Raw genomic sequence first — 55,430 nt, forward strand, 5'->3', positions numbered from 1 at the left:
TGAACAAAAGTGAGGTTTGTGAAACTGCATTTCTGATTGGGACAAACTCAACTTGGACCCTTCACAGTGCAGAAGAGAAGAAAAATGTAACCTCAACAATGCCCAGGTTAATGAAGACATGTTCCCATTAATAATCAAAATGAAACAATCATTAACCTCACTTGGTACACGTCTGGTGAGCTTGGGGAGCACAAACCTTTGGAATTAGAGCTTTGTTGAGTTGGTATGGAGAGAACTTCCCATTGGAGTACATTTGGAGGGTTCAAATAGTATCTTACTCTATTGTCCCCAGTTTCATTTATCCTTCTAAATGGATTCAACACATCCGGTTTGGTATCTAAAGAAGAAATTTGTGACATTTTATGTAAAGCTGATCCCATTCCTTGGGACTTGAGCAATCCATCAGGACTTCCAAAAACTTGAACAGGCTGGGTTGGGCTTGGTTCTTGTCCAGGACAGCTTATAATAGGCATTTTCTTTGGAATGACGTAGAAGGTCACAAGGGGAGGGACCCATTGTGTGGGTCTGAGCATCACCTTCCTGGGTCATTTGAATAGGCAAAGACAGGAAAGGAGGTTGAGGGTCCAAATCAGGGTAATCATAAGTAAATAGAAAGTAGACAAAAAATGGTTCAATTGTGAAGTCATTGGCCACAGGGGGGCTGGCTTCTTTGCAAGTACTGAGTTGGGCCCCAAACCCCATGATTTGTGTCTGCCTAATTGGCAATCTCTGAGAGGTCAGGGTAGGATTCCAGTTCAGCAAAGATATCATTAGGGTTCCTACAGCTCAAGTTGCAGAAGCATGCATTAATCCATAGGACCTGGCGGGAGAAGCTGGGCCCCTCAGGACACTGGAAGGAGACATTGATGGTCTTGGACTTGTAGGGTATGCAGCATCTGTTGTCTTCGCAGACCCCACAGTACTTGGGGCGGTAGGAGCGTGTGCTGACGCAGCCTGCAAGAGTGAAGTTCGTGGGTGTTTCTGGCTGGAACACAGCCAAACACTTCTTCCCCGCCTGCAGAAAAGGAAAGGAGCTTTCAGTTGGAATGCTCAAGAGATGCATGACCACCTGGCTTCCTCCTTGACCCAGTTATCCCATTTCCATTCACTTTACTGCATTTCCAGATTCTCAGCATCTTCCATCAATGAAGGACATCATCAAACACAGAAAGATCCAGCCATGTTACATAGGGCTCAAAAGAGGACCAGAGAAGGGACTGCGTGTGGGATTGCATTCACAGCCTGCAGCCCCCTGGCTCTCCCAAATTTTTGTCCTGCCAGTGCCCATTCATTACATCTCTATCAATAAAGGAAGCCTGGGTAGCTCTCTCAGCCAATCCAGCCCTCGGTTATCAAGGGGTGATGCACTAGGCAAGCAAGATCAATGTCTAACTGCAAGGGATGGGCAGCTGGGCCTGCCGAAGCCCACTGTATCTGGGGTGTTTTTGTTTTGCCGAGATTCTCAGAACTGGGAAAGACCTTAGAATCTTAGAGAGCAACAGCATTCTGACACATGAAGACTGAGGCCCAGAGTTGGGAGGAGATTAGCCACAGCCACAAGCATCTCACAGCAGACAGGCATTTGACTCCAAGGATCCTGAGCCCTGTTCAGAGCTCCTCCTATTACCCTGCATGGCTCTCTTGTCCTGGCCCCACACTACAAAGGCCATCTGGGGACCACAATGTCCTAAATAACTGTTACATCAGGCCTCCCAGGCAGATTTAATTATTCCCACTTTACAAAAGGGTCCCTCAAGGATACCCAGTCACCAGGCTCCTGGGCTTTGTCTGTTTGCTAAGTTTGAGGTGCCCACACCCACTCTGGAACTACCTTGATGTGTGGACGGATGTCCACATCACAGGGCCGCAGGTTGCAGAGACGACTCTCCTGCTCAGGCCAGCACCGGGCGTTGACATTAGAGATCCGAGTTGAGATCCCCAGGCCACAGCTGGTGGAACAGGGGCTCCAGGGGCTGGTGTAGGCTATGCAGTTCTGGTGCCAGGACTCCACGTCACCCACAGCTGCTGAGGATGGAGACCAGCGGTCTGTCAGTCTCCTGCCTCCACCAGCCTCCTGCCTCCCCATCATCACATGGAGATTTGGGGTCCCCAAATCTCAGAGAGAGACAGAAAGGTAGAGAAAGTGACAGAGGCAGCAAGACAGAGAGAACTAGGCTGTCTTCCCATTTAAGGGCAAGGTGTTTTTTTTTTTGTGTGGTACTAGGGATATAACCCAGTGATATTCTACCTCTGAGCTATACCCCCCAGCCCTATTTTTTATTATTTATTTTGAAATAAACACCATCCCCACCTCTGCAGAGATGAGGGTGATTTGGAGGAAGTGTAAAGATGAATTCTTACAATACCCTAGTGCCTAATGCCTCCTCACAGGAATGCGGAGGGGTAGAGGTCAGGAGGCCTGGGCTGCAGTGGGCTCCAGCTGCAGTGTCAGGGTGATAGTGAACTCGAGACAGAGGCAGGCAAACAGCCAGAACTGCGCACAGAAGGAAGCGACAGATGCATGGAAGAGTTCCACCTGGACACAGGCATGTAGGCCTACAAAAAGAGGTAGAGAGGGAAGGTATGGAAAGATAGAGGTAAGGGAAGAGATAGATGATAAACAGATAGATGATAGATAATGGATGGGTAGATGATAGATAGATAAATGGATGGATAGATGATAGAAGAGAGACGGGGAAGAAGAGGAGGAGGAGAGGGAGAGAGAATGGGAGCAAGGGAATAGAACAAAATGTAGAGGGAAAGAGAGGGAGAAATAAAACAGGAGAGAAAAGCAATCTATCCAGGACTGAGAGGAACTAGAAGAGGGAAAACAGGCTCTATGCTCAGTCTTTCACACACAGGAGCGCAGGGGATCTGGGTGAATGGATGTAGGCAGGTAGGAGAGGGAGAGGAAGGGATCTGCCATCAGACAAGAGGAAGCTGAGGTGCTCAAGGGCAGGAGGGCAGGGCTGCTGCTGTGGCTGGATCATCCCTGAGGCCAGAGGAGGGATCGGCCTATGGAATACAAGGCTTTGATTTCTGGGTCAGCTGCCCAGGCAACAGGGCTCTGTACACGCTAGGGGGGAATGGGGTCACTGGGTCACACATAATGGGTCGACAGCCTCTGCCTCCCCCTCCACATGCAGCGATTCTGTGTGACCCCATTGAGGGGAGTTGAGGGGGGCAGCTGTCCTGACATTCCCAGCCTGCTAAGGACCAAGCTTTCCCACCACCTCTCCCATCTCCAGGAACTGCTTCTCCACCTGGGTGATTTTACCCCCCAAAGGCACATTTGGCAACATCTGGAGGTGACTGTCACAACTTGGGGCAAGGGGCTGTACTGTCATCTAATGGGCAGAGGACAGGGAGGCCACTAAGCACTCAACTATACACTGGACAGCTTCCCCCACAAGGAATTCTCCAGTCCAAAGTGTTGCTAGTGCTGAGATTGAGATACCTCACACTATGCAGCCTTAAACAATCTAGTAAAATCGTGATTAAAACAATTACCAATACACTCAGAATGCCCAAACTCAATTGCTATTCTTTCACTCCTGCTTGCTCTTGTCTATCAGCCGGTTTCCTCCAGCAAGGCCCTTGTCCCTTGTCTGCTGCGGCATCAGGTGGATGCTCCTGTTTCCCCCTCTCCTCCCCTCTGCCTCTTTTCTTCTCTTTATCACCCCTCAAAGATCCGCCTCTCCAGACCTCTGCCCCATGGCCTCTGTCTCACTCTTGCATATTATTTCTAGGCTGCCCAAACCTCCATCGGCAGTTCCAAGCAAGTGATCTCTCTCTGCTCCATTGTCCTCCTCCAGCACCGCCCACTTTCCTACACCCTGCCTGGGTCTCCACCTGTCTCTCATGCAGATCCACTTCCCTCTAATTCTGCTCTTTCTCTTATAAGCAATGACAAGCCCCAGGAGTCACCTTCTACTGCATTCTCTCTGTCACCCCATGCATCGGATGGATATCACAACCTTCAGTCCTACTTAAGCAATGCTTCTCGGATTTTCCACTATCTGTATTCCCACTACCCTAGTTCAGATCCTCATTAATCCATCCATATATTCACCTATCTACCTATCCAATCATCCATCCATCCATCCATCCATCTAACCTTCATCCATCCATCCATCTTCTACCCATCCATCTATCAATCCAACCTCCATCCATCCATCCAACCTTCATTTATCCATCCATCTTCTATCCATCCACCCATCCTCCATCCATCCATCCATTCATCTGTCAATTCATCTATACATCCATCCAACCTTTATCCATTCATTCATCTTCCATCCATCCATCAATCTATCCACCCTAAATACATCCATCCATCTATACCAATCCATCCAGCCTTCATCAGTCCATCTATCTATCCATCCATCCATCTAACCTTCATCCATTCATTCATCTTCCATCCATCTATCTACCCTCCACCCATCCATTCATCTATATCCATCCATTCAACCTTCATCCATCCATCCAGCTTCCATCCATTCATCTGCTATCTATTCATTCATCTATCTACCCATCCATCCACCCATTCATCTATATATATACATCCCTCCATCCATCCAACCATCATTCATCCATCCATCTTCCATCCATCTATCCATCCATCCATCCATCCATGTATCTATCCATTCAACCTTCATCCATCCATTAATCCATTCATCTATCTATTCATCCATCATCCATCCATCCATCCATCTTCTACCCAGCAACCATTCATTCATCTATCCATCTATCCATTTAACCCATCTATCCATTTATTTAGCCATCCATCCATCCTCTAACCATCCAGCCATCCATTCATCTACCCACCTATCCAATCATCCATCCATCCATCCATCCTCTATGCCTCCAGGGCCTGTAACCCCCACAGACCCTGCCCACCCACCCGCACCTACCAAAAGCACTGGTGTCACGTAGTGTGGTCTTGCGCAGCCTCCTGGCATCATCCTCGCACACCCACTGTTCGCAGCACTGGCCAGGCACACTCACCCGCCGTGGGTGGCTGCACCAGAGGCGTGGAGGTCGCACGCGGAGGCACAGCGGTGTGCAGCCCACCACGCCGCCAATGCATGTGCAGTTGTACTTGCAGTTGGGCTGGAAGGACTCCCCGTTGTTGTAGCGGACCCCATCCAGGATGCAGCCCACGCCGACCATTGCTGCAAACACAAGCACAGTGGTCGGGGTGGGTGGGCCTGCTCCAGCTGGGGCTGCCTCCTCCCTGGTCCCCATGCAGTTCCCAGGATCCAAGGATCACTCCCTGCAGGAGGGCGGATTGGCCAGACCTATCAAAGGAAGGAGGTGTGACCTGGGCTTGGGCACTGTCTGAAATAAGGGAGTTTGGTGGGACTGAGCCCAGGGAGTGTGGGAACACATTCAGCCTCTGCTGGCATCCATGAGGCCCCAGCACTGGGGTGAGTGGGTCCAGTACCCAGGGCAGACACCCCATCCAGGCAGACTGCTCCAGGTGGAGTCCCCTGCCAAGGGCTACGTACTATCATATACCTGTCCAGAGAGTGCTGGTTCTGAGAATGGCGGATGTCAATCAAATCGGGACACAGAAACTGACTCCCTCCATGCTTACTGATGGAGTGTTCTAGATCATTGGGCCTCAATCCTGGACAAAGTAGACGGCAGCCCTGCCTTTTGAGAGCCTGCTTTGTGGTGTGAGAGCCACTAGCATATCAAATGGGTCATGTTGAATGCCAAGGGTGACAGTCAATGGTGACGTGTGTGTGTGGGGGGGCAGGGAGGGATGTTTGGGAATAAGGGATGGTTACCTTTAAATTAAAATAATGGGGCCACCAGGAAGCTTCAATGAGGTGAGGATGCTTCCACAAAGACCAGCAGGAGGAGGACATGAGCCCACCAGGTGCTGAGCGAGGAGCCTTCCAGGTAAGAGGAGCACCTACCATGGTTGGAAAAGCCTAAGGTAGAAGGGAGCCAGGAGAGGGCAGACAAGGCCAGAGACGACCCCCTTGTAGGCTCAAGAGAAGGTGCAAAGCTGTTTGTTAGGGCTTAGGATGCACTAAGCACACAGTAGGTGCTCAAAAAGTAACTATAGGATAAAGGCTATGAGTTATGCTTCACAAGGATGCTCATGGTGCTGAGCTGAGGACAGAATGAAGATGGATGAAGAGCACGAGGCCACCAGTAACCCAGGTGAACGCCGGCCATGGTGGAACCAGGGAGGGACTCCTGCTTGGAGGAGAGCGCTCTGCTCCAGGATGTATTTGGAAGGTGAGCAGTGAGGACCTGCCGATGGAGAGGTGTGAGGGTGCAATGACTGCTGCTCCTTGCTCAAGGCCTGGAGTGAAGGGTGCGCTGTCCTCGGGGAAGCAGGGAGTGCAGGTTTGGAGGATGGAGCAGGCGTCATGAGATGCGAGATGCTGGGTTGATGTTTGAGTGCCCACATGGTGCTGGCCATACAAGCCCACTTCCAGGGAGAGTTTGGGGGGGCTTCTGGACCAGATGTTGTCCTGGATGGCATGTGCTGCCTTGGGCACAGCATCTGGAAGTTCAGAGTCCCAGGTGCCCAGTGGAGGAGGCTAGACTGAAATCTACAGTCTGCCTTTTCTTCTGTTCTGATCCCTGCTCTTTCCTTTCCTGGGGACTGTTACTCATGACAATCCTCCTTGTATCTAGAAGGTATACCAGATGTCCAAGAGCTGCCCCTGTTGCTGGGCCCTGGGTCACCTCTGTGGCTTGCTCCTAGAATTGTTTCTTATTTCCCCTCCATAGGTGACCATGGCAGCAAGCAGAGTCTCAGGGCTGTGAATCCCTTGGCTGCTTTTCCTGGGAGGTGGTCATCTTGGGGGAGGCTCAGGAGGGCCAGGCGCCAGGGCATACAGACCACCTGATCTTGTGCCAGGTACCGCCTGGCCCATGAGCTTGCCCAGGTTTCAAAAAGACCTTGTCAGGAGAGTTGCTTTCTTCCTCTGCACTCAGGAGAGGGCCCTGAGTGCAGTGATTCATTTGCTCTAAGTCACGCGCTGGGACTCCAACCTGGGGGAGCTGACACCACAGCTCCTTTCTTTTCACCAGACTCAGAAAAGGAGGGGGCAAGAGAAAGAAGAAGAAGGACAGAAGAAGAGGAAACAAGGAGCGAATCCTCCTCGGCTTTGCATTCTAGTCACTCCTGGGTAGGCCCTCTCTGTCTCTCCAGGAGGTGTGTGTGTGTGTGTGTGTGTGTGTGTGTGTGTGTGTGTGTGTGTGAGAGAGAGAGAGAGAGAGAGAGAGAGAGAGAGAGAGAGAGAGAGAGAGAGAGAGAGTATTTTGGGAAGGGTCAGGGAAGTCTATGATGTGTTCTAGACTCTGTGCACAGTGCTCCCCACACTAACTGCTCAGTGGAAGCTGCTGAGAAGCCTTTGAAAAATTCTGATGCCCACCCAGATCATGCTACAGGCTATGAGAGGGGGCCTAGGTCTTAATACTTGTTTTCTTCTAGCCTCAGTATTTTTTTTTTTTTTTTTGCAGTACTAGGGATTGGAACCCAGGGGCATTCAACCTCTAAGCTACACGCCCAGCCCTATTTTTCTATTCTTTATTTTGAAACAGAGTCACACTAAGTTGCGGAGGGCCTAAGTAGCTGAGACTGGCTTTGAACCTGCGATTCTCCTGTCTCAGTCTCCCAAGTACCGGGACTATGAGTGTGTGCCACCACGTTCGACAGCCTCAGTAGTTTTTAATGCTCCCCAGCCAAGATTGAGCACTGCCATTTCTAGAAGATGCCATGGATTCTTTGCAGCCTGGAAAGGGAGGTGGGGCTGAGGAGCTGGCTGCAATGAGCCTGCCCAGTTGGGGCCAGAGGAAGATCAGGGGTGTGGATAACCATGGACAGCCCCATCAGCAGGCTCGGGGACCTCCTCACTCACTTCCTATAATCAAAGGACTCGTTCCTATGTGATGGCCAAGCAGCCACCTCCTCTCCAATCTCAAGTCTAGGCCTGGCCTGCTTAGCTTTCCTCTTACTGAAGGACTTCCAAGAGCTCAGGTCACCTTGCTGCTCCTTAGGCCCGTCCCTCCAGTGTGCGTCATGCTCAGGCCTCCCTGAAACCCACTTAACTATGTCACTCACCTGATTCATTGGTGAACGAATCAGTATACAGATGGGTGGATGGGTGGGTATGCGAGAACTGAGGAGCCCCCATCTTTATTGGGCCCCCTGTTGGTAAATATCATATGTTGGCAAATATCGGGACAAGAAGGGCACAGCTCGACAGCAAGAACAGATTTATTTGGGAGATAAGATTTATTTGGGAGATAAGATGGGCGGAAGAACCTGACTGGGAGAGCGAGTCCACGAGGGTGAGGGGCCCCTGTATTACAGACTAGAGGCTTTTTATGGGGCATTAGGAGGGAGGGATAGTTACACAGTCGTGGCTTTTCCCCATTGGTGGTGGTCTTGACAGGGAGCTGGACAGGTAGGTTTTTGGGCTGGGGGCAGGGAGTGGTTTCCCACCACTGCTGCAGTCCTTTGTTCTCCACCTCCTCCAGCCAGGCCTCACAGTGCCCACACCCCCACCACGTACAGCCGCCCAGCGAGGCCCACACTCTGTCTCCTGTTTCCCTAGAGGAGGGAACTGAGACCTAAAAGGCTAAGTAGCTTTTCCAAAGCCCCGGGGCTAGTTAAGGATGGTGCTGGGATTCCAGCTGTGGTTGTCTGTCTCCAAAAGCCCATCTGAGTTTATCATTTCTTCAGTCCAGACTGGGAGAGAGGGCAGGGTCTGGAATTAGACCTGGTCCCTGCTCTGAGGAGGATCAGGGAAAGGGCTGGGATGGTTTCGAAGGAAAGTAAAACAACGCAAATAATACCAAACAAAGGGCACTGATCACATGCCTTTGTTTGGTCTGGTTTTAGTTTAGTTTTTTTTTTTTTTTTTTTGCATTGCCTTGTTTATTCCTGGATTTCACACAAGGCTGGTTTCATCAAGCTCCTTACATGATGTGCTTGCGGTCACGTAGCCAGCAAGTGGCAGATCCAGGATTTGAAACCCAAGTCTGTGTGCCTGGAAATACTGTGTGTTCCTTCTACCAAACCACACTGCCCTCAGGCCTGACCTGCTGTGTTAAATGCAGTGTTTGTACAACCAAAATAGCCAGACGGTCTAACCAAGAGGTCACGCTCTGCCCATGGGTGTGTTTAGTTTGGCTCACTGAGTGTTTTTTAAAAAAGTTGAATGGGTTGCCAATATTTAAAAACATATATAAGTCTGTATTCTCCCAAAACGGAACAGATTGGGTAAATCCAGGCCGAGTTTTGGGCCTGGCTGCAACAGGCAGTGGCTGTATTTACCAGCCAGTTATCATCCCTTCCTTCCTTCCTCTTTGAGTTATAAGTGCCAATGTAGCAATTACTCATTCTATCACCTGCTTTGTCCTGGCCTAATTACATGAAAATCTTCAGAGACAGATTTAGTTTGGCCTGGGGACTGTCCGCCAGCTGAGCTGGCCATTGCCGAAGGCTCGGCTAGAGAAGTAGCATTCATTTCTTCTTTCTGGCTTAAAGGTGTCATTTATTTATTTATTTATTTATTTATTTATTTATTTATTTATTACTCTGGCCTCTCTCCTTTCTTGTTTTAGCACCTTATAAACTCAGACACGATGGCAGCACTTCTAGAAAACTGTTCAGGAGAACACTAGTGAGTTGTGTGTGTTTATGTGTGTGCACATGTGTGTATGTGTGTGTGTGTTTGTGTATATATGTGCATTATGCATCTAATCCAGTATCCAAATAAGTTTGAAATAAAAAAGCTTTTTTATTATCATAGTTCCTTTTGGAACTCAATAATGGACATGGAGATTTCAAACATTCTGATAAGTTCTGAACATTTGTTTAAACTCATTTATCCCAGAGTCTGCAAACATATGTAACCAGGAGACTTTTGGTAAATGTAAAACCTATTAAGATATTCTTTAGACTATAGTTTTGGTTTGTTTATTTTTTCTAAATAAATGGAAAAGAATACGCAGAGGTTCACCGTGGCAGGGACTAGGAGGCTCTAGTGGTCACAGGCTGGGTCTCATGCAAAGGCATAAGGGTGGGGGATGGGAAGGGTGTTTCCAGGCCCTTGGTGCAGAAGGCAAGCAGGAAAGGCAATCTGGGCTCACGAGACAATATCTGTAAAGCTGTAATGTCTGGTACATGATGAGATCTCAGCACAGCTTTAGGGATTAGTATAATCACTGCAAACTGAATTACTTTTAATGACCTTGAAGGACGGTTATAAAAGGGGAGGGAAACTGTGAGACAGTACTGTATAATTGGAGGTAGCTCTAGCCTAAGGATGATGAGCCATGTTTTTTTTTTTTTTTTTTAACCTGGAGTAGTTATAGGGAAAGGATCGATGAATGGCTGTGTATTAGTCAGTCTTGAACTTCAGTATGCATAGGATTACCTAGGAAATCTATAGGTTTAGATGCCTGTCCCTACTTGCAAAAGATTGAATTCAATAAGTCTGGGCTCAGAAATGGCATTTTTAATCAATGTATCAGATGGTTCTGGGCAGGTTATGTTGCAGATTCTCTTTGAAGTCATTGTTTAGTGGGACTAATAGTGAGTCTCAGGAAAACAAGAAAAACTGGAAGGATAGGGAAGCAAGGACAGTTACTTGCAAAACCCCAAAATACATGACTTGGTATTAAAGTCGAAAAGTAAACCAATGAAAAAACAAGAAAGTGCCATAAATCAATCCTGATAGACATCATAGAACTGCTTGACTTGAAATTGTGTGCATAACTCTCACTGACACCCCACCTCAGGAAATCTAATGTGTTATCAGAGGATAAGGGACTCTATTGTGTGTGATATGTAAGGAGTGTATACAGAGTTATAATTATGGGGAAGTCTTGATCCAACGCTAAAGGAAGAAAGGAGTTCTTGGATTTACAAGCCTCCAGAAGTTAGACTGCTGCGTCATGATGCTGGGTAAACTCTCTTTATCAAGCTGGGTCATTTAATTTTGGTAATGCTTAAAGATTAAAATTTAAAAAATACAAAATCCAGATAAAGACAGGAGGTCAAAGGGTGGTTTTTGGAAAGAAAGAAAGAAACAAACAAACAAAAAGGACAAAAAACCCATTATGGAACACTTGAAGAGCAAACAATGGCAATCTTTTCTTCAAATGTGAGAATATTGTGAAGACCAAATCAAAGCAAAAGAAAAGGCAATTATAAACTCTAGAAAAAACAAAGGGCAACATAAAAACACTGAAACTAGTACACTATCTCATGCTGCAGTGAACAATATTATTCACATAGTCATCATATTATAAATATGGATGATTGTATAACCAAAAATTATGATAATTACATTTGGAAGATAAGAAAGGTGTCAGATAGTATTGAGGACCTAAGCCATCAGCGATCGTATAGAAATATTAACATATTATCCTAAACTGACATATGAAGACAATTAAGATATATCAGAAGGCATGTACTGCCTAGTGGTAACTATAAGATGAAAGGGCTACAGTTAAAAGGACCCTAGTCAGCAGAACATGGCTGGTAGAAGGATGTTTTCAGGCTTCTGGCTTCTGCTACTTCAAGGCTACAGCATTAACTTAACCATATTATTTTAATTTTCAATATGATTAAAATATTTGGATCTCTGCAATGACCTGGTGTTCCCTGGGAGCTGTGGGCACCCATCAAAGGCTCCTACCCACTCATAGAACACAGAGAGACTTAGGCCTTTTTCTAGCGAACATTCTTCTCCGGGGAAGGATGTCTCCAGGAGTAAGAAGTGAGGTTCTGGGGGCAAGAGCGATGTAGGTTTGGCTTTTTCACTGGTAAGACTCTGCTTGACCTCTACCTGTGGGCTGGGCTGACGTGCACCTCTTGTCAAGCTGGTGTTACTAGAGCCTCCCACAAAAATGACCCATCTTGACCAGAAATACCCAAGTCTTACTCAGTACACCCTTCCCTCGGCTTCCCGAAAATGTCTCCACTGTCTTGCCTAAGACTTTCCCTTCAGACCCTTGTTTGTCACACTTATCTGCTTAGGGGAAAGCCCCAATATCCTGCTTAACCCTGATGTAACAACCCCCCTTGGCAACAGTAACCAACACTCCCCCCAGCCTGGCTCTGTAGACTCTCACCTTAACAATCCCTTTGGTAATAGCTCCTTTACCATAGAATCTCTCCTGAAACAACCTATATAAACTTCTAGCCTGTAAGCAGACAACTTTCCTGGAGACTTCCTCCACAGCTTTTATCCCAATAAAGCCTGTTCTGTGGTTGAGCTGTCTCCCATCTCCTTCTTCCCTCTGGCCATTTTTTTGGGGTGGGACTGGAGAAAGGGTTGTGGGTGTGCTGAGGGTGGAGCCTTGGGTGAGAGCTGGGGTACAGGGTAGCTGGAAGGTGCCAAGGATCTCACTTACGTGCACACACTCCTATTGCGTACCTCGGGCTGTCCCCGCTGTAGTCGCAATAGAGGCCCCGGTGGGGGTCGCAGACAGAGGCCTCTGTGCAGTTGTCCCCAAGCTGCTGGGCACATATCTTACAGCACTCACAGCCATCGGTGATGAGGCTAACCCCCAGCGGGCAGCGGGGTGGGGACGGCGGACACTCGCATGGCCACTTGCAGAATTGAGGGCTTGGGGATGTGTCCTCCAGTGGTGCTGGTGTGAACGTCATGGCTGTGGGGGCTGCAGAAAGGGCCTGTGGGGGAAAGGCATGGTGTTCAAAAGGATATCATCAATTTTTTTCCCACCATGCATTTGATAGCCAAGCATCTCTTTTCTTCTCAATAGAACAAATTAGACTGAGGATCCCCAAATCCAGAGAATCTAAATAGATTGCCCAATTTCCACTGATGGTTCAGCACCAAGGCTGGGGTTTGACCTCAGCCCATAATGGTTTCTTTCTTTTTTGATCGTCCCCACATCTCCAGTGGCGGTGAAGTCTCCTAAGGTACAGAGGTGGACGCCCAGGCTTTGGGCTCCTTAAGGTTGCTGATGAACCACTGCTACTATGGGCTCATTTCCAAGATCCCCACACAGAGTCCTTAAGACCTGGCCAAGCCAGATCACCCCTCCTTTCCATTTCTACATTTTGGTACTGAAGGTTGGACCCAGGGCATTCTGCCTCTGAGTTATACCCACAAACTCTCTCCTTTTTAAATTCTAAAACAGTCTCTGTAAGTTTCCCGGGATCTTGCTGAGCTTCTGTGCCTGGCCATAAACCTGCAATCCTCCTGTCCCAGCCTTCCCAGTACTGGGATTACAGATGTGCGCCACTAGGCTGAGCAGAAGACTCCTCTTTAACCCCCAGGGTTGGGCCAGTTGGGCTGTTACTGCTTTTGCCTTCCCCCTGTGTCTCGGGAAGCCTGGCACACAGCAGAGTAGGTGACTGGTCTCTCAGCTCCTTGCAGCTGGCTCTCCCTCCCCGGGAGGTGAGCCACGCTCTGCTGCCAGTGTATGCAGAGGGTTACCTTCGCTCAGCACTCCGGGCGATGCCCACCCTCCCACTGTACCCCTCTTCAACATCCCCATTCCCCTCTCCCAGCCAATGAGTTCATCTCTGCTCTGGCAAATGTGGCAGATGGAGCAATGAAACCTCTGAGAGGAGACATCAGGGCCCCCAAGAGCTGCGCTGCACTGCAGGATGGGCAGATGGGCCCTGGTGTCTGAGCACAGGAGCTACCTGGATTTATGGGAGCCAGTCACCTTCCTGTGCCCTCTGGCTGTCTCCCTGAATCCCACCCAAGACCCTCATCTGCACCGGGGGAGACCAAGGCCGCAGAGGGAGGGAATCATTGAGGTCCAGTGAGGCTTTGAGCCGGCTCCCATCTGCCAGACCAGGGCGTCCCAACTGCAGTCCTGAATTCAGGGATGGGCTTCTGCAGGCAAGGATGTGGCTGCCTGGGCTCCCGGCCGCCCTATCCATTAGGAGCCAGAGACCCAGAGGGGCCCTGCCCTGTGTAATTTATAGGTCTGCATTTCACCCTTAATGTACAGGTCCTGATACTGAGATATTCATACAAATTGTCTTCTTATACATGAAGAGGAAACCGCGAGCCAGAGACACCAACAGGCACATCCAGGATGCTGGGATCCATGTCGCGGCCTAGACATGAGTGCTTCTCCCCACTCTCATTTCTGCACACCTCACTGTTGCTTTATCTGGGATCTTTCATTCACTCAACAAACGTTTTTGCCAAGCTAGCTCATAGCCTCTCTTAAATTTCAGGCATTCAAAGAGAGATCCCATCAGTGCCTGTACTGGGGAGCCCACAGTGCATGGGGAAGAGAGGCAGTAGAGGTGATTTATTGCAATGTGAGGCACCCCAAAGGAGACACAGACACTCTCAGAGCACCAGAGCAGGCGAAGCTGTGCCCCCCACTAGCAGGCACACCTTGTGTGCGGCCGGGAGGACCAGGGCTGCCCTGCAGCCTCGGTCTCACACTTGGTTTTGGACCTGGCTCCCCGAGTGTAACAGCCATTATGCAAAGAATATAGGACCCTGGCAAGGGAACAGGCACACCGAGAGCCAGGACTCCGCTTCCTTGACTATAAGGCTCAGCCAGGGCCATCCCTTTCCTAGCCCAAGTGCTTTGCAGAGGGGTTCCCTTGGTCCAAGGGGCTTCCCTTCTCTATCCCACCCAGTGCCTCTTTCTCTGAGAGCTGCCCCTGGCCCACCCGGAGCCCTGGCTTCCTCTCCAGTCACTCATGTACACCAGTGCACACGCTTCAAGGGCAGTGTGGGGCCCCCTGCTGGCCAGGTTTCTGCATAGCACCTAGCATACTTCAGTCCTTGCTGGGGACAGAGTGGCTTCTCTTTTAGGGCAGAGACAGACATCCAGAGTGGCCAAGTCAAACAGGCCTGCAGGGTATTCCAAGGACCCTCTGAGGGGACCTCGTGGAAGTCCTTGCCATCGGGGAACAAGGAGTTCTCTGGTGAGCTTTAGAGAGTGTCTCCTAGTCAGGCGAGACTCTGGCAGCCTGGGCGTGCCAAGCACTCAGGGACCATTGCCAAGAGGCCCCACGCTGTCAGGACTGCTCTTGGCAGAGAAAATAAAGATGCTATCTCCAGGAAGTTTTCCTGCCTTCTCCACACCAGGCTGAGTTAGGGCCCACCTCCCCACTGGAAGATGACCTTGAAGAGGCCAGGCCAGGCCCCTGTTTCTCTCTCTGTGTCCCAAACAACACCACGATTAGCAGGTCACCCAGGAAGTGATTTGGGAACTGGTGGCTGGGAACTGCTGGCTGAACAGAACCACAGTGTCATTGATACCCAAGATGGTATGTCCTGGACTCCTCCTCTCGAGAGGACTGTTTGGGAGTCAAGAAAAGAACATTGGAAGGCTGGGTATGGTGGTACACAATTGTAATCCTAGCATTTGGGAGGCTAAGACAGGAGGATCACGGTTTGTGGACAGACTCAGCTCTTTAGTGAAGCCCTTTGCAACTCAGTCAGACCTTGTTTCAAAAAAAGAATTTAAAAATAGGGCTGGGGGTGTAGCTCGGAGGTAGAATGCCCCTGGGTTCCATCCCCAGTACCACAACAAAAAGAATAAAATAAAATAAGAGAACAGTGGACCTGGCATAGTCGGATGGAGGCCTTGGACAAGGTCCTTCTGAGCCTCAGTGTCCCCATCTGAGATGGGGTGCAGTAACACCCATGCTAGGAGCTTTTGCGGGGGTGGGGAGCTGAAGGCTTAGTGGTTGGGAGCACTAGAGCACTGTACTACACAGACACTCAAGGCACTGGGTGTCCTGGACATGGGGCTGGCTGCAATGGCTGGACGCTGGTGGCTGCCCTTTCCTACAGGCTCTCCAGGAGGAAGCCTCCTAGATCCCTAGATCCCTAGATCCCACCCAAGGAACTGGCTACAGAAAGGCCTTCCTGCGACAAGGGAAGCCCCCTCAGCAACCCTGGCACTGTGGCCTGGGCTGTGGGCACTTGCTGGCTGAGCCTTTGCTGTTGGCGCCATCTAGTGGCCAAAGGCTCCTTGGCCAGCCAAGAAGCAGGCCTTTGACCACAGCTGTGTGTGGGAGAAGCCCAGCTCGCTGAGGACCAGGTTTGGTAGGTGACCCCCTGAGACCTGCTGGCTTGCCCAGCATGATGTTCAGGGCGCGGGGCTGCAGAACATCAGAGGCCTAGACTCCTGACAGTCCTGATTTCCCCCTTGGCGTCCACACAGGAAAACAGGGGTGCAGGGAAATTGTACCTGGAGGTGTTGCTTAAGCTGGGGAGGTATCCTTGGACTTCAATCCACGTGACTCACTGAACACTGCCAGGTGCCAGTTTAGGGCATGGATGGAAGGGACCAAGGGGCCTAGAGGCCTCTCCTGGCCAGCTGATGCCTCACTAGGCCATGAACAGAACCCGATGGCTACCATCCAGGGTGCTGCGCGCTCTAATGATGGAGTCCATGCACCTTGTGCTCTAATGATGGAGTCCATGCACCTTGTGCTCTAATGATGAAGTCCATGCACCTTGTGCTCTAATGATGAAGTCCATGCACCTTGTGCTCTAATGATGGAGTCCATGCACCTGGTGCTCTAATGATGGAGTCCATGCACCTGGTGCTCTAATGATGGAGTCCATCCACCTGGTGCTCTAATGATGGAGTCCATCCACCTGGTGTTCTAATGATGGAGTCTATCCACCTTTTCCCTCATGCTCCCTTTAATGTGTTCACTCAACACATCTCCACTCACCTTTTACTTTGAGCTGGGCACTGCCCTAGGTGTTTAGGGTGTAGTGGGGGAACTAAAGGACCTGTTGGGGTGGGGGATGGAGGAGGACCAGATGTGTGTGTGGAGCTGGAGGGGCGTGTGGGGGAGGTGGCATGGGTGCATGGATCTGGAAGGGGCCACAGAGTATGGCCGTGAAAGGATGGGGGGACCCGCTGGTGGAGCAGAGGGTGCAAAGACCCCGAGATGGCGGCGATGTGGGCCACAGAGCAGGGGCTAGGGGAAGAGGCGGGGCGAGGCCCAGCATAGGTTGGGCAGAGACAGGAGGCCTTGGAGGGTGGCTGCATGCTGGGGGTTCCTGGGCGGCACAGGAAGGAAGGTGTCAGTGCCGTGCTGTGGAATGGGACCCGCTGGATGGTCTGGAGGGACTTTCCCAGGAGAATGACAGGGGTAGATTTGGGCTTTGGAGACACCTTGGCCCCTGCTCCTGTGACTCTGGAGTCCCCCTTCTGGGCCCATTTCCTCCTCTGTCAATGACATTCTCACAGCTCTTCTCCCTCTAAGAAATAGTGAGAGCCGGCTGGCTCCTGGACCCTCCCAGTCAACCACCATCGCAACCCGTCACCCCGAGGACACGATGCACTGATCTGGCACTGGCCTCAGTCCTTCTGGCCATCCCATTTTGTCTTCTACCCAAGGGCTGGTATCGCCATTCCCATTTTCCAGATCAGTAAAGCAACTCGACCACCACCAACATCTAGAACATGCCAGAACTTGGATTCAAACCCAAGTCTGCTTGGGTTCCTACGATTGCTCATGAGAGGGAATTTTCTAAGGGAAGAAACTGGCTAAAAGGTCGTGAGGACTCCGTCAGTGGAGGCAGTCGAGAAGCAGCTGGCAGTGTGCTGAGAGACTGAGCGAGTTAAGGTCCGTTTCCCGGACTCACCCGGAGAGCCGAGAGGGAGGGAACGCAGGCCGCACACCTCTTTTCCTAGGTGCACAAACACAGGGGTCCTTAACGTCCCCACAGCTGGCATTTGTGGAGCAGTCACTGCCTATGGCAGGCTATGCATATACTATCTCGCGGCAGGCTATGCATATACTATCTCGCCTCGCCACCCCAGCCTGCTAATCTTCCTCGGAGCCATGAGGCCCAGGGAGGCTAAGTGACCTGTCTCGTGGGCAGCCAGGAACGAAACCAAACGGTGCCCCGTCCGCCCCATCACACTCAGCGCCGGTCCTGGGCTGTGCTCACCCTCAGCCTGTGTCTTCACTTGTGAAAGGTGCCACATCCTCCCACAGCCCTGCTGAGCAGCTGCGAGTGTCTCCACCTCACAGATGTGGAAACTGAGGCTCAGAGAGCTGAAACAACTTGTTCCAGGTCTCGTAGCTGGGAGGTGGTGTATGGCCCCGCAGGGTCCTTGACTATAATCATTCATTCCTGCCCCTTCACTCATCCCTCCACCTGTCCATCTAAGCATCTCCTAGTCCGCTATATACACCTGGTACTCAGATGAGCAAGGTGGCCCTCCCCTGCTGGGAGAGTTATAATGGGATGAAGTCGAGCTCAAGCTGCCAAGGGGCCCCAGGAAAGGACAAAAGAGCCATACATGGGAATTTCTGGGTGAGGTTTCTCTTCCCATCTTCCTGGAGCCCAGCCCCGGGCCTGGTACACCTGGGCAGGTGCTCAGGGAACAGTACCACGTTCCTTTGGGAGGCTATTCCTAGAATCTCCACGAGGGGGCAGGCTTGAGGCAGGAACAGCCATTGCCATACTGGGGCTTTCAGCAAAGGAGTACCCTGCCTGGCAGTAGTTTCTACTGAGGACTTGGCTGGAAAGAGAGGCCCTGGGGGGGAGAGGAAGGTGCAGACTGGGCCTGGGCCTGGAACCTGGGGCTCAGCTCTGCGCACATGCTCTGCTCACCACTTGGCTCTGAGGTTTCTGGTGCAGAACCCAGCGGGTACAGAGGATGGACGCCTGTGCCTTGGCATATCTATGTGGGGCTGCCCTCCTCAGACCACCTTCTCAAGGGGCTTCGAGCTCCTGGGCGGGAGCCTGGGCCTTTCTCCCAGCTCAACGGGTCCAGGAATGTGGGAGAATTTTTGAAATTTTTTTTTACTATTTTGTCAACATGCCACTTTGTGAGCTCGTGGCAGGGAACATCGACTTGTAAGGAGAGGCAGGAAGCCAGGTTTCTTTGCACATAATGAGCATTCATTCGTACACACGTTCATTCCTTGGCCAGATGTACACAAACATTTAGAAGTGTCCAAGTACAAAGCTCAGTCCTGAGGACAGAGCCCGAGAGGGCCACACCTCTGTGGGGACAGGGGTGGAGAAAGCAACAGGCAGTGTAGACCACAGGCCCAAGTCCACACACAGCCATGCCATGCTGCACCGTGGCCCTTGTGCAAGGACCCATCATGGCATTATACTTTAAGAATTTGAGGAAAACCACAATAACTGCTAACATGCATAATTATTGTAGTTATATATTTTTCCCATAAATATATAAGCACATAATACATATGTAAGTATCTATTATGCATTGACTATGTAAGTTACATAATATATTACATATATTATATGTAGTTTTATGTACATATGTACAAACTTAAAATGTGTTAATGCTGTGTTAGAGATGATGTGAACATATTCTCAAAGTTGGGAGAATGCTATAATGAACCCACGCTCCTATCACCAGTTGTGGTAATTATCAACTCTGTCAAGCTTCTTGTTCTTCTTGTCTTTCTTTCCAGATGAAGAAATTGAGGCTCAGGGATTCTTGAAAGCAGAGTCTGCAGAGAGCTGGACTCCTGACTTCTACTTCTGTGCTCAAAAGCAAAGCCCAGAAGCCAATACTTGCTGCTCAGTCCTCTGGGCAATCAGGTGTGGGGTGTCTAGCCAGATAAACTCCTTTGCTCCCTACCCAGTAGAAGCCCCCATGACATGCCCCCGTGTCCTTACCCTGTACACAATCTGCCCAGCCCACACCGGCCTTGTTCTGGCCTCATGGATCCCCTCACTCCACGAGTGTGCCCTGAGCTCTGTGGTGCCGGCACAGACAGAGGCACACCAGACCAGGAAGAGGGACAGCAGCGGGGACCCAGCGTGTGCAAAGGCCCATGGGTTGGCGAGATGGTGGTGGTAGGGCATGGGCCTTGCAGGAGGGAAGGGCGGCCCATCTTGGTATCACCTAGGGCTATGTTTCCCTTCGTGGACACCCGCAGGGGAATGCCACAGCCCTGCCTGGGGGAAGCCACAGAAGGCTTCCTGGAGGGCTGGCAGGGAGGGTGACTTCCATTTCCTGAAACAGAGGAGGTTGGGAAGGGCATTCTAGTGGAGGGAACAGTGTTGGTATGTGTTGTGAGTCCTGGGGAGAACTCAGGAAGCCAGAAAGAGGTGACCCAGGGCCAGAATCAGCCGGAAATCGGCTTGGGCAGAGGAGCAGGTAAAGGGCCCAAGAAGCACCAGATGGTGGAACCAGGGCCAGCGAACCTGCTGGGGGCTTCTTGGTCTTATAAGGACACCATGGGCCAGAAACCAGGGGCTCAGTTGGCAGATTGACGAGGAAAACTTGGATCAAGAGAACACTTTTGGAAACCTAGAAGGAAGTGAGGAAGCAGATCTGAAAGGACACCCCTGATGAGGGGACACACCTCTTGGGGCATAAAGCCCAATGATAACTCTTTCCAGAGAATTCCTGCCTGCAGCCACATTGCATTCCCCTGTAAAACCATCTCCCGCAAGCCTGCAGGGTGCTAGTGATAAGTTGGGTCCCTCCCCCACGTGATCTCAGCAGCGGGAACAGAAGGCAGAATCCTGGAAGCCAAAAGTGGAGATATCACGAGACTCCAGGTGCCCACGAGACTCCAGGTGCCTCCAGACTCCAAACATCGCGAGACTACAGATATTGCAAGAGAACTGGCATGCCTATAAAACATCAGTGCCTTCTATCCACCACGTGACTCAGCCAGCCAATCAGGACAATGCGCAACTCTCCAGACGTGTGGCCTGTCCGTCCCTTTCCCCCCACCCCAGCCGGCTGACTCTCCAGAGGGGCCGGGTCCGAATAAAGCATCGGTCTCTGATAACCTGGTTGGTGTTTTTACCTCCCTGCTAAACTCCCTAACTCTATTTTCATCCATTCCGCTAGATGGTGGATCCCTTCAACCGGCTACTGAGTGGGCTCAGGACTGTGTGGTGGCTCCTGCTAGAGGCAGGCTGAGGGACTAGTTCAAGCCCTCTTTTATTTTTATGTGTGTGTGTGGTACTGGGGATGGAACCCAGAAGCATTCTACCTCCAAGCTACACCCCAAATCCAATTTTTATTATTTATTTTGAAGCACAATCTCACTAAGTTGCAGAAAGCCTCACTAAGTAGCTGAGTCTGCCTGTGAACCACGATCCTCTGTCTCACCCTCCAAAATGCACCACCATGCCTGGCTTGTTTCTTTAAAACAAGAAAATGAGCACAGAAAGGGCAAGTGCTCACCTAAAGTCGCAAAGCAAGGAGCTATCCCCCATGGCTTCTCAGCTACTCAGCCCCGTGTGCGTTCTGCCCCATTGCAGGGTTAGAATCTCTGCTTTCTCAAAGTGTCTGTACCCTAGATCTCCACAGCCCTCTCTGGGGCCTGGGCAGGCTAATGCAGGCATCCCCTCTCTTCACTCCCAGACTCCTAGTTAGCTCCTGGAAGGGTAAGAGAGAGCCCTTCCCTTCTCTTCCTTCCTTTGAGCCTGGGCTCTGGGCTCCTCTCACTCACTCCCTAGCCCCCACCAGGGTGTAAAAGACCCACAGCAGAAGGCCCCAGCCAGCCTGGACTTGCCTGCAGATGGGAGACCTTGGGTGGGCGGCCTGATCTTATCGCCTTCCTGGAATGTCCATTATTCAGGCTGTGAGAGGCCTGGTTTCTTCTCCCCATTATATTTTCCTTCCTCCCTCCACTTCTCTTTTCTTTTCTGGAGTGGAGGAGGAGGAGTCTTAGCCGATTAATATCAGGGTGTCAGCAACAGGGGAGAGACTGCTCTATCCAATTTGCTGGTCTTTGAAATACAGAGCACATAGGAATCATTGAGGGCTGCCTAGTATTCAGGTAACTGGACTCTTCCCTAAGGATTCAGATTCAGGGCCCCAGAATTAGTGCTTTCCCCATCCCTGCAGCCTTCTAAGTCCTTAGTATACCCCTCTCTGCTAGCATAAAAATCTGTCTCCAGCAGCAAACTTCTATGGGAGAACAGGACAGACACCTCACACCACAGCTCTGGGAAGTAGAAGTGACTGGCACTCATATGGACTGTTGATTCAGGAGACAAGCAAATGGATGGGCTGTGAAAGCACAGCAAGTGTTAAGGTCACCCTTGACTGTTTATGAGACAGACTCACCTACAGGGACCCTCACTATTGCTACCGCCATCACCTTCATTATCACCTCCACCTCTACTGCCTTCATCATCACCATCACCATCATCATCACCATCACCATCCCTATCACAACCACCTCCATCACTATCACCACCACCATCACCATCACCACCACCACCTCCAACACCATCATCACCACCACCTCCAACACCATCATCACCACCATCAACATCACCATCACCACCATCATCACCACCACCATCTCCAACACCATCATCACCATCACTACCACCGCCTCCAACACCATCATCACCACCATCACCATCACCACCACCATCACCATCACCATCACCACCACCACCTCCAACACCATCATCACCACCATCACCATCACCACCACCACCACCATCATCACTACCACCATCTCCAACACCATCATCACCAACATCACCATCACTACCACCACCTCCAACACCATCATCATCACCATCACCACCATCAACAAACACTACCACCACCACCACCTCCATCACCACCACCACCACCTCCATCACCATCATCAACACCTTCATCACCATCACCACCACCACCTTCAATACTACTGTCATCACAACCACCACCTCCAACACTGTCATCATCACAACCATCACCATCATCAACATTTCCATTACCATCACCACCACAATCACCATTATCATCGCCATCACCATCACCACCACCACCATCATCACTACCACCACCTCCAACATTATCATCATCATCCACCACCACCTCCATCATCACCACCACCAACTCATCACCACCACCACCACCACCATTATCATCACTACCACCTCCATCACCATCATCAGCACCTTCATCACCATCATTACCTTTATCACCAGCATCACTATCTCCATCACCACCACCAACAAAAACAACACTACTGCCTTCATCCCACCATCACTATCATTATCACTATCATCGCCATAACCACTATCATATTTTCGTGTGTGTGGAACTGAAAATGGAACTCAGGAGCATTCTACCTCTGACCTACACCTCCAGCCCTATTTTTTATTCTTTATTTTGAAACAGGGTCTCACTGAGTTGCAAAGGGCCTCACTAAGTAGCTAAGGCTGGCAGTGAACCATGTTCCTCCTGTCTCAGCCTCCCAAATGCTGGGATTACAAATGTGAGCCCAACTTCCATAACTACTATCATTATTACCATTATCACTATCATCACCATAACCACCAATATCACCTTTACCACCAGTATCATCGTTATCAACGTGATCATCACCATCATCATCACTGCCACTACCACTATTTATCTTTACCATTACCATCATCACCATCACCACCACCACCACCATCACCATCATCACCACCATGACCATCACTACCACCATTAGTATTCCTTTCCTCCACATGATACCCAAGGGTGTTTGCTGACTGCCCCTAATATGCTGGGGAGCTGGCTAAGATATGGAAACCTTAGAATCTTTTTAGGAGACAACCCAGCACTAAGCCCAAGGCAGCTGGCCAATTACGCTGGAGCCTTTGTCCTTAAAATCCTTGCAAACCTAATGCTGACACTTTTCTGCACATGGTGCATCTACTCAGGTTGGGGTCCCCAGTTCAACTGCAGAGACACAGAGAAAGTGTTCCCATGGGTACTTTCTCTCCACCTCAGTCTTTACTCCTTCCAGCAAGCCCCAGAAGTTAGTGTGACTCTATCCCTTTCTACAAGGAAAAGTTGGCTCACGGTGACTTTTCCAAGGGCCTCCAGCAGGTGGACAGAGCATAAAAATGGGATTAGAACCCTCCACGATTTTCCCTCCACCTGACACCAACCTCCCTGCATACTCCTTGTCTCCAAGCCAACAACACAAGCCAAAGATGGGGTTTTCATTTCCAAGTAGCCATACGAAGAGCAAAAAGCAAAAGGTAGATTTTGTGCAATAGTATATTTCATTTAACCCAGTATCGACTGAAAATATTATCATTTCAATTTGGAGTCAATACATCAAGCGAGGCTATTCCAGTCTCGTGTTCAACACCAGAGCTGAGCGCACAGCTCACCTGTGGCCAGCCACACTTCAGCTGCTCCACGGGCTCCCACTGCAGGTGGCTCCTGAGTGCGTGGCGCTGGTCTAGACCATGCTGCTGTCTCGCCTCTTCCCTGTGTGCGATTCCAAACATGCTGAGCGCCAACGATGCCGTGCCCGGGGCAGAGTGAACACTTGAGTAGTACTTGCCTTTGTTGTATGCCACCAGGTGTGTTGAGCTGGTGGAAGATGGTGAGCCTCCCTACCCTGCATGGCTTCTGGAACTATGATCCATATCTTTCCTGGCCGTGCCTGGCTCTGGTCCCAGTCCTGTCTACTTCTCTGGCCCTCCTCCCCAAGGACCGCTCAGCATGTGGACGAGCACCACTCTGCTGCTGTAGATGGCCCAGGCTTCAGGAAGGCCCCGGGTCTCTGTGTGCACCTGGGCAAAGGCAGCCTGGAGTGTTCAGCTGCTTGTCAGTAGGTAGCACTTTCCCTAGGACCCCCAGCAGGTGTGTGGGGTTGCCGATGAGCCAAAGGTACTTGCAGCTATGGGTGCTGCATTGGCTTCCGAGGGGTAGCAGAGGGTGGCCCACTCCTGAACCCTCTCCCTTCCCTGCCATTCCCAGGGGTGTGCCCTTCAACCCCATCGCTGCCCACTCAAGTTGGGCACGCCAATCCTGGCTGAGCAGAGCAGGGCTTCAAGGAGCCAAAGGGACTCTAGGAAGGGCCTGGGTGGTCTTAAACACTCACCTCAGCCCAATGCTGCCCAAGAGGCAGGGGGAAGGTGAGTGGCCTGTGCATTCTGTTTTCCAAAGGAGATATTTTGCCTTATAGCCAGGGCCGTGCTATTCTGAAGTTGATTTGGGGAGTGGAAATGAGTGTGTGTTCCACGCACAGGAACGAGGGTTATACGCTCAGATGCACAGTGTCCACACATGCACAGCCAGATATACCAGCCTGTATTGCTGATGGGGAGACAGGGTTCACCTGTGCACAGACCTGTTGTCTGCCGAGCATGTCTCCCACAGCACTTGTTCATCCAGTGCCACCCTCCTGAGACTCTGCCACCTGCTCATGCTCAGCCACAGGGTGCTCGATGGGGACAGGGTCACTGGCCCCAATTAAGACGTCCCAGAGTGCAGAGGGAACTGTGGAAACTGACAGCCATCAGTGGCTCCGGCACCCCAGGCTCTCTGCTGGATGACTTCACGCTGCTGTATCCCATTCCAGCCTGTGAGTGGGTGTCACCCTCCCTACTGGCCTGAAACTCTGTTGGGCAGGAACTACATGCATCCCTCTCTGCACAAGTCCTCAGAGCAGAGAAGCAGAAGCTGCTCTGCAGAGAGCTGGACCTAAGTTCAAGCACTAGCGCCAAGCATGGCTAGCTGTGTGACCTTGGGCAAATCACTTTTCTGAGCTTCAGTCATTGCATCTATGAAGAAGGATGAATATCTCCTTAACTTCAGTGCTGTTGTAGGACTTTAGGAGGTGTTGGATGCTAATTGACTCATCATCAGTGAAGGTCGGTGCACTGAGATGGGCATCATGTCCAGCCATGCTTCTGGTGTTGGGTGTGGTACTCACTAGTGCTCACGGCCTGTGGACCCTTTCTCTTAGCAGAGAGTGGGCATTCAGTAAATGTCAAAAGAGGAAAAGAGTAAAGAGATTTAAAAAAAGGTCAAATCTATAATATACCTTTATCATATACAAAGTTCCCAAATTCATTGGCTGTGTGTGTGTGTGTGTGTGTGTGTGTGTGTGTGTGTGTTACTGAGGAGTTACACCTCCCAGCCCCATTTCATTTTTTATTTTTTAAACAAGATCTCACTAGGTTGATGAGAGTCTCACTATTTGCTGAGGCTGTCGTCGAACCTACAATCCTCCTGCCTCAGCCTCCCAAGTACCGGGATGACAGGCATGCGCCACCAGGCCCAGCTTCACTTGGCTATCTTTCTGAGGCCACTATCAGCCCCGTCCTGGTTGACCTTTTCTGGCTGGTAACTTTCTCGGCCACAGGCTCTGTATACTATGCTTTGAGCGGATGGCAAAGTCTCCCTGGCAGCCCTACTTCCTCAAAGTTTTCTTGGCAATTCTCACATTCCTTTCCTTCCATATAGACATTTCTAATCATTTTTTCCACTAAATCCCTTTGGGGCCCTGATTGGACTTGCATTCCCTCCACAGGCTAACTCAGGAGGGTGCTATGCATGGAATCTGACTGCAGAGCCAGGCGCTGGTTTCTGGGTGGAGACCTGCTCCATACCATTCTGGTATCACGTGCCCACATGGCAGGCTTTCATGAAGGATTCTCTGAGAACTTGGATGAGTGCTGAGTCTTTGCCCTGGGAGCCCCTGAAGCTCTAGTGAGTGTGGGGGCAGGCAGCGTGGGTCCTAGGCAGGAGCTGCAGGGAGCAGAGAGCCCCGAGCTCCCCATGCAGCCTGCTCTCTGGGACCCTGAGCCCTCAGCTCTGTTCTCCACAGCCCTCAGTCCTGGTTGTTCTGGGAAGGTGGCCGGGCTCTGGAGTGCTTAGTTGTTCCCTCAAACTTCTGCCCTCTCTGTGCTCAAAGTTCAGCCACCCCCAAATTTTCACCCCTTCTCCATCCACTCCCGGCCCTCCCAGGCATGGCAGCCTGCCAGCCAGCACACCAGAAAGAGCACCGCTGTACCTACAGCCTGAAAAAAAGGCTAGCCTGGCTTCCCTGGGGGCTCCAGCCTGGAAGAAATGCAGTTTTCCCTATCTAGGAAAGTTATGGATGAAAGGTCAGGATTTGGCATCAAAGATCTGTGCGTGATCCTGGCCACTTACTCACTGTGAGACCCGGGCTAAGTCCCTCGCTTGCCCTGAGTCCCCGTTTCTTTCACACATAGATGGAGCCAGTATCTTTCTTGTGGGGTGCTCTAGCAGCTGTGCATCCAGGACCTCCAGGCCACAAAGTGGATGCACCCTGCCATTCTTGCACACACCAGGAGCCCCAAGGGACTCCCTGCGCCTCCTTCCCAGGGGACACCAGTTCTCTGCCCAGAAGCCAGAGACTGTGAGCTCGCAGGAAGTCACTCAACCCTGAGCCTCAGTTTCCTGATCTGTTGGTGGACATGTCCACTTGAAGAAAGCTCTAGGATCGCCCCGCAGCCCTGGCACAGGCCCAGCCGAGGCTTCTTGTATCCAGCAGCTCCCCAGCTGCCCACCCCTGCCCTACCCGCCCACACCGGCCTCAGGGGCTGGGTTTGTGTTGCCACGTGGGCCCTTGGCTCTTGGGAGGTGCAGGGCGCTGCCCTTCCCCCCAGGTGTCTGGGATGCAGGTGGCAGAGACAGCCCTCAGGATGCTCGTGGGCTTCCCGGGAGAGACCCACACATATGCGCTCACTCTGTGAACCAACCTGGAACCCCCTCGCCTGGCTGCTCCAGGAGCAGCTCTGTTGAAAGTGGATGCTTCCCTTCCCAACTTTTCTTGGTGTTTTCCAACTCCCCACCTGGCCAGATCTCTAGCCCTGAGAGCAGGGAGCTGTGGCACCCAAAGTCTTCAGAAGCCCCCGAGCAAGTTCTTCTCTTTACTCTACCGGGGCAGGGCGAGTAAGCAGCATCAGGTCACACCGCCAGCCTGGCCCGGCAAGGTCCAGATCCCGGCACCTTGGCTGGCTCCTCTTTAAGGCTCTTTTTTCCCTTGGCCATGCCCCCTAAGCGGGCACCCCTCGCATTCTAGCCTTCCCCTGCCCCGAGCCCCCCGACAGGGCCGGTGGGAAGGGAGCCATTCCCTCTCGGAGCCCCTCTGTGAGGACTCACCGTGGTCAGGAGGAAGCCAGCTGCTGCTGCTACCGACACTGCTGCCAGCGTCCAGGGCAGGAGCCAACTCATGCCTGACCGTCAGTGACAAGGACATCGACTGATCGTCCCACAGGATCCGGCCACCTCTCAGGGGAGCTGGGCCCAGACTGGCCAGCCCATCCACAGCAGCAGATGGGCTTCCTCCGCCGCTCTTGGGGGGGTTTATGAAAGCAAGATCTGACGTCAGGGTTGAGGACAAACCCTGCATTTTCCTCTGAAAAAACTTTTCCTGCCTCTCTCTTTTTTTCCTTTCTTCCCTCTGTCCCCACCTCCAGTCTGGGCTTGGCCAGCCTCCCCGGCTCTGACAGCTCTTAAAGGGAAAGTTACAGGGTTGGGATTTCACGGGGGTTGTGGCTTCTCACAGAGGAGCCAGGTCATCTTGCAGGGGCCGCTTAGGAAGGTGGGAGGCTGGTGCGGAGGGCGGTGGACACTCAGGGCAGCCTGTGCGGGTCGTGAGGGGGCTTCCCTGGGAAACAGCCTCCCTCTCGCCTCTCCAGGGGGCTCCTGCTTCTGCTCTTCACTTGCAGGCTCCCATGCTGCCTGCGAGGAATGAGGATGGCTTCATCTGCCAAGACCTCTCACTTCTTGATGGCGGACGGCAAGCCATCCCCCTTCCTCAGCTCAGGAGATGGGAGTGGGAGCCGTCTCCAGTGTCTCTGGCTACTGTTATCCTCAGGGATCTGGGACTGCACAGACTTCTTGTCTCTTGCCTGTGCAGGAGAGGAGGTAAGGCTACCTCCTGGGGGCCTGGCTGCCCTGTCCTCTCCACGTGGACCTGTCCCAGTCCCCCACATACCTGCTCCTGCTCAAGTGTTTCACAGCACTCTGGTTGATCTCCAAGAAGCCTCACTGCATACGCGGGGCACCTCCTGGAGATGACTCCCCAAAGCCTGCTCATGGTTCTGGGCACAGATTTCCCAGTCCTGGCCTCCGGCCCTGCAGCCTCCTGGAACTCTTCTTTTCCCTCGGTGCTCAGCCTCATGGCCTCCTTGCCATGGATCGATCCTCGATCCTCTCAGACCTCCGCAGGTTCCTGGGGCGCCCTTCTTGCACTAAGGCCAGCCGGTTCTTTGGGCTTTGGCGGGAAGGCTCTATCTATGGCTTAAATAATGGCCACTCCTTCTCTTCTCTTTTCCCACAGTGCAGCACTGAGGGGCTTCTGCGAGGGGCTCTGTGCCCACCTGAGAGGTTTAGGGTCACCATAGACAGCACCACATAGAGGTGACTGCCAATTTCTACATGTTGTAACCTAGGGTGGGCCTCTGACCCGATTCCAGCTAAGGAGAGGAGAAATCGGCAGGGCACGCTTAGAAACGATAAAAAGAAGGACCAGGACCCAGGACCCAGGCAAGCAGAGGGCCTCACTAAGTAGCTGAGGCTAGCTCTGAATCCAGATCTTCCTGTCTCAGCCTCCCAAGTACTGGGATTACAAGCATACGCCACAATGCCCGGCTTCCCCCCAGCCCTATTTTTTATTCTTTATTTTGAAACAGAATCCCAGTAAGTTGTGGAGGGCCTCACTAAGTAGCTGAGGCTGGCTCTGAACCCCGATCTTTCTGTCTCATCCTCACAAGTACTGGTATTATAAGCATGGGCCACCATACCTGGCTCATCTTTTGTTATTATAGCAAGTCTCCAAGGCAAGCTAACTTTATACAGAAGATAGGTGTGTAGACTGAGCCACAGTCCTGGAAACTCAAGGGCCAAGAGCATGCATGCCTCAGCTCTACTGAGAGAGAGTGTGTGTTTCATTGCAGTGAGAGCATCTATGACAGAAAGAAACCACGTCAGAAAGTAAAGAGAGCCTGGGCTGCCAGCCCTTCCCAGCACACAGTCCCCAGAGTCCCAAAGACCTCCCATCAGGTCCCCATTCCCAGCCAACTCTGGGGACCACATCCCCCACCCCAGCACATGAACCTCAGGGACAAAACACACCTACGCTGCAGCAGACGGGCCAGTAGACTGATGGGGAAAGCATAGACATGATCCCATTGTCTGGAATACTCCACGCCCCAGGTCCTCCAGGATGGACTCCGCCTTGGGTCTGAGTGGCTGCTCTCTCCCCTTCGCTCCACCCGAGTGGCTCTCCTGGTTGGTCCTTTGCTTTGTTCTACCTCAGGGGCCATTGTTTGTTTAGTCATGGGCTGGTCATCATCGATGCAGGATCAAGGGCAAGACTAGGCTCACACCTTCCTGTCTACACCATAGCACAGAACCCATGGGGGGCTTGGGGCATGCTTTAATTAATGATCAAATGAATCAATGAAGAGGAAAGATAAGAAAGCAGAGGAGTGTGCATATTTAAAAGGAGAAAAAGAGCCGGGCGTGGTGGCGCATGCTTGTTGTAATTTGGGAGGCCGAGACAGGAGGTTCGCAGTTCATGGACAGCCTCAACTGCTGAGTGAGGCCCTTTGCAACTCAGTGAGGCCCTGTTTCAAAATAAAGAATAAAAAATAGGGCAGGGGGTATATCTTGGAGGTAGAATGCCCCTGGGTTCCATCCTCAGTACTGCCAAAGAGAGAGAGAGAGAGAGAGAGAGAGAGAGAGAGAGAGAGAGAGAAAGGAAGGAAGGAAGGAAGGAAGGAAGGAAGGAAGGAAGGAAGGAAGGAAGGAAGGAAGGAAGGAAGGAAGCTTGGAAAGGCCACAAACTTGTCTATGTCTCACTCCGGCCAAATGCAGGTCCTCAGGAACCATTCACTGGGACTGAGCGCAGGATGTGACCGGGAATGAGGCTGTGATGCCTGGGCTTAGTCGAGGGGCAGGAGTGCAGGCGGGCAGCGGGTGGGCAGGCTGCCCTCCTCCAGCCTGGAGTCAGGGCTTATTTCTTGGTTGTCCCCATGGCTGAGGACATTCCCATATGGCAGGTGGTCCGGTGCAGCCCATAGAGGTCCAGGTTGAAATCCTGCCTCTTGATACTGCTGTGTGACCTTGGAGAAATTGCACGCCCTCTCTGTGTTCCAGTTTCCTTGTATATCGAGGGAGGTACTAGTCACTGTCGCAGAGGAGGTGCTGTGGAAGGAGCAACTGAACAAACTCAGTGCAGAGTAAGTGCTCAGAAAGCCCCTCTACGTACTTGCCCCCTGCACAGGAATGGCGGGGTGGGGTCTGTTCTGCTGGCTTTTGCATCCTCTTGCGTGTCCTGCCACACACAGTAGGTGCTTTGTTGTCCTTGGGGAAGGACAGGGACCCCATGGTGGGGACAGTGCCTGTGTGAGGCTCTCGTTCCCCACAGGGCTCTGCCTCCCGCCTCCCGGGCCTGGGGTCCCTCTGCAGCCTGAGCACAACTTCTGGGTGATTCTCTAGCAGATCCAGAGCATCTGTGAATAAATTCCAAAGAGGGGCTGGTGGGGGATCAGAAGCCGAGGCCAGGCGACGGCCGCCCTGACCAAAGCCAGATGCACAAGGATTCCAGAGCCCGTCTGGGGCCCAGGCGCCGAGGCCCCGCGGCTCCATCTGCATCCGATCTGCTCACAGCCTATTTGTTTGTCATTACTCGTCCCAGGAACACGCTGGGAGCCCACACCACACAGGCGGTAGGGCCTGCCCCGGGCTAGGCGGATGCACAGCGCAGCCCTGTCTGGCGGGAGGCCGGGCAGGCCCACGGGCAGCCTGAGTGACTCCCTTTTTTTGCAGCTGGGTCCTCGATGGACCAGTACTGCTGGGCAGGAGCTCCAGCCACAGCCTCTGCCACAGGTGGGGCCCTGGGGGCTCCTAAGGCACAGGAGGAAAGCCAGGGCTTCGGGGGTGAGGCTGGCCTCTGTTAAATGAATGATGTGTTAGACAGAAACCTTAGGGAAGCCCTTCCGGGAGCCTCAGCCTTCCTGTTGTACGATGCGGGTGATGGTCATATCTACCTGCCAGGGCCAGCCTTTCACGCTGGTGGAAACCTTTCACAGAGTGGAAGGTTGCTCCTCATGGTCTTTGTTCCTAAACACAGGGGCTCAGCCATGTCCCCAGCCCGGGTCCCCGTGAGCCCACCCCTTGCTCTCTGTGTGCCTCCTTCAATCAGCCTGGCCTGGCATGGATGGCTTCTCCAGTCTCCATCGCTGCCTCCCCTGGTAAAGCCGGTGTCCCAAAGACAAGGATTTCTGCAGGCTCCTTTGGTGAAATCAGTTGATCAGGAAGGAGAGAAGATGATGAGACACATAGGGAGCCATCTAGTCTGACCTTCCCCTAAGGCCCCCAGCAGCCCCAGTTTCCTCTCCTGCAGGAGAGCCACGCAGAGACACTCGGCTCTCCTGACCTTCAGAAATGAATGCAGATGCCAAGAGACCTGCGGGTCTCCGAGGCCCTTGACTTGGAACATCGTGGGGTCTCAAACACAACTAGAAAAACCCCTACGTGCCCCGCCTCCAGGTCAAGATAGGAAGGTCCCCTATGACTTTCGCCACCACAGATTCAGTCTGTTCCAGAGCTTCCCGGGGACGGACGCTCACAGTCCCTGCTCTTTGGGGTTGGGTCTCTGGCTCCGCACTGTGCCTGGGAGCCCTGCCCCTGCAGTGGCTGTAGTGGTGGCAGTTTTGGGGTTTCGGGGTTGTAGACACGCCACCATATTCCCGCCCTTTATTTCTGGCCTCAGACTCAAGTTTGAGACCCTGTCCTTCCGTCTGCTGTTAGGGACTTGGACCCAGATTTCAGGATTCAGCATGAGCTGATGGATCCCCCAGGAGGCTTCTGTGAGCCCCAGGGCACACCTTCCAAGGCCTTGGGCCTGGCATGCAGTAGGCACTCAATAGATGCTCAATACAAGAACAGAGCTCTCTCGGCTTATCTTATTCCAAGAGGACCATGTTATCTTTTTGATTGTGTGCGTGTGATATTAAAGAAAGCGTGCCTTCTTTCTCAGATTCATGCTGCTAGAGTCATGTCCTGCTTCTCCATATTGGGGCTCCTGAACCCTTCTTTTCCTTAATTTTCATTCATTGATGTGGTGCCACGGGAGAGGCAGAAAATGTGCCTTCACAGAGGTATGTCGTTTTTATAAGTCCCGTGAAGCAGAAGAGTAAGGACCTGAAGCCCTGCGTGCGCTGTGCCGTGGCGTGGGGCTGGGCCTCTCTGGACGAGGGGTACTCCTGCTCTCCAGGTGTTCATGGTGGAGAGGCGGAGCTGCTCTTCTGGGCAGGTTTGGGGGACAGAGGAGCCCATCTCAGGCTGGTTTGGGCTGCAGCAACGGGCATTCCTAGCTGGGGAAACTGAAGCAGCTGCCACACAGCCCGGCTGAGAAAGGAGCACCGGTCTGTGTTTGTCCTTGGCACTAAGGGTTTCCAAAGCACTTGTGGAATGAATGGCAGAGCTCAGATCAAAGCAAGCCTGTGCCAGGAGATGCCCAGCCTCTGAGCCATGCCCAGGAGGCTGGGCCAGCCCTGGGCCATCTGACTGCCTCCTGGAGCCTGGGGCTTGACAGACACAGAGACAGTGCAGTGCTGAATACAGCTTTCCAACAGTCCTGTGCATGGTGTCTGCCTGCAAAATTTCAAAGCACACAGATGCCGGGACCTGCAGCCCAGAAGTTCCGAGCCAGTGTGCCTAGAAAGGCATGCAAATATGCCCCCCTTTTTGTGGTGCTGGGGATTGAACCTAAAGGCATTCTACCTCCAAGCTATACCCTCAGCCCTTTTTATTTTTTATTTTGAAAGAGGGTCTTGCTAAGTAGCTGAGACTGGCCTTAAACCTGCAATCCTCCTGTCTCAGCATCCTATGTGCAGAGATTACTGGCATGCATCACCACACTGGGTTAATTTGCTTTTAAGTAAATCTGAGAGGGACGTCCTCAGAGACTGCTTTGAGGACAAGGGCCTAATGCAAAGGTAATGGGCGCAGGGTGAATCTGACTGTAGCTCGTTAGTGGTTGGGCACCCAAAGTGGCTGATACTCTCTCTGGGAGCCTCAGATGGCTCCTCTGTAAAGTGCAGTGCTGGCATGCGCCTTCGGAAGTTGTAAGGATGCTATAAAGCTGCTGCAGTTGCTTCCTGGGCTGCTAGCACCCACTCCCCTAAACTCGGTGGCTGAAAACAATGAGAGCAATGCAATCTCTCACGATTCTGGAAGGCAGTAATGAGAAATCTAAGTGTAACCTGGACCGCACATGCCCGAGATCTCAGGGGAAACTCCTTCCCGCTGCCTCCAGCTGCTGATACTGCAGATGTTTTGGCTCAAGGCAGCATCCTTCCTGCCTCTTCGCTGTCTTCATATGACCTCGCCCTGTCTCCCTGTCCTCAGTGTGCCTTTTTTAGGGACACCACCATAGGATGCAGAGCCCGCCCTGATAATCCAGGATGATCTCACCTCCACATCTTTAACTTAATGATATCCAAAGACCATTTTTTCCAAATAAAGTCACAGCCCAGCTTTAGGGTGTGAACAGATCTGTTTGGGACCACTTCCAGCCCCGCATGTGAGAACTCTGAGCTTAGACCTGATGCGCAGAGGTCCTCAAGACATATGAATTTTCTTGTTGTCTGGACTTTTCTGATTCTTCAGCCTCTGTGCTCATTATTCCAATCACCTCCCAGCTCTCAGCTCAGGTTGGTGAAATGGCCTGGGATTCCCGCAGGGCCCGGAGATGCGCTGTGTCTGGATCTCCCCAGAGTTCCCTCACCACACTCTGGCTTTCAGCTACAAAGGCTTGCTCATCCTCCACGATTCTGCTGGGTTTAATCCTCTAGTAAGCCTCGGTGTCACTCGGGAGTGGTGAGATAGATAAAGCCACCCTTATTGTTAAGGGAATAGGGATTCCACTTATTGCACTTGGCAATTTATTCAGGGAACAGAACCCACATGGGGACTGCAGCATGGGAAATAGCGCATATTCTGACCTTGAACTGGGGCATAAAAATGAGAGGAGGGTTAAAGGATTGCCACTAGCCAGTCCTCTCCATCTTGACCTTGACCTGGATGCCCACTTTGGCATTGGTTCTAACAGTTTTACACTGGTTCTAACAGCTTTCAGACTGGGATGCTGGCACCTCTCTGAATATAGGGAGCCACCTGGCAGGGGCACCTCACTGTTGATGTTAGCCTGAGTAGACATACACAGCAGAGGCTACCATGGGCACTGGTGGCCCACATCAGTGTTTGTGCCAAGGCCTGGGGGAGGGAGTGTCTTCTGGACCCTCATCAGGGGCACAGCTTGTGGGCAGGTGAGATTTTATAAAAGGATCACTTCCAGGAATCTGAACATCCTAGACCCACTATGGAACACTGCTTCCCTGTGTATACCCTCTATTCTGTTGTGCCTGTAGACTGTCCCCTGGAAAAGCTCATGTATTATCAAGGGAAAATGATCAGAAGTGAAATGGTTGAACCATGAAGGCTCGAATCTCATCAGTGGATAAGTCCACTGATGGGCTGGTAGAGTTACTGGGTGGTAAAGTAGGCAGGTGGGGTGTGGCTGGGGGAGGCAGATCACTTGGGAGTGTGGCTTTGGGGACTATCTGTGTCTCTCTTCCCTTCCCCTTGCTCTCTCTCCACGTCCGGCCCCCAGGCCCTGAGCTCCACAGATGTGACCCAGCCTAACATGGACTGAAACCTCCAGAACTGTGAGCAAACCAATCTTTCTTCCTCTGAGTTGTGGTCGTCAGGCTTTTGGGGTCTCAGCAGTGAGACTGCTGACTGAGGCACACCCCAAGACCCAGAGAGGACTATGGGAAGGTGCTCATCCAAGTGCTGATTTGGCAGTGAGGAGGCGGGCATCCTGGGCAGCTCATTTGAAGGAAAGGGAAAGTGCACTTTGGATGGTCCTGTTGTGGAGTCCCTTAGACACAGAGGATGATTGTCTGCAGGGCCATGGGGAGAGAACCTCACTGAATGAAAGAAGCAAAATGGGAATAAGGCCTCTGGCCACCACGGAGTGCATCAAAACCAGAGGCACGCAGCCATGCTCCCTATGCTATAGGCATCTGTACACGTCCAAGGACACAGGTATTAGAGTCCCTGCCCATGACCATGAGGGAGGACTGAGTGGGCTGGGGAGGAAGGGAACCAAGAGAAGAGGTTTGCATCAATGGTAATGAGCTGTAGACAGGAAAACAGGGTCAGCCTCAGCCGTCTACACCCCAGACCAACACATCAGAGCTAAGGGAAGTTAGAAAGAGGAAACTGGAGGAGGGAAAGGAGAAGAAAGAGGGAGGAGGGAGAGAGAGAGAGAAAGGAGAGAGAGAGAGAGAAAGGAGAGAGAGAGAGAGAGAGAGAGAGAGAGAGAGAGAGAGAGAGAGAGAGAGAGAGAGAAAGGAGAGAGAGAGAGAGAAAGGAGAGAGAGAGAGAGAGAGAGAGAGAGAGAGAGAGAGAGAGAGAGAGAGAGAGAGAGAGAGAAAACAGAGGGGAGGAGAAGGGAGGAAAGAAAGGGAACCTTCTGTTTGCAGAAACCCTGGGTAGGATTGTCCAGAGCAGCTTTATTTGTGTCACAACTCAAATGTCCTTCAACTGGTGAATGCTAAGCCAACTATGGTACAGCCAGGCCATGGGAATACTATTCAGGAATAAAAAAGGACAATTTAGAATTTGGTCACAGAAAGAAGAACTTCCTTTCTGTGACCAAATGGGGGCAATTTCCCATCTTTTAGGCACATTTAAGCTCTAGCTCCCTATATTTTTTTAATCATTGTATGAGACAAGTATGAAGGGGACCATCATCCCAGCCATTGCTGAGGGAACCAGGACCAGGGAGATAAACTGAGGCTCAAAGAAATCACATAGTGTGTGTGTGTGTTCATTTTCTGGGGCTGCCATAAAAACAATCACAGGGAGCTGGGCATGGCGGTGCATACCTGTGACCCCAGTACTTGGGAGGCTGAGACAGGAGGATCGCAGGTTCAAGGGCAGCCTCAGCAAGTAGTAAGATTCTCATCAAGCAAGTAGTGAGATTCTTATCAACCTAGTGAGACTCTGTTTTAAAACTAAAAATAAAATAGGGCTGGGGATATAGTTCAGAGGTAGAATGCCTCCTGAGTTCAATCCTCAGCACTGCAAAGAAGGAGTGTCACAGACTTGTTGGCCTATACAACAAAGTTACTCTCACATTTTTTGGCCTTTATATCCACAATGGGGGTGTCAAGCGGCTGGTTTCTTCTAAAGTCTCTCTGGCTTGTAGATGGCTGTCTTCTCTCTGTGTCATGTATCTTTTCTCTGTGTATATATTTGTGCCTTAATCTCTTCTTATAATGACACCAGTCATAATAGATTAGGTCCCACCCATGATGTCTTGATTCAATATAATTGTTTCTTTGAAAACTCTGTCTCCTAATCTAGCCACATGCTGAGGTCCAGGGGGTCAGGACTTTGGCATATGGACCATGGGCTACGTAAATCAGCCCATAAAAATTAAAAATGGCTTTTAGTCAACAGAAGTGGAACTGGACCTCATTCAGCCCTTTACTTACCCACAAACAACTGTGGATTAGCACATCCTTATACCACACTCATGGATGATGCCACTATGGGGGGGTACTTGGTAGGTGATCGGGGCTGAGAACCACACCCCAGACCTTGTAGCTGTTTGGCTCCATTCAAAAAGCTGCAAATCTGTCTGAAGCACACACTGTGTGTAGCTCCGACCATGCACATTCCTAACAACCTGTGAGATTCGAGCCTGTCTGGGAAGCTAGACTGGGGTCCTGCTACCTGCGTGTGCCCTGGCCAATTTCCTGAAATCAACCATCAGTGTGCCTTCTCCCAGGACAGGCAAGAGCAGCGCCAGGGCCAGGCCAGATGTGGCTTGACACAGCCTTGTCAGTGGAGCGAGAGCCAGTGTGCGGCAGCCTGAGGCTCCCATGTCTGCAATCCCTGCACAGCACTGGAGCTTGTAGGGTGAACAGACACAGGGCTGTGAGTAGTGGCTGTCACCCCTGCACGGATGCTTCACTGGCTCATGCAAAGGCCCCACCAGCTGGAAGCAGACATGAACCCCGAATCTGGCCAAGGCTCTTGAGTTTTGCACACTCTGGAGGTTCTAAGAGTCAGACAGCTTCCACAGTTCAGAGTCTTTTCCTGCCAACACTGTCTGCGATTTTTGGACAAGATTGTTATTTCTTCCGGGAGCTTCTGCAGAGCGGAGTTGCTCCCTGGAGTTGGGGCTGTTGAGTCTCTGACAACCTCAAGGCTCCTCCCAGCTCGATGTCCAGCTTCTGTGTCACTGGAGGAGACCAGGCGTCGCCGGGCACAGCAGTGTGACAGCCTCCCTCCCTCACCCTGCCCGCTGCAGCCTGGCTGCTCTCCTGCACCAGGCTCCTCTCTGGCTGGCACAAAGCAAGTCAGCCTCAGGCAGCAGGTGTGTGCACAGTGAGCACGAGGCCCCTGGCACACAGGATGCAGAGGTGGGCAGAGATGAGCCAGGTCCCGGCTGCCAAAGGGCCCTGGAAGACCCACAGCAGGTCTCCACACAACTTCTCCATGTGGAAGATTGGGGTCTTCCATGTGCCAGGAAGAGAAAACCTAAGAAAGCCATGGAAAGGCACCAAGGAGCACATGAAGGGCGACCAGGAATGTGGCTGCTGGGCAGAGCAGGCAGCGACAGGAATCTTGGGTAGAGGGCAAAACACGGCGCCATCTTGCCAGCGAGGCCCAGCACGCACTTGCACATTCTGGGTGGCAAAGCACCTTCCAGAAAGTCACTCGTGAATCTTCCCCACAGAAAAAACCCAACTTCCCTTAGATTAGAACCATGTTCTACGCGAGAAAAAAGAAGTAAGAAAAATGATATTCCGTGCCCCAGTTCCCTGGCTAGCCAGGGGCAGAGGCGGTCCTGGAGCCCATTCCTTCCCTCTGCTCCTGGCCAGCAGTTTCTTTTTTGTCATTCAATGAGCACCTACTACGTGCCAGGCCCTGCATGGAGCTGGCTCTCAGCAGCCCAACAGGTACAGTTGGAGTTCAGGTGCGATATGAGCAATAGTTAAGCTCATTCAAATGCGATGCTACTGCAGTGAGGCAAACCCCAAGAATTATGAGAATACCATGTGGGTGGGAGTGGGGGCAGAGGTGTGTGGGCACTCTGTGGGTGTAGGGCTGCCCTGAAGCCTGTGCTCTGGTGGTCTCAGAGAATGATTGGGTCACCTGGCTGGACGCTGGAGGGGAGGGACCTAACGTTCTGACTCCCAGCTCTGCACTTAGGGGATGAGAGGCTTGTCACACTACGGGTGGGGTGCCTTGGGCAATGGTCTTGTGCTTGCTGCATGCTGCTGCACCCAATGCTCAGCAGGTATATGGCAGGAGCTAGCATGGCTCTCCAGGGCCAAGTCGAGTTCAGTGCCATGCTCCAGCACTGCCCTGGGCTGGTCCTTGGCCTCTCTTGGCCTCAATTTTCTGATGTATAAACTCTCCGAGGAACCTGTTACTTCTGAGCATCCTGACTTCTGGGCAGACCCTGGCTCATTCCTTAGGAGAGGGGAATCCAGGACAGTCCCCTGGCCTGGCCGGCAGCCCTGCCTGCGAAGGTATCTGATACCTTCGCCTCCGCCAACTCCTGGACAGCCTCGGCTCCATGTGGGCAGCCTTCCCGGGGTGGCGCTCAGTGTTGTCCCCAGCAGCACAATACCTCCTGTCTTCTCTCTTCCAGATTTGGGTTAGATAAACCTTCTCCTGTCTTGTTTTTCTCTTTTCTCTGTGGGTTTCAGCAAACTCTGCCCCAGAGTATGCTGCCAGGTAAGCAGGAGTGCGGTGTGTGTCAGCAGACTGAGCTCTGTGGGACAGTCCACAGGAAGGAAGGCTTCCCCGCCCCTCTGTGGGCCTCGCTGGACACTGGCTTGGACCGGAGGACACTTGGGGTGAAACGTTTTGCTCTCACTTGCCGGTGTCTGTCTTTAATAAGCTGCTTGACCTTCCTGGTTTTTTCATCTGTGAATGAAAATTACTGATAAATGACTAGAAAGGGCTTTTATGGAAATTAAGACATTAATAGTCTGGCCGAATGTCTGGCACATGGAGACATGGTGGTTCTTTTAATACTAATTCATGTATTTGTATGCATGTGTATATATATATATATAATTTATACATACCTTAATATATATATATATGTCTATCAAGTAAACTTTTTAAAGAAGAAACTCAATCTATGTGAATCTGCACATAGATTCAGCCCCAAGGATAAGTGTGACTATACTCTGAGTTATCTTCAGCATCTTTCTATGCATATGTGTATATGTTACACGTCTATTTAGTCACTGATGTCTTGCTATCTTATTACTCAGTGTTATAACTGAAGGATATTTTTGCCTTCAATATCCTGTGAGGGCCTTGTTTGGCATGGCCGTGTGCTAAACCGCGTGTGGACTCACTGTGATTTATGAGAGCGATCCTGATCACTGGACACTTAGATTGTTTCTAGATTTCTTCTGCTCGGGCAATACAGGCTCGGGATTTGGCCTGCCTGAGCCCAGAGCAATTGATGGTTCCTTTATACATGAAGCCTCCCACGAGGCTCAGGCATAGAGCTCCTCTAGCCTCTCTGGAGCTTGGTAAACCCTGTCTTCCCTCTCTTTCTCCATAATTTCTCCTTGGGCCTCCCTCCAGAAGCCCAGTAGCCGGTGGCCACCCACAGCTCGCTAAGGAGCTACAGATGTGTCCCCCTCAGAAGCTGCTCCCTTCCCTCCCACAGGGACTTTCTGATGGGAGGAGAGCTGACTCAGAGGAGGTGAACTGAACATGAAGATTGGCAAGAAGGACACGATTTGTGGGACCCCCACCCCGGTTCTTCAAGGTTTGACCCAAGATTTCAAAGCACAACTTGAGAAGTTCCTCTTGAAAATCTTCCAGTGTGCTGTTTTTTTTTTTTTTTTTTTTTTTTTTTTGTTGTTGTTTTTAATGAGGGAAACCCAGGGCCATTTGTTTCTGGTTCTGTTCACTGCACACTTAAGAAAACCTTGCAGGGAACCAGGAAGCACTCAGGTCTACACTGCACCAGGGGATGTTGGACGAAGCTCCCCTCTTCCCACTCTGCATGGACATGGTCTTCAAGTGAGTCCCAGGGTGGGTGAGCAGGCTTGTGCACGGAGGCCCCAGCACCCAAACTTGGCTTGAGCAAACATCTATGCTCTCTCTGCAACTAATCTCCCAGCTGCCACAGTGACTGATCTATAGCACAAGTCTGACTATTTCTTTTTTGGGGGAAGAATCTCATAAATTTATTTAAAATTCCAAAGTTATAAGACAGTTGCAGTAACATGTTAATGCAGATAACATGTTTATTTTTTATTTATTTTTATTTTTTTCTGGTACCAGGGATGGAACCCAGGGGCATTGTACTTCTGAGCTACAACCCCAGCCATATTTTGTATTCTTTATTTTGAAACAGGGTTTCAGTGAGTTACAAAAGGCCTTTCTAAGGATCTGAGGCTGTCTGCAAACCACAATCCTCTGGTCTCTGCCTCCTGAATGCTGGGAGTACAAGCATGCACTACCACGTCTGGCTATTTTTATTGTTTTTTATTTTTATTTTTTATTGGTGCATTGTAGTCATTCATCTTAATGGGGTACAAGATCATGGAGGCGTACATACACACAACACCCAATTAGCCCTTACCCAATTCCTGTCCCATTCCCTCCTCCTCCCTCCTTCTCATGCTTGGCTTAGTGATCGACATTGATACGTTTGTGAGTGTACATCCTGTGCATTAGAAAATTTTTTCTCCTCCCCCCATCCCCTCAGTTAGGTCACCTTATTTGCTCATCTACAGTATCTCCCTCTTCATCTAGAGTTCTTTCTATGACTCATTTTCTCCCAAGTTTTTGCATATTGGGGAGAACATCTGATTTCTTATTTTTAGTGACTAAACTCACTTAGCATAATGTTCTCTAGTTCCAACCATTTCCCTGTAAATGATGCAATTATGTTTTTCTTTATGGCTTAGTAAAATTCTATTGTGTACATATCCCACAGCTTTGTAATCTATTTCTCTGTTGTTGGACATCTTGGCTGGTTCCATAGTTTAATAATGGTGAATTTTGCAGCTATGGACATAGATATGCATGCATTAGTTTGGTAGTTTGGTTTTCATTCTTTTGGGTAGATACCCAAAAGTGGTATTGCTGGATCACATGGTAAGTTCATTCCCATTCTTCTGAGGATCCCCAATACTGTTTTCCAAAGTGGTTACACTAATTTGCAATCTCACCACTGGTGTTTTAGAGGTCCCACTTCTTCACATCCTCACCAGCATTTGCTGTTGTTTGTGTTTTGAATGATAACCATTCTAGTTGGAGTTAGGTGAAATCTCAGGGTATTTGATTTGCATCTCTCTTATTGCTAATGATGTTGATCATTTTTCATGCATTTATTGGCCATCTGAATTTATTCTTTTATGAAGTATTTATAGTTCACTTGTCCATTTTTGATTGGGTTATTTGTTTTCTTAGTGCTGAGTTTCTTGAGTTCTCTGTATATTCTAGATATTAGTCCTCTATTGGAGGAGTAGGTGGAAAAAAGCTTCTCCCATTCTGTTGACTCTCCACTGAGGTTCTTGACAGTTTCCTTTGCTGTACAGAAGCTCTTCAGTTTAATGCAATCCCATGTATTGATTCACCTTTTAGTTTCTTGTGTCTTTTGAGTCTTGTTGAGAAAGTTTTTATCTTTGCCTATGTGTTGCAGTGTTGGACTTATGCACTCTTCAAGTAGCCTTAAGGTCTCTGGTCTGATTTCCAGGTGCACCTATGTTTGGGGCATAAATGTTGACTATCATTACTTCCCCTTGCTGGATTGTTCCCGTTTTAGTAAAAAATGACCTGCTTTGTCTCTTCTAATAAGCATGGGCTTGAAGTCTAAATTTTCTGATATCATAGTTGCTATTCTTGCTTGTCTTGAGTTTCTTTGACATGGATTACCTTGCTCCAGCCCTTTACCTTTACTTTGTTACTATCTTTATGTGTAAGGTGTGTTTCTTGCAGGCAGCACATGGATGGATTCTGGTTTTTAATACATTTTGGCACCTTATGTCTTTTTATTGGGAAGTTGAGGCCATTTATATTCAGTGTGATTATTGGGAGATAATATTTAATTCCTAACATATTGAGATATAACTTCTATTTGAGATAGTGTTTGTTCTTCTTTGCTTTGTTATTTGTTTGATGGAAATTCTTATTTCTCTGGTTCTAGCATGTATTACTTATTTCTTTTTGCAGTTAATCTCTTTGAATATTTTGTCTAGTGCTGGTTTGGAAGACATAATTTCCTTCAGCTTCTGTTTTTTGTGGAAGGTTTTTATTTACTTGTCTAATTTAAGAGATAGTTTTGCTGGGTAGGAAATTTTTGGCTGGAAGTTGTTTTCTTTCAGAGTTTGGAATATGTTACTCCAGGCCTTTTTGGCTTTCATTACTTGATTTGGGAATTTTAGAGTAATTCTAATTGGTTTGCCTCTGAATGTCACTTAGTGTTTTGTTTTGTTTTGTTTTCCTTAAGATTCTTTTCTTGGATTCTATGTTGGTCAATTTGACTATTATGTGGTGTGATGAACTCTTTTTTAATAATCTTGTCTAAAGGGGGTTCTATAAGTTTCCTGCATCTGTTTATCAACCTCTTATTCTATGTTTGGACAATTTCCTGATATTACATCTTTGAAAAGATTGTTTGTCCCTTTGTTTTCACCTTCTATTCCCTCTTCTATGCCAATATTTTGTAGAATAGTTCTTTTAAAATGGACTTATATTTCTCCAATGTCTAATTAATGCTATCAAATTGTTTTTTCTAAGTTATATACTATGTGTTCATTTTTGGAGTGATTATCTAGGAGCAAGATTCTATTCTCCATGTGTTCTAATTGATTGTTTATAGTTTGAATTGATTGTCCTCACTTCAATGATTACATCCTTTATTTCTTTCAGATTCTTTCTAAATTCTTTTCAGAAGTCCTGTATTATTCTTACAGTCATATTCCTGATTTGATCTTCTGGCGATCTCTATAATTCTGTGTTGTCAGGTTCTGTTCTCGTGGTGTTGTGGGAGCTCATTGCTTCCTTGTTATTCCCCCTTTTTATGATTTCAGAAGTTTGTATCTGTTGCTTTTGATAGAATTATCTTCATCTCTAGCTGTCAGCTGGCATATTTAAGGGAAAGCTGTGTTGTATTCAGCAGTGAATGTTGAACAAGGAGGGTGGTGAAGTTGTAAATGCAAGAAGAGGGTAAAGCCACAGATAGGATCAAATAGAATGAGAGTATGAGTTTGGTAAGGTAGTATATAGTAGAGATTAGAGGGAGTGAATACATAGTAGTATTCTAGTAACCAATGTAGAGTATTTAGTATAATAATATAAAGTAGATTTAATACAAGACAAAGAAGAACAGAGAGGAAAAAAGGAACAAAGAGAAGAGAGTAGGTATGTACAAGGGGAGAAGCTTGGGAGAAGGGTTGAGAAGAGAGCAAACAAACAAGCATACACACACACACACACACACACACACACACACAAAAGAAACAAAAAACAAAACAACAAATTAATTCAACCCTATAAATATATAAATATTTAGCAGACTGGGCCTCTGCAGTCTCTCTCTGTGCAGACATTGAATGCCACCGGCACCTTTCTTGCTTCAAGCCTGGTTCTCTGAGTCTTTCTCAGTCTATTCAGATGGCCAGTATCAATGGGGCTGGATCTAGTGTTAAGACCAGGTCACCCTCCACACTTTTCACAGATGTGGAGCCTCGGTCTCTCCCTGCCTCCATAGGTGGTGGATGCTTCTGGGACTAAACTCAACATAAGAGTCTCTATTCTCCATAGCTAGGGCTGGACTGATCTGAATTCTCCCTGTTCATCATGATTGGGTGGTCTGTGGTGATCCTAGAGATCCTACTAGTTGAATCTAGTGTTAAGCATAGGTCTCCCTCCGTGCTTTCTACTGATGTCGAGCCTGAGTCTGTCTGAGCCTCTGATATGTCCAACAACAGACTCCATCCCCACCTTCACTGGGTTGAACTGCAAAGTCTCAGCCCCAGTGAGTTCATTTCAGCCGCACTAATCCCTGGGGATCTGCAATGGGCATTCTCCCATGGGGATGGCAGATTCATTTATGGTGTTGTTGAGTGCCACTCTGGTTCTCTGGAGGATGTGGTGACCTCAGCTGCCACTACTGTAAGTTGTAGCTGATGTTTCCACAGAAGGAACTGATAGCTTACAATTCTTGTGATCTGCAGCCATTTACTTCAAGTCCTTGATTTTTTTTCCTGTGAGTGTCTGGAGTCAGGTACAGTGAGGCAAGATGGCGCCACTGTGGCACCCACAGCCACAAGGTGGGCGGGTTTCTTTTCTTCTCTCTAATTGCTCTTCTAGCTTGTTTTTCCCTGCCGCCTTTTACTTATCGGGTTCTTTTTAAAGTTATGGTGTTGTCTGGCTTTTGTAAGAACACTGTTTTTAAAGCAATGGATATCGTGTTTCAGCAGGGCTGTTTCCCTCAGTCGCCGTCTTCCCAGCCAGATCAAATCTGACTATTTTTTTTTTCTTTTTGTGCTGAAGATAGAACCTAGGGGCATTCCACCTCTGAGTTTGTAGCTCCCAGCTTGCTTGCTTTCTTTCTTTCTTTCTTTCTTTCTTTCTTTCTTTCTTTCTTTCTCTCTCTCTTTCTTTTTTGTGGTACTGGGGTTCCTGGAAACCCTTCTACCTCCAGGCTACACTCCCAGACCTATTTTTATATTTTTATTTGGAAACAGGATCTCTTAAGCCAGTGAGGCTCGTTTCGAACCTGCGCAATCCTCCTGTCTCTGCCTCCTAGGCGCAGGGATTACAAGCATGTGCCGCCATGCTCAGTGCTCCCAGATATTTCTATTTTTTATTTTGAAACAGGGTCTTACTAAGTTGCCAAAGCTGGCCTCAAATCTATTGTCTTCTGTCTCAGCTTCACAAGTACTGGGGTTACAGGAATGCGCCACTGTGCCCAGTTTCCATTCTTTTTCTTAAATGCCATTCATATACACATACATATACATATACACATACATATCTGCATATACATGTGTATATATTTATTTTTTGCCCCCAAGGCCAGACCAAAGTACTTAGGTATGATACCTGGACCCCTCTGGCTTTGTTCTTTGCTGACCCTTCTAACTCTCATCATTTCCACACAATGGGCTCCACCCATGTGCTTCCCTTTTACCTTTTCTTCTGGACTTCACTCATTCTGCCCTCTTGGCTTGGAAGATGTAACCCTGAGCTTATCTTCTATGAACGGTGTCCCCCTTCTTAAAAATTATGCCCACCTGGAGCCTCAGAATGCATCTTTACTTGGAAATAGGGTCTTTGCAGATGTAATTAGTTAAGCATCCATGGGTGAAATCCTCTTGCATGGAAGTTGGGCGCTAACCAAACAGTGGCATCCTGGATGAGGAGACAGAGTTAATTAAACAGGAGGAGGCCACGGGAAGATGGAGGAGGAGAGCACACTGATAGAGCAGCAAGCCATGGAATGCTAAAGTTGATCACAACCACCAGAGGCTAGAGACAGGTGAGGAACACGTTCTCCCTGAGAGCCGCTGAAGGAAACACCCTGGCAAGAGGATCTGTGCTGAGCATGTGCAGTTGCTCCTCCCAGGGTAAAGAGCCAGGTGTGCAATCACTCAGGAGAAAGCACCAAGTCAGAAACATTCCTGTCCTCTCGCACACTGTCACCTCCCGCTGCCACCTCCTCCTGCCACCACCGAGTCTTCTTCTGTGTTCTGCATGTAGTCTAGATATGGTCTCAGACTTGAACTTGGCTACTTTCTTCACACACACACACACACATGCACAGGCACACACACACACACAAGCACACACCTTCATGTGTACCATCATTGAGTATAACATTTTAAGATCGTAGAAGGAAACTTATTCACAGTAAAACAAACTAAATAAAATAGAATTATAGCTGTCCCTAAGCTCAACAAGTTCCTTCCCCCTCTGTCATGTTCTGGGCCCCTACTTCACCCCCCCACACACATGAACCATGAACCTATCTTTATTTCTAACTTGTCCTAATTCCTTATCTCTTGTTAATTTTTGACTTAAAGATTCAAGTTGCTAATCAAAGTCTTTTCCTAAATAAACTTCGTGGCTGTTCCCTCTTTACACAGGCTCAGATCATCACATTGAAAACAGCCATCCTTTCTCACTACCTCTTTATTCTTCTTTATTTTTCAAAGCGCTGACCTTTTTCTAATACTGTGTGTATTTATGATTTTCTTTTTCCATACCAGAATGCAGTCTTGAAGAGGAAAGGGGATTTTCTGCCTTCACTGTTAAACCTGTAAAGTCTAAGAGAGAGAGCACAGGTACCTCTCAGGCTTCATAGCACATGTTACAAAAATGAATGAATGAATGAATTATAGACAACCCTTTGCAATGTAAAAAATGACCAAGACCTTATCATTGTTAGACATTGAGTATCTTTCATCTTGTGGCAGAAGTTGAGCTGGATCAGGAAGAGGGAAGCTGGGTCGAAGCTTGGGGGGGACAGGCAGTCTGGGGACCCCTATTGCACCATGGCTCTGCCCACCTCTACCCTGAGACCATGAAGAGGATTTCTCCTCCTGCCCCTGCTGCTGCCTGGTTTCAGCCCATATAGCTGACACTGCTCAGTTTTCAGACACTGCCTTGGGGCCAACCCATGTAGGGGTCGCGTGTTTTAGCAAACCCGTGGTCTGGGGCATCTCTCTCGTGGCCGGACCACGTGTTGGAGCGACCGAGCTGAACATGTGCTGATCCCGTGGATCACCACCATGAACTCACTCTCAAGCCATCTGAGACTCTAGGAATGCTGGAGACGCCAGGCCAGTGTTGGGTTTGGGGCTGGCTGGTGTTTAGTTAGAGGCCTCAGAGGCTGATGTTGGACCTCAGATGGAGATCCCTCAAACCTCATGTTTCTTGCTCATGGGTTTTGTTTTCCTGCTGTGGGTAACTCTGAAGTGACAACCAGACATCCCAGGAATGAAATACAAACCAGTGTCAGCCTCCCAGGCCACACAACCCACAGGCTAGGGGCTGGGAGGTCACAGGTGCTATTGAGACCACACGCTCAGTTCACAGATGGGGAAACTGAGGCCAAGTGAGACCAAGTTCACGAGGAAAAGTGGCTTGGATGTTCATTTTCCCAGGCCAGCTATGAACGTGAGAAAAAGTGTGAGGAGGCCTAATTAGGACCACCAGCCTCAGAGAGACACAGGCTCCGATTCCCCAGAGCCACTTCCAAGATGATGGTGTCTGTGGAGTCCATCAGCTGCTCTGAGCCTCACTCTTCTTGTTTGCAGAATGGGACAAAATGCTCACTGTCAGAAAGATTAAATGAGGGAGCATTCAGTTCAAAGAACAGCTGACTTTGCCAACTCCACCAACCTTTGCATCCTTACTTCTTTGAAGGAAGGGCTGTTGTGACTCCACCTTGTACCCCGAGAAGCTAAGTAGTCTGGGCGAGCCACACAGTGTGCATGGGGAGAATTATATTCTCTCAAGTTTGGGTTCATGTAAAAACACCATATCACAGTATACAATGACTGTTTATTAAATAGCAGCTTTCATTGTTATTGTTAACAGCAAGTCAACAACATCTTAAGGGTCTAAACATGCCAGGGACTATTGAGGATGTAATAATGTCAAAGACTGAGTTTGTTCTCAGAGATAAGAGCCAGAGAGTAATATCTACCTGAACCGAGAAGAGAGTGGCTATCCCTGCTAAACACCATGCTGAAGGAAATGTAAGGTCCTGTGGGTGGGCAGTGACCTGGGGGGCAACAAAGTCCTCAGCCAAGTTCAAGAGAGACCACACAGAGCAGATGATAGGAGTTGATAGCTGTGCCTTGAGGTGCCATCTGGGGGACAAGAGCTCCAGGAGGAGGGAAGAGAGAAGGCAAACCCTGAGGAAGGTGTTTGAGGATGCCAGGAGGTAGGCGGGGAGGGGGCTGTGATCAGAGGGAGCCAGCATCCGGAGAGAGAGGAGGAAGGAATAGGCAGGAGCCTGATCACAAAGGCCCTGGCTGACCATGCAGGAGCTCTGGCTGCATTTTGGCCACAAGGTGATTCCCTGTAGACTTCTAAACATGGGGTAGGGTAACCCACTTAGCTTTTGGCACACAGTCTGCCATGCAAGGAGAGCTTTTTTTTGCAGAGATCCTGCCCAATGCACAAGTGATGATGTCACCTAAAGCATTCGTTCTCTTCTGCAGCAAACATGCCCTGATGCCTCCTGTGAACCAGGTGCCGTGGGAGGCCCTGGAAGCATTCGACCTGAGAAGGCCTGGCTCCAGCCTTTAAAGAACATACAGCATGGTGCAGTATGTGATACTGGGATACCTGAGAAGGGGTATCTTAATCAGAGGATGGGAGAACCCTGGTAGAATTTTATGATAGAGACAGAAGCAGATCTGTGATCCAGGAAAAACAGGTGGCCATGGGGGTGGATGGATTGTAGTGGTGGGGGGTATTAAGATAGTGAGCTTCGAGGTAAACAGAGACAATTGGGCCTGGTGGAAGCCAGAGCTCAGGGAGTGACAGAGGACAGGAAGAGGAGAGATCAGCCCTACGCAGCATTTCAGGGGACACAACTCAGAGACGGATGGGCGTAACTATGGGGAGTCTTAATAACTACACGTTTTTTCTTCCTGGTTCAAGCAACTTGATGAGTGATGTTTTTAGAAGTTTACCTTGGAGGGGGAAAAGTCATCAGTAATTTTGTTTGGGATGAAGAGAGTAAGAAGAAGCCCATGGGGTGACCTGAGCAGAAAGAGCGAGCCCAGGGTGTTAGCTACGCACAGGTAGGCCTTTATTTCAGAGATAGATTGATGGATGAATTCTGAACTCAGGCGGAAGGGGAGTGGCTTTCTGTAACCACACCCATCTGAGACACATAGCACACTGTGTCTCTCACTCTGCAGCCACTTCTTTTTGCCCTGGCAGAGCCCTCCCTGGTCCTGCACAGACCTTCCCAGAGCCCTTCAGCACCCACAAGCCTGGGCCTGGGGCTCCCTGGATGAATTCCCTGGGACTCAGCTCTCTCATCATTCTGGATACCTGTGAATAGCATGTTAAAAGGAAAGCAAAGCCTTGTGGGATCCTCAGGATCTTTCCAGAACTCCAACACCAAGTCCCACTGTTTCTGGGCTGAGGTAGTCGGGGGGGGGGCATAGAGGAGGGAAGTGGGATCACGGGATCACGGGGCCTGGCACGGGAATACTGGAGGAGACACTGCTTCCAGGCCATGGCCGATCCGGCAACATCACTCCTGTGGCCAAAGATGACTAGGAAACCCAACGCCACAAGGGAAATTCTTCCAAGTCATTTATTTTTAAAATCCTCCAGGATATGGGTATTTTGCTTGGGAGGAACTGAATTGGGGTTTGAGCTTGCTCACTGATCTCATACTTTCCAGTGGTTTTCTGTAGCACCGTGTGCCAGCAACCCAGCCCGTGCACCTCCTGCTGTGTCCTGTGGCGAGGTCATGGACATCTCAGGGACATCACATCCAAAGCAAGCTCTTGGTGGGACCTGCAGTTCTCCTTCCTGCGTTTTTTCCTTGTTGTAGCCCAGGCCAGAGAAATGGGGATGCTTCTTCATTTTCTGATCTAAGCTCTTAACAAATCATCTCAACTTTACCTCCTGCATAGATTTCCATCCTGGTATCCCTTTCTTTCCCACCTGCCTCTTCTCTGCTCCAGGAAGACATCAGGAACCTGCTAAGCAGTCCTCTCTCCCGCGTCCCAGCCTCCACCCCACACTGTGCCCCGCAGCTTGGGTGGTCTTCCCCTCCTGAGAGTCCTCTTTAGAAATATAACTTGATCTGGCAATTTTCATGCTTGAACACACCAATGGCTTTCATTGCCCTGAGAAGAAGCTTCCTACTGCTGGGGATGGCCTGGCTCCTGCCTGCCTTTCCTACCTCCTGGGCAGCATCCCCCCTCCAACACTTGCCCAGCCACAGGCCCCACACCAGTCCTCCAGCAGGCCTGATCCCTGACTCTTAGTCCTCCTTCAAGCCCTGTCTCTGCAGTTCCTTCTGGCTCTTCCTTGATTGACCAACTCATCCCAGAGGCTTCTGGGACTGCTCCCAGGCCCCACCCAGTGTTGTCCATCACTGCTCATTTCTTACCACAGTGGGGAAGTATTCTCTTTCTTCCTTAATGGACCACAGGACAGAGGCCACACCTGTCTGCTCATACTCATCATCCAAGCTTGCGCCTATGGCTGTGGAACACTTGCTGATGAATACTTGTAAGTGGATAAATGAATGAACGATAATCTAGTACATTAATTACATTAGTTAATTATAAACACATTCACATTCTTTCTCTCTCCCTCTCTTCTCTCTCTCTCTCTCTCTCTCTCTCTCTCTCTCTCTCTCTTTCACACACACACACACACAAACACAAACACACACACACACATACATACACACACACACATTTTGGAGAGAAACATGTTATACATCTCAGAGTTTAGCCTTCAGCCTGAGTTTGAAGCCTTACTCTACTCTGTCTAACCAATCCTAAAACCCCAGATAAACGAAACCTATATTTCTTTACTGAGAAAGTAGTACAATACCACGTAACAGCCAAAGCTCCGATGAGGATTAATGTTGTAAATTTTTTTTCCTAATACATGGCACAGTCTAAAGTACTTTGTAGGTTCTCAGATATCAGAAAAATGAAACCAGCTGAAGTAGAGATGCGGTATCCTCATGGGGCTTTGGAAATTAAGGAGCAGGCTAATCAGATATTGTATAATCTTGGCACTGAGTATTTTTTAAATTTGTACTTGTTAATTATTCTTTAGCAATTACATATGGACTCACAGATATTACTTGACACATGTAAGGTATATATGTCAGATTCTGTGTTGAGTTCCAGAAACCCAGAGACAAATGAGATGTGAGTCTGGCCCTCCTGGGGTCCACAGTGTGGTCACCTTCCCAAATGCCCATGGAATCTCTCTTCCCTGACCCTCCTGGCACATTCTGCACCCGGGTGATCATTTCTGGGTAATAGTTATGAGCACAGATTCACTTTGCCCAGAACCACAGCTGTGGTCCACAGTGAGGAGTGGGCGGCACCCAGGTGACCTTGACACTCAGAGCTTTGGGATGGTTGTAGAGATACCTACCCACTGGAATGGCGTTCAGACAAGTCTTCATCTCCCACTTCTTCTCTCCATCCCACTTTGCTTCATCCTCCTAGGAAGCAGCTGGGTAGGCAAAAAGAAGGAATGGCTGTCACATGTTCTGTCAGATGATGGGGGGGGTAGTTTACATGTTTCTCTTTCAATGAAATGAGACCATTTCTAATCTCCATTTCACACATGAGGATACAGAGGCTCAGAGAGGTTCTTATAGTTCTCAGGGTCACAGAGATGGCAGAGCCCAGATTAGAACCTGGGCCTGTGTGGTTCTAAATCTTATTCATTCCCATGCCACCTCAAACTCTGGGCTCACAAGATGCTCATGGCTGCCATGGGGTGGTGGGGCAGGCTCCATCCTCCCTGTCCTATAGGCCAGAGCCCCATACTCTAAGGTGTCGGATGACTTGGCTGGGAAACAGACTCAGGTGGCTTGCAACTCATGGTTTCCATCACTGAATCTAGAACCGTTCGGCTCTTGCTCTGCCTACACTTCTCTTTCAAACTGGGAGAACTGAGGTGAGATTACAGAGCAGGGGACATTGGGTGATCCTGTGATTTCCAGGGATCTGCGACCCAGAGCAGCAGAGGGGATGTGCTCCTTCTCGAGGAGCTGCCAAAGCCTCCCTCTCTTCAGTAGATCATCCCCCCTGGGGGCTCAGGTGAGTAGGAGGGAGACACAAGAGAAGGACCCTGAAATCCCCAGGACAAAAATACCTTCATTTTCCTCCCACCTCCACTCCCACCCTACATCCAAGGGAAGGCGTGGCAAAGTTTCAGAAACTCCAAGATGACTAGAAGTGAGAGCCAAGTCTCCTGGCTGCCCTATATTTACATAAGGAGCTGCTTATATTTTCCTTTTTGGTTTGAACTTATGAGCTGGCACGGAGAGGTAAACCACATCCACCCACACACAAGAATGGGTGTCTGGGTCCACGTGCCCCACTCATGGGGACACAGTGTGCTCGGAGCCCCATCCCACATGCCACAGGCTCTGGTCACAGCAGTGAGCGAACCAATGCCACGGGAAATGTCTCTTCTCCTTCCCAGGCTCAGTGTCTTTGCTTGGCACACACAAAAAGTCCATATTTGGGTTTCTCAAGAGCAGCCCCTGAGATGAGAATTCATGTGCAACGGGTTTTGAGAACAGAGGATAGAGAAAATACCATTCAGGGAGGAGATTATTGTAAACATTATCAATTCAAGGCCAACCATGATCAGCTGGCCCAATCCTCCTGGTGAGTCGGTGAGAGGTGTAGACTATGTCTCAGAATTATACCCCCAAAGTAGGAGGAAGCTGTGTGTCTATCGGCTGATCCCATTTGATCATGGTGAAGGGCTGCTTCCTGAAGACCCATGCAGAAAGGGAAATGTGGCCCCCATGTTAGTTGCCTAATGAGCAGAACTAGAACACAGCCCAAGGAGACACCTGCCCTATCGCTCTAGAGAAAAGCTTCCACCCTGGCTCTGTTGCTTTCTAATTTGATACTCTGGGTAATTCTTTTCTTCTCTCTGAGCCTCGATTTCCATCCTCTATAAAATGAAGAGAATACCATTTCCCATGAGATTTAATGGAGATTAGAGGAAATCATGCACGTCAAGCACCCTGCCCAAAGGCTCTCAGAAGAGATGTTTTATGTCTCACCACGAGCTGTTCTTTGTCCCTTTGCTGTTTTCCCTGAATCTTTTCAGCCTCTGTTTGTTAGGATGGCCCAGGGCTCAAGCCATTTCCTCCCTGAGAACACCTTCCCCAGGTGAGCTACCCATCTGAAAGCCGTAAGTGCCGCCCTGGCTCCCACATTCCCATGTGCACTGCGCCAATGTCATATGCTCCTCTGTCCTTGCCCTGGTCTACATCCCATGGCCTTTCATCTGGACCACTTGCAGTAGCCTCCAATCTAGCTTTCCACCTTGCTTCCTCTGCAGTCAGGGGAACCCTCTTAAAGTCAGAGGGACTTGTCACTTTACTCAAGAGTCCTCCCATGCATTCCTTTCTTACTCAGAGGAAAAGAAACATCTTCTCATGGGCTTGCTTACAAAGTGACCAGGACCCTTGATCCCAACCTCGAACCCTATCTCCTTCTGCTGTCTCTTCTGCCCACTCATCCCTCACCGTTCTGCCTTTCCCCTGATTCTCAGAGAGTCCCAGCAGCCCTGGCCTTGGGGACCTCACAAGTGCGGAGCCCTCTGCCTACATGTCCTTCCCAGAGCTACACTTCTCCTCCTTCAGGACTCCACTTGGGTATCATCTGCTCAGTGAGCCCAACTTGACAGACCCCCATCTCTCCCAGCCCATCCCTGGGTGGTTTTTCTTCACAGCACCTACCCCCATGTACCATATTGTCAACTTCCCATGTGTACTCATTGTCTATTTTCAGACTATCCACCACCCATGAGGGTATATGGTTTTGCCTGCTCTTGTCATTCATGTATTCTAGAACAATGTCAAGAGTAAGGGGCTTGGCCATATATGAAAGAAATGAGTAAAATGAATGAATGAAGAAAGGAAGGAAGGAATGAGTGGTTGGCCATAGGGATCATATTCATCAATTCAATTTTTATTCCAACAACTTTCTGTTACCTAGCAATATCACCTATCTGAATCTTATTTTCTTGATGTGTAAGACAGAAGGAAGGTCGTACCTCCTTTTCCAGGCTGTTGTGAGAAGGAAGAAGATATATTGAACATTTGGTCAATGCCTGACATAAAATACACTCTCTTGAGAAAAAAAGATACTCTTTATTTCAGGTTTCATTTTCCACGTAGTCGTTGATGGCTTCACAGATATTTTAGTGGAAAATTAAAATAGCTCATGACACTCAGCAGATGTAAGAAAATGAAAAAATGCAAAATATATGTAAAAAATTAGCATCGCTATATTGATGTACACATACCCACACATAGAGACAAAAGGCCAGAAGTAAATATGTCAAAATATTTACAGTGGTTATGTTTGGATGTTCTGGTGGGACTATGGGTGACAGTTTTATTTATATTAGTTTTATATTTTTCCATAATGCATTAGAGTTTTATAATTGCAAAAATAAATATTTTTTAAAAAATAAGGATTCTCAGTACAATGCGGCTCTAATATGGATTCACTCATCCTAGTCAAGGAGGTTTATTTATCATATTTCAGCTTTTGAGAGAATTTACATTCTTACTGAGAAGTCCAGCACTATCTTCTCCAAAGCCACATTTCTACTGTGTTAAAGAGCAACTTCTAGTGTTCAGACAAAGCTTTCTTCCCAACAATTACTTTTTTTTTAATTAATTAACTAATTTTGTGGTACTGGGGATTGAACTCAGAGGCATTCTACCTCTGAGCCATTTATTTATTTATTTTCTAATTTTTTTTGCGAGTCTACGGATGGAACCTAGAGGCATTAGATCTCCAAGCTATACCCCCTGCCCTATTTTTTATTCTTTATTTATTTTAATTTTATTTAATTATTTATTATTTTTTATTGGTGCATTGTAATCATATATCACATTG

At 49.7% G+C, this 55,430-nt stretch overlaps 1 protein-coding gene across 3 annotated transcripts; it reads right to left on the minus strand.

The window, feature by feature from the left end:
• Nucleotides 1–715: 715 nt before the first annotated feature.
• CCN4 (cellular communication network factor 4) lies at nucleotides 716–27,909 on the minus strand (the record flags this gene model as incomplete). Of its 3 annotated transcripts, XM_080695120.1 has the most annotated exons (5): nucleotides 716–1,015; nucleotides 1,832–2,025; nucleotides 4,911–5,171; nucleotides 12,397–12,676; nucleotides 27,838–27,909. In XM_080695120.1, the coding sequence occupies 5 exons, from the start codon at nucleotides 27,907–27,909 to the stop codon at nucleotides 716–718; spliced, it is 1,107 nt and encodes a 368-aa protein (XP_080551246.1). The 3 variants fall into 3 exon arrangements, with proteins under 3 accessions (XP_080551246.1, XP_080551247.1, XP_080551248.1); XM_080695121.1 differs by lacking the exon at nucleotides 4,911–5,171; XM_080695122.1 differs by lacking the exons at nucleotides 1,832–2,025; nucleotides 4,911–5,171; nucleotides 12,397–12,676.
• Between the last annotated feature and the right edge of the window lie 27,521 nt (nucleotides 27,910–55,430).

This window comes from Muscardinus avellanarius, assembly GCF_963383645.1.
Source record: "Muscardinus avellanarius genome assembly, chromosome: 4".
NCBI classification, from domain to species: Eukaryota; Metazoa; Chordata; class Mammalia; order Rodentia; family Gliridae; genus Muscardinus; species Muscardinus avellanarius.